The following is a 72089-nucleotide window of genomic DNA, read 5'->3' as shown; positions in this document are numbered from 1 at the left end:
CAGGTGGTGGAGGACGAATCCCAGTTGCCTCCGCGTCTGAGATCGTCAACCCGTGCATCTTATCACGTGGCTTGTTGAGCGTGTTGCCACGGAGACATAGCGCGTGTGGAGGCTTCACGCCACCCACCGTGGCATCCACGTTCAACTCACCACGTACCCCACCGAGAACGAACCACATTATAGCGATCATGAGGAGGTTACCCCATGTAACTCTACCCTCCCTAGCAATTGGGCCAATTTTGTTGCTTAGGAGACCTGGCTGGAGTCACTCAGCACTCCCTGGGATTCGAGCTAGCGAACTAGTGAACTCCAGGGGTGGTAGTCAGCGTCTTTACCACTGAGCTACCCAGGCCCCCCCTGACTTCTTTATTTAAACAAAGCACACAATGTTAGAGTTGAAAGTTCAAGATTCAATTTATCTTTTTTTCAGCACTCACACGTGTACAAGAGATACAAATATTTCACTAAAAGGACAGTCAGCCAGGTAAACATTAACCTGCATTAGCACTTGCATAGAAGACGAGGCGTAATGATAGTGGCCGGGGTTTTTATGATGTCATCTTTTAGGGTTTATTGGCGGTTGGCAAACCAGCTTACAGGTGCATTACCACCACATACTGAACTGGAGTGTGGATCAGGAGATTAGCCGAGATAGGAAGGAAAAAACAAAAACTACATCCTCTCTATCAAGCCTGTTTCTTTCAAGAATATCATCAACTGGCCATATATTTGTCGTAATGCTACTCCAAGGATGTTCCTTAATGTGAAGATAAACTTCAAATCTTTAAGTGCTTCTCTTAGTTTCCTTCTTTCCTTCTCGTAGAAATTGCATTCCACTATTACATGCTGGATAGATTCTAGTTGATTACAGTGTAAACACAATCCAGTTGTGTGTTTACCTATTATATGAAGTGTCTTGTTGAGTCCTGTATGCCCTATTCTGTGACAAGTAATAACTGCTTCTTCCCTTCGGTTTCTACCCATCTCTCTTCCAACACCAACATGGTTTTGAATATTATATAAATGTCTTCCTGTATCATTGATATCCCAATACTCCTGCCATACTTTTTGAATTTGGTCCTTTTTGACGGCTTTAGCCTCTGCTTTACTTAATGAAATCTGCAAATCAACTGTTTGTGATTTCTGAGATTGTTTTGCTAATATATCCACTTCCTCATTTCCTTCCACACCTACATGTGCAGGAACCCAAATGAAGCAGACATTCAAACCCTTGTTATGTAACCTGTATATCATTTGATATATTTAATATAGAATATCATGTCTGCATGACTTCCCTGACCTGATACTTGTGAGTGCTGACAAACTATCAGATGCAACTAATACATTCTTTTGATTGTTTTCTTCTATCCATTGTAGGCCTAACATTATGGCCACAAGCTCTACTGTATACATTGACAAGTGATCTGTTGTTCTCTTTCTAATAGTTATGTCACACTGTGGGATAAAAACTGCTGTGCCTGTGCGTCCAGTCTAAGGGTCCTTTGAATCATCTGTGAATACCATCATCTTATCTGCAAAGTGCTCTTCTAGACAGTTTTAAACTATGTATCAGGCAAGTATCTGTTTTTATTTTTCTTTTTTTTTTTTCTCTTGTAAGTGCAGATCAATGGATGGCATCACAAACAACCAAGGATGGATATCTGAATATGAGACAGTAGGACAATACTGTATACTGTGTAGACCTACATTTCCTGCTTTTACATTCCCGATCCATCCAAAACTTCTAAGGTTTGTTTTGCTGTGCTCCCAGCACTCCTGCAAGATAGCTTTTGCAGGGTGCGATTCACTATGCCTCTGCAGGTTAACCAAATATTAAAGCATAAGTTTTATTCGTCTAATGCACAATGGCATCTCTCCCATTTCAACCTGCATTGCTGCTACTGGAGATGTTTTAAATGCCCCACTGCATATTCTCAGGGCTTGGGCTTGTTCTGTATCTATTTTTTTAAGGTTACTCTCAGCTGCTGACATGTAAGCTATACAACTGTAATCCAAAGTTGCTCTCATAAGGGCCCACTATATATTCAGCAATGATGACCTAGTTGCTCCCCAGTCCCATCCTGACAGAAAGCACAAAAGATTGTTGATCTTCTTAAATTTTGTTTTTATTCTATGTGCTGTTTCCATGTGAGCTTATCATCAAATAAAACCCCAAGGAACCTAATCACCCTTACTTGCTCAAGTGTTTGACCATATAACTGCAATAAAAGTGGTTTATGCCTTTTAGAGAAACATATCACCTGGGACTTTACTATTGATAATTTAAAACCTCATTTATTTGACCATTGCTCCAATGTCTTAATTGCCTTCTGCATTTTCTTCTGCATATATTCTAGATTCTGGCCCCTAATCCAAAGGGCTCCGTCGTCTTTGTATAGCAATTTCCCTATACCTTGTTCTACACGTTCAAAAATATAATGTGAATATGAATCATATTAAATAACAATTGACTACACACACTGCCCTGCGGGGTTCCATTTTCTACTAAGTACACACTAGAACACTCCTTACCTACCCTTATTTCTATTGTTCTGCCAAACAAGAAATCTAACACCCAATATATAGCCTACCCCTACACCTAATTTATTTAATTTAATAAGGAGTCCTTCCTTCCACAACATATTGTAGAGCTTTTCAACATAATAAAAGGCAGCTACAACCATTTCTTTATTTGTCTGAGCTTTTCTGATCTCTGACTCTAGACATAAAACAGAATCCATTGTGTTTCTCCCTTTACGAAATCCACTTTGATATGGTGAGAACAGGTGTTTACATTCTAGGACATAATTAAGTCCCTCAGTTACCATCCGTTCCATTGTTTTCCCTAATTGAGATGTTATGGCTATTGGTCTGTAGTTTGAAGGGTCTGATGGGTCTTTCCCATGTTTTAAGATTGGCACAATAACAGATTCCTTCCATGTTGATGGAATTATGCCGGTTTCCCAAATTATTTTAAACAATCTCAGAACTGCAGCAAGTGAGCTGTCTTCCATATGTGCCAGCATAGTATAGCAGATATTATCTTTCCCTGGGGATGTTTGCCATGTATTTGTGATGGCTCTCTCTAACATATTGAAAGCTAGGTCTAAATTTTCTCCTGACATAGTTCTTCTTACTGTTACACTTGGGTTTAGTGCAAGTGTATTGTCCCTATCTTGCTTAGCTGTATTTGATAAATTTTTTGAACTTTGAATCCTTACTAATGTTTGAGCCAAAAGCTCTGCCTTGTCTATGTTACTAACTGCTATTTTACTATCTTGGCGCAACACTGGTATTTCATACTTCCTTCTCATGCCACTCATTCTTCTGCTACTCATTCTTCTGATAATTCCCCAAACATCTGACAACTGAGTCTCTCTACCTATTCTATTGCAATAATGCCTCCAATATACATGTTTTGCTGTGCTTTTTTAGGGGTTCAAGCACTTAGTGCTGAAACCCTATTGTAATTGTTATGATTTTTAGGGGTTCAAGTGCTTAGCGCTGAAACCCTATTGTAATTGTTATTAAGATTTTTAGGGGTTCAAGCGCTTAGCGCTGAAACCCTATTGTAATTGTTAAGCTTTGTATTATTATTATTATTATTATTATAATTATTATTATTATTATTCCGCCACAAAACTGATCGGGCAGAGCAAACCGTAAGGCCTAGAGACTTGAAACTTGGTCAGATGGTAGTAGTATTGCTCGCTATTCAGAAACACGGACTCGGCCTAATCGGTCAATAGGGGTGCGCTACAGCGATCAAAAACGCGAAACTGCTCATAACTCCTAGACCGTTTGTCATAGACTCAAGACTTTATACCATTGGAATCCTTGGCTCAAACCAAACAAAACGTATATCTCCGATTTCATTTCCACCTATAAAAATTTTCTGCCATCTTATATTTTCATAAAACCTACTTTTGCGAACTAGTCCTAGGTTTTTCGTCCGATCGGGACCAAACCAGTGCCATACAATTCTATGGAGTCTCAATATCAAAAGTTAATAAAAAAGTTTGAACTTTCGACTCGAGCTAGCCACAGTATGCGGAAACATCAGAAGTAGGAGTGGCCAATTTTATGTAAATGGCAATAACTCTTTAAGGAAATGAGATATCTTCACAAAACTTGGCATGCTTATGTAAGAGGTCAATCTTTGGTCGCCCAGAAAAGCTCATAACTCCTAGACTGTTTGTCGTAGATTCAACTCTTGAAGGAAATGAGATATCTTCACCAAACTTGGCATGCTTATGTAAGAGGTCAATCTTTGGTCACCCAGAAAAGTTGGCAGTTTTTTGCCACATGGTGGCGCTATAATACCAAAAAAACATGAAATTGGCTGTAACTATGAAACCGTTAATCCTATTGACTTCAAAATTTGCATACATTGTCTTTGTCTCAGCTGCCATCATTGTCTATATGGACATTCCCATATGTTGAAAAACATGGCCACCATCGGTCAATCAAATTTCAGCAGCTAATACACAAGGTTAACAATGACTGATCGGAACGAAACTAGGTGGACCTTTTTGACTCTTTGTCTGAGAGGGTTGTGCAAAGTTTTTAAAAATTGGCCACTAGGTGGTGCTATCACAATTTTTGTAGGTGTTAATGGTTGTATATAATGCAGTGTTCTGAAAAAACACAAATAATATATATCACCCGATAGCTCTTCTCATTCTAAACAACTTTGCATCCTTCGAAGGACTCAGACTTCAAAGGCCATGCCTTCAAAGGCCGCAAAGGTCAGACTGAGCATTGTTAATTGGGACAGTCTAGCCTACGGAAGACTGTTCTTGTCGCCTAACAACTGTGACAGCTGCCGAGTGACTGTAATGTTTGTACTGGACTTTTTTGAAAGTTATATTAAACTGTCTGAAAACAAAACAGGGTTCACAAACTGTCTAAATATTTTCACCATGGTCAATTTCTGTATATAATAAAGAGTATAAACTATATATAATCATATCTTAGTAAGATATAAGTCAACATTTGAACCACTTTAAAGTTTTTTTTTTCTTTTTTTTTAACATTTGTATAATTAGATATTTGAGTAAGTTGAAACCCAATACTTACGTTTAAAAGTGTAATTCGGCAATTTCTCTCAAAAAAATCCTGTCGTCACTGGCGCGCAATGAATTCTGGGGTAGGCAAGGCATTGAAGGATCCATCTGTTGTATTCTTCATTTCACAGGAAACGAAGGATGCATTTGGAGCCCGCATTTGAAGGAGCCTTGGAATTGGAACAGCCTTTGTCACGCAGCAGTGACACAATCAGCCTTCGAATGCAACATTTGAAGGATGCAGCCTCTGAATTGGGACGCAGCTATAATTCATATAATTTGTTAGATCTCCTCATACTGAACAACTTTGCCTCAAGAACCACTGCTGCCAATCAAATTGTTCATTAAATATTCACGATTATGTAAAAAACCTACTTTTGTGAACTAGTGCTAGGTTTTTCGCTCAACCTTAATAAAACCAATGCAGTACAATTCTCTGGACACTCTAGGTCAATAATTATATAAAATAAAGTTGAACTTTACCCTTTGGGTAGCTATAACAGTGTCATTTAGAAAACGGGCATGGTCAAGTGTACAAATAAGCCCATAATTCCTAAACAAAAACTTAGAACTTCACGAAATTAGGTGAGCACATGTGACATATGATTCTAAACAAGCATGCAGACTTTTCTGGAGATCGGACCATAAGTGGCGCTATGAGCTTTAAAAAGCTTTAAAAACCATGTATTTCCTTAGTAAATTGCCTGTATTGGCTGTAAATGGTCTATTCCATCTATGATCTAAGTGGTTACATGCTTGCTAAATAAAACATAATACCTTTTTAGGCATGTGCTTCTTAAACCGCTTGAACCCCGTTAATTGCTGCTCGCAGCTATATATTTTTTTTTCTCCCCAATTTGGAATGCCCAATTCCCAATGCGCTCTAGTCCTCATGGTGGCATAGTGAATCACCTCAATCCGGGTGGCAGAGGACGAATCTCAGTTCGTCCTCAGCCTCCGCATCTGAGACCGTCAACCTGCACATCTTATCACGTGGCTTGTTGAGCACGTTACCGCGGAGACATAGCACGTGTGGAGGATTCACACCATCCACCGCAGCATCCACGCACAACTCATCATGCGCTCCACTGAGAGCGAACCACATTATAGCGGCCACGTGGAGGTTACCCCATGTGACTCTACCCTCCCTAGCAACCAGGCCAATTTGTTTGCTTAGGAGATTTGGCTGGAGTCACTCAGCACACCCTAGGATTCGAGCTCCAGGGGTGGTAGTCAGCGTCTTTACTCGCTGAGCTACCCAGGCCCCCACGTTTTGCTGTTCTTATAGTTTTTCGGACTATTGCCTGTGTTCTTTTATATTGAATCAACGTGTCTAACAAATGATGTTTCATTAATTGTCTAAAAGCTCTATTTTTTCTTTTAACAGCTTTCCTACAGTTTTCATCCCACCAAGGTACACTCTTTTTATCCTTGCCCCCTACACTTTTTGGAATTGTTTCCTCTGCCATCTGTATAATTGCTGTGACCAGTTTTTCATTAAACTCATCCACATCTGTTAGATTCCCCCTAAGAAGTTCTTCACATCTAACTTATTTAATATTTGAAACTTGTTCCAGCTGGATTTATTAAAATTCCATCTTGGTATTCTCATTAACCTATCCTGATATACTTCTATTCCAACTCTAATCATTATGGGATAATGATCACTGCCAATTGATGTTTTGTTAAGCACATCCCATGTTGTGATACCTGCTATTTCATATGATGTCAGGGTCAGATCTACTGCACTTTCTTTTTTTTTGCATACTATTACATCTAGTACCTTTACTGTCAATAATACACACTAATCTTTTCTCATCAATAAATTCCTCTATGCTTGAACCATTTACATCAGTATACCTACTTCCCCATGGTGTACTATGTGTGTTGAAGTCCCCACACCATACCACTTTACCCTGTAGTTGTCCACCAACAGTGGTATCATGATTCAGCCTTTTACACGGGTTACAATAATTAATGATTGTTAACTTCTCTCCTGCCCAAATCTTGACTGTTATTGACTCATGTTCTTTCCCTATATTTTATTGTATCTCATCCCATTCTGCACAAATATTACCACACTTCCACCTTTTCCATCCTTCCTATCATTCCTGATAGCAGTATATCCATATATAACAAAATCCCATTCTGGCTTCAACCATGTTTCTTGTATACATATTACATGCGGTCTATATTGTAAATTTAATATAAAATGTTTAAGTTCCTGACCATTAGCAATGAGACTTCTTGCATTCCACTGCAGAATAATTAATGCACTGAATAATCACCATCCCATGGTTGTGAACTTGTAGTTCAACCACTTAACATTTTCTCAACTGCTTCCCATCCCAAACCTTTGATTCCAAGATATTTCTTTGCTGACTTCACTATTATCTTAATCTTCTCACTTTTCTTATCTGTTTGTGCTTAGCAGTTTATCACATCCACCATAAATAATACAATATCGCTTTTATCTACAATCAACGTATCTTTCTTTATTTTGACACACCCTTCACATGTTTTTGTTTTGTTGCTTTCCGCAATGCTTTGCTTTGGTTTCTCTAACTGAACAGACACTCTTCTTGCTGCTTCAGCATATGTAATCCCTTGAGTGGTTTTCATTCTTTGCACTTCTGCTGCTCTCTTACCGGCTTCACATCCACGATAGGCTGAGCTATGCTCCCCTCCACAGTTACAGCATTTAAACTTAGTTCCCCTTTCACACTTTCTGTACTCATGTTCACCTGCATATCTTCCACATCTTTGTTTCCCTTTAAATATGGCCACTACATGCCCATACTTTTGACATTTAAACATTTCAATGGCGGGGGAGAATAAGGTCTGACCTCATAGCTCATATAGCCTATAAATACTTTCATCGGTAGTCTTTCCTTATTAAACTTAATCATTACAGCTAAGCTGTCGCATTTCTCTCCATTCCTTGTTGATTTTGCCTCAATTACTTTTGCCCCTACTACATTATCCTTTGTTTGTTCAACTGGCACGGATGTGGGTACTACCGAGATAACTCCTTGGACAATCTTTTTATTCTCAACCAATGTAGCTAGCACTCTTTTACCCTCAATTTTATTCAATTTACTAGCCTTACCTTGTTGAGTACTGTCTTTACAAACAATCAACAGTGCTCCTCTTCGTAGAATCCTGGCACTTTTAATTTCTCCTACCAACTTGTTTATTGACTTAGTTAGCTGAATCGGGTTCCATTCTCCGAACTACGCACCTTCTTGAATCTGTTTAATGATTACTTTATATTCTTCATTCTGTTTCCCTGCCACTGCTGTTGCTGCTGCTGTGCTTTGCTCACTGTCAGTTTCTTTGCAGTTTGAAGTTACCTTTGCTGTCTATATCTCCCGCGCTTTCGATTATTTTTAATTCCTGCTGTACTCCAGTCTTCACTTTTCCCGCTACCTACTTCCATACTTCCTAACTCACTTCCAGATCCGTCACTTCCATCTGCCATCTCCTATCTATTTGTTATTTTGTTGTGCACTTCAAGGCCACTGTAGTACTGTTTAGCTGCAGGCTTTGCTAAAAAGGGGCGGTCGCTCCATATTGGCATTGTAGATATAGGGAGACCCTTACCACCCTTTCCCTAACCTTTACAGAGAGTGGAAGTGACACCCCTTTTGGAGTTGGCACAACCCCCTTTTGGAGTAGCCCCACACTCTTTTGGAGATTTCGACCCTATTTGGAGGTCTCTGGCCTGCAGCTATACCTACTTGGGAAATTTTAGTAGGAAGATTCCATTTGGTAGGAAGAAACCATTGGTTGGAATATTCCCTATTACGGTGGTGCGATTAATTGGGTTCATGTTTTTAGTCAACTAGTAATTTGTTAAAAAATTAATCATACTGAATTAGCATGTTAAAAAGACAGCCTTAATATATATATATATATATATATATATATATATATATATATATATACAGTATACTATATACTATATACTATATATATACAAGATATATACATATATATATATATATATATATATATATATATATATATATATATATATATATATATATATATATATATATGAACTGAATAAAAACTGTTACTTTAGTTGTTACACAAAGTACTTTTTTTTTTAGGTTACTTGACAAAAAATTTTTTTTGCAGAGAATATTATCTGACATAATTTAGCATCTCATGTGTTAAATATCACAAAAATATATACAACACACAAAATTAACCAACCAACAGTTTTCTAGTTCTTTTTTGTAGTATTAGTAGTATCACAGAGATTTTTGTCTATTGCACATGCCAGGAATAGCATGTAGAGACCGAGCAAGTAGCTTAAAAAAAAAAAAAAACTCTCCTAGAACACTAAATGTGATTTCAGGTTCTTAAGTAACAGATTTGTTCTTTTATTGTTAAGACTTTACGTAAGCAGCTTATAGTGGTAAGGTTTGTGAGTTATGGCACAACTCTTAACCTTAAAGGAATAGTTCACCCAAAAATTAAAATTTGCTGATAATTTACTCACCCTCAGGCAGGGGCAGACTGGGAAGTTAAATCGGCCCGGGATTTTATATAGAAACTGTCCCAAAAGTTTTTTTTGGTGGGGGGGGGAGGGGGGCGTTATCTGACCCAAAAGAATCTGGTCCTTTTCTGCATATCGCTGCCACCTTCGGCATATTGCGGCGCCGTTTTGTGGCCCGTTCTGCATAACGTGGCAGCCCATTTCAGCCCATTTCGTGGCCGGCCCAGTCGACAAATAAAATTCTTTTGTACCCAAACGATTGATTATTTTTAGAAACAAAACAATACTTATATACTTTTTAACTACAAATGTTCACTTTCGTATATCTCTGTGACGCGTGCTCATGAGAAGGATGACGTAAGCTCGTTGGTAAGGTCACGTGTCACGTGGAGGAGGAGGCAGGAAGCGTGTCATTGTTTACAAGAGAAGAAGCGCTGTACAAACATGTAATTGTCTTTGCTGTAGATTTGTATTTGTATAATGTATTGTTCAAAATGGTCGTTTGGCATGTGTATCCTGGATGCTTCAACCTTCAGAAACCCCAAAGAAAATGCACGCCAGGAAAAATATTAACTTTTCATCAATTGCCTATACATGATCATGAGCGACTGAAGCTCTGGCTTATCGCGCTGAACCTGGATATCAGTACACCCCTACATTCTCTCAAATATTGGAGGGTGAGCAGTGAACATTTTACCCCTGAGGATTTTAGACCATCGAAAGAAACAAAGCTGATATCTGAATTCATCGGCTGTGCCCATGCTTTTCCAGCGAACTCAGGTATGTGTGAAAACTTTGTCACTGTCACGGCTCCCTCGGGCTCTGCACCTCCCTCAGCGCTCCGCTCCTCATCACCCGATTTCTAATTCACCGCACCTGCATTAAATTCACTCGCTCATCACTGCCTGCATAAATAACTCAACTTCACGCCACTTCACTGTCATGTCTCACACAAAGGACACTTGGTTTCACTAACTACAAATTGTGTGGTTTGAATTCCTGACAGTCATATAGCCTATATATTTCTGCTAAAGAAAAAGCACAAGTAGATAACGCAACAGAATTGCTCCGAACTAAAGGATGGTTATTTACTGCAGTAATGTTTTTTTTTTATTATTATTTGGAAATTATTTTTTATTTTATTTTATATTGTTTTGAAATTGTTTTGGACTGTTTTGGTTTGTGTACTTGGTCTGTGCAAGTTTCTCTTGTAAACAATGACGCGCTTCCTGCCTCCACGTGATGTGTGACCTTACCAACAAGCTTACGTCATCCCTCTCATGAGCACATGTCACAGAGATGTGCTGAAGTGAACATTTATAGTTAAAAAGTATATAAGTATCGTTTTGTTTCTAAAAATAATCAATTGTTTGGGTTCAGAAGAACTTTATTTGTCGACTGGAGTCGTGTGGATTATTTTGATGCACCCTAAATATGCATTTTGGACTGTCAAAAAAATGGAGTACATTCACTTGCATTGTTTAGAGGAGGAGGCCTGAAATGAAATCCTAAAAATCTTAAATTCTGTTTTGATGAAGACAGAAACTCAGATACATCTTGGATGGCCTGAGGATGAGGAAATTATTAGCAAATTTTCATTTTTGGGTGAACTATTCCTTTAACCGAGAGTGGAAATGACACCCCCTTTTGGAGTTGGCACAACCCCCTTTTGGGGTAACCACGCCGCCTTGTGGTGTAACCCCGCACTCTTTTGGAAATTTCGCCCCTATTTGGAAGTCTCCTGCCTGCAGCTATACCTTCTTGGGAAATTTTTGTAGGAAGATTCTGTTTGGTAGGAATGAAACTGTTGGTAGGAATATTCCCTATTACGGTGGTGTGATTAATTGGGTTCATGTTTTTAGTCAAGTATTGTTTGAATTGAATAAAAACTGTTACTTTAGATGTTGCAAGTACTTTTTTTAGGTTACTTGACAAAATATTTTTTTACAGTGAATATTATCTGACATCATTTAGCATCTCGTGTTAAAAATCACATAAAAAATATATATAACACACGAAATGTTTGATTTCAGTTCTGTTAACCAACCAAGAACTAGTTTTCTAGTTCTTTTTTGTAGTATTAATAGTATCACAGAGATTTTAGTCTGTTGAACATGCCAGGAATAGCATTTAAGGACCAAAGCGCAAGTAGCTCTAAAAAAAAAAAAAAAATGTGATTTCAGGTTCTTAAGTAACAGATTTGTTCTTTTATTGTTAAGACTTTACATAAGCAGCTTATAGTGGTAAGGTTTGTGAGTTATGGCACATAGGTGGATAAGATTTACTCGTAATGCATGGTAACAAAACACTCGGTCACATAACCCCAATGAAGAGCAGACCTGCTCCCCAGCCAAAACTCTTGTGCAACCAAGGCTGTGAGGGAGAACGTACAAAAAAACTGGTGGGGAAGCAAGATTGAATGAGAAAGAGAGAGGGAGATAGAGAAAGAGGGAGAGAGAGAGGCAGTGCAGTGCAGTGTTGATCAGGGTGATGGGACTGTCTTGGCTTGTCTGGTCAGACTGGAATTCATTCATTCATGTTGGTGAGAACAGAGTCTTTATATGCTGTCAATTAAAATTCCCCTCACATAAAAATAATTTTTTTAAAAGCCTCATCGTGTTACAGCCAGCTATGTTTGTACATCATTCTTCACCTGCCTCAGTCTTTCTGTTACACTTTCTGTTTCACAGGCACATTTCTTTTTTATATCATGGTCGGGACATCCCATTGACCATTGACTGATCCATTGTTCTTAATCCTTGATTTTTGGAGAAAATTCCAAACAACTATTTTGTTTAGGTCGTTAAAGACCTGGTACAGTAGACAGGCCTATTCAGCGCCTTCCTTTTTTATTAAAACTGCAAACATTCCCACATTGTTTTTCTCTATACACAAACTGTTATAGCGTGGTCCTTGGAATTTTTGGTAGATAAAATCTTTCAATACCAAACAGTGTCTTCCTAGTTGCTGGAATTGAACTTAAATGTATATTTCATTAACATGTTTTGGTGCATGCTTCTTGCTTTGTCTCAAGAGAACTGTTGCTCATTGTTCTGCTTTTACTGTAAGTGGGCAGTTGGACAAACCTAAAACTCTCAAGAAGAAATTTATTTATTGAAGTCGTTCTAGTGTTTCAAACAAAAGACAAACCACAAAGAGAGTTCTTGTCAGCTTTCCCAGGTTGATCCTGGATCAAATGGCTTTGGTGAAACCTTTATACAGGGAACTGTATTTAAGTTTGGCTTCAATTTTGATTCTTTACCAAATGCTATCAAATTCAGACTAAAGTATAATTTCAGTGTTGCTAGAAAAAGTCCATGGCAGGTATTTTTTCTGGAGAAAGACCTGCCATACCATCTACCATATAACTTTTTGAGCTCCATTCTGTGGTACATAGATAAAACCCCCTTAAATTATCACTTACAGCCTTCAAACATTCATTTAAGGTTGTTTATTGTCCAGCTTACTTTCTGTGCCTTTATTCCTGGAGGTATTTGGAGTACTACAAGGTATTACAAATCTGGACTTTCTTGCTGTAACCTTTTAAAAACCTTCCAGATTAAATATCAAACGTATTTCGAGCAACATGAGTTGTGAGAAGATGATAACCAGATTTTCATTTCTTGGTGAAATATGCCTTTATATTTAAGAGGAAACTGAAATGCATTCTTGAAAATATAGAGATCCATTAAATGTACATTTGCTTCAGGACTAGCCTCCCCTTTCCACACATAATGATATAAATCATAAAAAGAGAAACCACAACATTTTAGTACATTAGCTCACAGGTCAGCCATTGCCAACATCCAACAGAGCCAGTTGAAGCCGGCTGATGAGAACTTTTCAACCCAGCTCCTGTGCTTGCGTTCACTTTCTATTGATGAAAAGACATTTTCTTCCTCCTCTTTTGTGCTGTTGAGGCACATAGTCAGTGCCAGTTGGACTGGTAGAGAACACGGAGACTAGGCGAGCAGCATTCACAATGTGCAGTCTATGCACCCCACAAAAGACACTAACAGAAGAGTCATTCTAGTAGATCGGTCCACTGGTGAAGGCCTTTTACACATTCCACCGCGTTCCTCTTATTCAGCAGGCTCTTGTCCATTCACGTGCTGGCCACATAACAGCAGCTATTCTGTTTGGTCCAGCTTGCTTTGAAATCATTGAAAATCATTAAGCTAACAGATACAAAGTGGAAAATGTGTTACTCTAGCTAGCCACTTAACTGCTAGCAGGCTAGCTCGCAACAAGCAATGAGATTCAAGTGTGGGATTTAAAATTAAAATAATTGGGTGATTTCTACAAAGCTTGGAAAAATGTATTGGCTTACTGTGTGTGTGTGTGTGTGTGTGTGTGTGTTGCACAGGGAACAGAGTAGGTACTGTATGCAGTGTTGTCAAAACAGAGGAATTTGACCAGCCTTTTCATCAGAAGATTACACCATCAACAAGCATCTCTGCTCCACCCAGTACTGCTTAAGCCTACCTTTATTTACCCTGTCTAAACGTCAGCCTGATTTTTGCCTCTTACCACATTTAGACAAAACTGTTAGTGACTTGTACAGAGACACTTCATGACATATATGCTTTTATGGTGCATTAGTTTACGAAGACTTCTGAAGAAATTTGTAATTGTTACCAGGAAAATGACAATGTCCTGTTAGTCCTTATCATTCTTTTTAACATAAACATGCCCCCTTTATATCCTTGTGTGTATATATACCGTGGACCCGAGCGTGAATGCAGTGTGCATTTTCCATTTCTCTTTCTGATTTGTAATTAGCCCCATAATAAACATGCACTTTTTTTTTATTTTTATTGAAAAGCAAATCGTTTTCCTAAAAATGTATGTCGTCATATGAGGACAGTGGGAGTAAGAAATGTTAAATAATACCAAACTATAGAAAGTCAGATGGGCGCTAAAGATGAGGCTGCTGCCACATACCCCAAACTCAAACAGGTTTCAGTGTAAAAACTTAAGGTTTCTCACCATATGTAGTTTTGTTGACATTTCTCCCAAAGACAAACTCTGCTGAGATCGAAACCATGTTGTTTTGTCGCATGACTCAAAAGTTTAACCCTTTACTGCCAGCCCAGAGTGTCCTGACAGTCGGTTTAAATGAAATGAAATTATGCATAGCATATAGCAAGACAAAACACACAGTCCATGCATGAGGCCGCGGGGTCAAGCGAGAATATATATACTGTATGTATATATACATATACATATATATATATATATACACACACAGTTGAAATCAGAAGTTTAAATACAATTAATGTAGGTCGAAGTCATTAAATGTAGGCTGAACTCACTCCACAGATTTAATATTAGCAAACTATAGTTTTGGCAAGTCATTTAGGACATCTACTTTGTGCATGACATGAGTAATGTTTCCAACAATTGTTTACAGACAAATTGTTTCACTTTTAATTGACTATATCACAATTCCAATGGGTCAGAATTTTACATACACTAAGTTAACTGTGCCTTTAAACAGCTTGGAAAATTCCAGAAAATTATATCAAGTCTTTTAGACAATGAGCCAGTTAGATTCTGATAGATGGTGTACTGAATTGGAGGTGTACCTGTGGATGTATTTTAAGGCCTTCCTTCTAACTCAGTGCCTCTTTGCTTGACATCATGGGAAAATCAAAAGAAATCAGCCAAGCCCTCAGAAAAAAACTGTGGACTGCCACAAGTCTGGTTCATCATTGGGATCAATTTCCAAAGGCCTGAAGGTACCACGTTCATCTTTACAAACAATAGAATGCAAGTATAAACACCATGGGACCATGCAGCCATCATACCGCTCAGGAAGGAGACGCATTCTGTCTCCTAGAGATAAACGCAGTTTGGTGTGAAAAGTGCAAATCAATACCAGAACAACAGCAAAGGACCTTGTGAACATGCTGGAGGAAACAGGTAGACAAGTATCTATATCCACAATAAAACGAGTCCTATATCGACATAACCTGAAAGCAAAGAAGAAGCCACTGTCCAAAACTGCCATAAAAAACCAGACTACAGTTTTCAAGTGCACATGGGGACAAATATCTTACTTTTTGGAAAAACGTCCTCTGGTCTGATGAAACAAAATGGCCATAATGACCATCGTTATGTTTGGAGGAAAAAGGGTGAGGCTTGCAAGCTGAAGAACACCATCCCAACTGTGAAGCATGGAGGTGGCAGCATCGTGTTGTGGGGGTGCTTTGCTGCAGGAGGGACTGGTACATTTCACAAAATAGATGGCATCATGAGGAAGAAAAATTATGTGGATATATTGAAGCAACATCAGCCAGGAAGTTAAAGCTTGGTCACATATGGGTCTTCCAAATGGACAATGACCCCAGGCACACCTCCAAAGTTGTGGCAAAATGGCTTAAGGACAACAAAGTCAAGGTATTGGAGTGGCCATCACAAAGCCCTGACCTCAATCTGATAGAAAATTTGTGGGCAGAACTGAAAAAGTGTGTGCGAGCAAGGAGACCTACAAACCTGAATCTGTCACATCAGTTCTGTCTAGAGGAATGGGCCAAAATTCCAGCAACTTATTGTGAGAAGCTTGTGGAAGGCTGCCCAAAACATTTGACCCAAGTCAAACAATTTAAAGGCAATGATACCAAATACTAACTAAGTGTATGTAAACTTCTGACCCACTGGGGATGTGATGAAAAAAATAAAAGTTGAAATAAATAATTCTCTCTACTATTATTCTGACATTTCACATTCTTAAAATAAAGTAGTGATCCTAACTGACCTAAGACAGGGAATGTTTTCTATGATTAAATGTCAGGAATTGTGAAAAAACTGAGTTAAAATGTACTTGGCTATGGTGTATTTAAACTTCTGACTTCACTGTATATCCATCCATCCATCTCATTCGATTGCATTTCTCCCTGCCACCCCCGATCCTTTCAATTGCCTTTCATTCTTGCTTTCTCATCAAGACATTCCTCCTTTCTCATCGAGAAATACCATACAACCAGGTTTCAGTACACCCCCCACCATCAGCAGACCTACCCTACATCCAAGTCCTCTTCTCTGTTAGAGAAAACACAAGCTATCAATCTCTGTGCCTATCCTTAAACCAATCCTCCAACAGATTAAGTAGGAGAGCAATAGGAGAGGCGAGTCGCGAGACTGCATCAGCTGCCCCTCCAGTGCCTAGCTTGGCCTGGTTTCACTCCCCCACTCAATCCCCCTCCAGAAACCCCCGGATAAGGACCGAGTGGGTCAGTGGAAATAATTCCTCTCCACCCCTTTCCGCTTCTACATTGTTCCCTATTCCTACTTTCTCATTTATGTACACCCCACTTTTTATCCATCCTTCTTAACCATAGCCAGAAGCTCCCTTTTTCTGCTGCTTCTGCCATTTTCTTCAGAGACTTCTTCAATGCTGATCCAAAGATACCAATGTTTTTCAACAGGTGCTGCATTGATCTCCAATAAACCCTCAACACCCGACCTCCACAGGGTAAGTGGCAGCCCTCCATCCATTTTCCCTGCGCTCGGTGGCCAGATCAGCATATTTTGCTTCTTTCTCATATAGACTGCCTCCAGGCCCTCTTCCCATGGGACAGTAAGTTCAGTCATTATGACTTTCTTAACTGCTGCCAACCATAACACTATGTGCGGCCTCTAGGAGGTAATGGCAATCTCAGAAGGACATTTTAGCTGCTGGCCAACTACTTCCATGTGCCAGGATTGACCTTTCCTCCCTCCGTGCCATACCTTGTGCGGCACCTCCCTTTTTTTACAAAGTCAATGGATCTGGAGAGTCTGTTGATTCCCTTAGTTCTAAGAACAGCCTGGTCTTCTCCTGCTTGTAACCCAGGGTGATGGACTTTAATGGCAGTTGTAAGGCATTTATTCCAAACAATGCTGTCTGAAAGACAATGCGGCAAGCCCAGCAGCTTCCTGATCAAACTGTTGACATTGGTGTCCATCCTTGCCTCTGCAGTGATCTCACACATCTTTAGCGGCCACATCAGGCGATGATACAATGTAAACTGGTAGCACCACACCTTGTATTTGCCTGGGAGATTACAGTTGTTTTTTTATCCAAGCCCTCTTTCAGCTGCTTCCGATTCAACCCTGCCATGTGTTTATCTGACAGATCTGCTGTGTATTCTCTCCCTAAACTTCAAATGAACTGCTCTGCCAGCACCGGTATTCTTTCACCATCAACCTCAAATGATATATGGTCACTTCTAATCCCATACGAATAGAAAGGCTACGTGACTTTGCTGGCTTGATCTTTATCCTGGCCCTTGCCAAAACCTCTTCCAGCCTTTTTAAGAGTCTGTTTGTACATGCAGCTGTCTGGACAATACTTGTGACATTATCCATATAGCTGTGCATTGCTGGCAGTCTCTCCCCAGATTGTGCACGGATTCCTCGGGCCATTTGTCTGGCACCAATTAGAATGATCTTGAATGCAGCTGTGAACAGGATGGGAGAGATTGAACATCCCATCGCAATCCCTTTTTCCAGTTGCTGCCATCCAGTTATGTACTCCTGTGTTGCATGACATATTTTCAGGTCCCCATAGTAACCAAGCTCATAATACACTCTGGTACATGGAAAAACTCCAGTGCATAGCTGACGAGCTGGTATGTAAACAATACATAGGCATTTGCCAGGTCCAGCCAGACTACATGGAGGTCTTTCTTGTATCTCTTGGTAGACTGGATCTGCTCCCATATAACTGATGCATGCTCCACACATCCAGGAAAACCTGGTACGCCTGCCTTCTGGCAGCTTGTGTCTATGTATCTATTCTTCATGAGGTAATTAGACATCCTCCTTGCTACCACTGAAAAGAAAATCTTTCCCTCCACATTCAGTAGAGCAATACTCCTAAACTGACATATGTTGGTGGATTCCTGTTCTTTGGGTATAAAGATGGCCACTGCCCTTCGCCATTCCAGGGGTATGCACTGCTTCTTCCAGGCAACTCTCAGTAGTCTCCATAACAGTTTAAGAACTGTTGGGGACCGCTTAAACAACCTATAAGTGAGAGTGATCGATGGTCAACAACTCCAACCGGATGTCACCCTTTCATATCCTCATTTCGCAATTATAAACGAGCGGTTGTATAGAGTGACGCAGGATGCTCAAACAAAGGAAGATACAACCCAGCTCTTAGCCATCGGGAAATGGTGTTCCAGGCGGCTCATTATAATCCCATGGCGGGTCAACTAGGGGAAAGTAAAACACTAAACCGCCTAATAGCCCGTTTTTATTGGCCGGGCATTGGCAGCAATGTCCGCAGGTGGTATGCGGCATGCTGTGAATGCCAGCTGGTGAATCCACTGGCCACCCCAAAAGCGCCATTGCGCCCTCTTCCACTGATTGAGGTCCCCTTCGAGAGAATTGGAATGGACCTTGCCGGGCCATTAGAGTGGTCAGCACATGGACATCACTTTGTATTGGTCCTAGTGGACTATGCAAGCAATTTCCAGAAGCAGTGCCTCTGCGCAACATCTCAGCAGGCAGTGTTGCAGAGGCACTCTTCAAAATAATCTCCCGGGTGGGGATACCGAAAGAAATCCTCACTGATCAGGGCACAACCTTTATGTCACGAACACTACGTGAGCTTTACGAATTATTGGGCATTAAATCAATCCGCACCAGCGTTTACCATCCACAAATAGATGGCCTAGTGGAGCGATTTAATTATACCCTTAAAAATATGATTCGTAATTTCGTGCATGAGGATGCTAGAAATTGGGACAAATGGCTCGATCCCCTGTTATTTGCAGTATGAGAGGTCCCGTAAGCTTCCACGGGATTTTCCCCATTCGAGCTGCTATATTGGCGGCACCCGCGCGGCATGCTTGATGTAATGCATGAAGCTTGGGAGGAGGGACCTTCAAACAGTAAGAATGAAATTCAATACATTCTTGATCTTAGAGCAAAACTCCACACTTTGGGGCAACTAACACAGGAGAATTTGCTCCAAGCTCAAGAACAACAGAGCCGACTGTATGGCAGGGGAACTCGGCTGCGGGAATTTGCACCGGGAGATAAGGTACTCGTATTACTTCCAACATCGAGCTCCAAATTACTTGCCAAGTGGCAAGGACCCTTTGAGGTCACACAACGAGTGGGGATCTCGATTATGAGGTAAAGCGAACCGATAGAGGGGGCGCACGTCAAATATATCACCTCAACCTCCTGAAATTGTGGAGGGAGGTGGTCCCTGGACGTTGGCCAGAGGTGAATACAAAACACAATAATTTCACCCTGGTAACTTGCGGAGACCACCTCTCACCGTATCAACTCGCAGAGGTTGCCAAGTTGCAAAAAGAGTTTGCAGACGTGTTTTCCCCTCTACCGGGTCGTACAAACCTCATCCAGCACCACATCGAGACCGAGCCGGGTGTGGTGGTACGTAGCCATCCCTACGATTGCCCGAGCACAAAAAAAAACAATTGTCCAGGAAGAATTGGATGCAATGCTTGATATGGGGGTAATAGAGGAATCCCACAGCGACTGGTCCAGCCCGGTTGTTCTAGTTCCTAAGAGCGACGGGTCTGTATGGTTCTATGTGGATTATAGAAAAGTCAACACAGTGTCCATTTGGGCCACTGGCAGGTGCGTCCCCAAATTGACAAGACTGCAGTGATTGCGACCTGCTCGAGGCCTAAGACCAAAAAGGGGGTGAGACAGTTCCTGGGGCTGGCTGGCTATTATAGGAGATTCGTGCCTAATTATTCATATGTCACCAGCCTGCTGACCGATCTCACTAAAAAGGGAGCTCCAGACCCGGTCCAGTGGAAGGAGCAGTGTCAACAGGCATTCATGCAGGTTAAAGACGCACTTTGTGGGGGCCACTTTTACATTCACCCATTTCTCTCTCCCTTTTTTCCTGCAGACGGACGCTTCAGACAGAGGGCTGGGGGCCGTACTCTCGCAGGTGGTGGAGGGGGAGGAGCACCCGGTGCTGTACATTAGCCGCAAGCTCTCGCTGAGGGAGACTAAGTACAGCACCATAGAGAAGGAGTGTCTTGCCATCAAGTGGGCGGTCCTCACTCTCCAGTACTACCTGTTGGGGCGGATCTTCACCCTCTGCTCGGATCAAGCCCCACTCCAGTGGCTCCACCACATGAAGGATACCAATGCGCGGATCACCCATTGGTATCTGACTCTTCAGCCATTTATATTCAAGGTGGTCCACAGACATCCTTTCCAGAAATGGGGAGGGGGGTGGTAGCCCGGCCTGAGTCGGGCGGTGGGGATATGTGGCAGCGGGGGCGTGGTCGAGTATCCATCCGGATATAGAGAAAGCGGTAAAGGCGCTTGCACCTGAGCTAGATTATGTGTAACATCTGTCTCTAATTCCAGTGAGCATGGGGAGAGCAGCATATAAGCAGCCACGCCACCAGCAGAGAGAGAGAGTCTGGCATAAGGAAGGCCACGGTGCTGCTGAAGCAGCTACGTTTAATCTGTTATGTTTGTTAAACTGATGTGTTTAAGTTACTAGTGCCTGTGAAGCTAATGATTTTAAGTCAATGTGCCTGTGAAGCTGACGAGTTTGTGAAGTTGTAAAGCACTGAAGTGGCTGATTAAAAGTCCTACCTGAGCCTGCTTCCCTGTGTTCTCCTTCCCTTCTGTTTGTGAGCTGTTACAGTTCTCTCTGGAATGAGAATGGCCCTCCACCTAATAATAAGCAAATCTGACTAGCAATAGCAAGTAGAAAATAATGTTAATGTCTGTGACGCAAACGCTATTTGCTTTTAATAAAAGGGACTATTCCTTTCTATCCGAACTTCATGTTTTAATAGGAAATATGTCAAGACAAGAAAGAAAACTTCAATCTGTATCACATAATTTTCATTTCAGCAAATCTGCAACTGCCAAAGACGTTATCTTCCTGCTGACTCAATCAATCAATATTTATTTATAGAGCACATTTAAAAACAACCAAGGTTAACCAAAGTGCTGTACAATATAAAAATAATTACTACAATAGATAAAACAGACAACAAAATAATATAACAAGTACTATGATAAAATTAAACAGTACACAATGTATCTTACCTACCCTCTCATATTTCAGATTGAAATTGATCTAAATTGGCAAAATTTGTTTGTACTGAGCAAACTGTCCTTTTGGAACTCTTCCTGGCCAAAAATAAAGATTCTGAATCACAAATTACATACAAATAAGACCAGAAAAGCCAGCATTTTATATATATATATATATATATATATATATATATATATATATATATATATATATATATATATATATATATATACCCACGACCCTGCATAGGACAAGCTTGAGTATAGAAGATGGATGGATGGACGGACAGATGGATATATATATATATATATATATATATATATATATATATATATATATATACACACACACACACACACTGGCGGGCAAAAGTTTGGAATAATGTTTTTTGCTCTTATGGAAAGAAATTGTTACTTTTATTCACCAAAGTGGCATTCAACTGATCACAATGTATGTGACATTAATGACGTGAAAAATTACTATTACAATTTGAAAAAAACTAACTTCTTAAACTACTTTTTTTCAAAAAATCATCCATGTGCAGCAATGACAGCTTTGCAGATCCTTGGCATTCTAGCTGTCAGTTTGTCCAGATACTCAGGTGACATCTCACCCCACATTGTAGCACTTGCCATAGATTTGGCTGACATGTCGGGCACTTCTCACACAATTTACAGTCTAGCTGATCCCACAAAATCTCAATGGGGTTAAGATCTATAACTCAGGGGCCTGGGTAACTCAGAGAGTAAAGACACTGCTACCACCCCTGGAGTCGTGAGTTCGAATCCAGGGCGTGCTGAGTGACTCCAGCAAGGTCTCCTAAGCAACCAAATTGGCCTGGTTGCTAGGGAGGGTAGAGTAACATGGGGTAACCTCCTCGTGGTCGTTATAATGTGGTTCTCGCTCTCGGTGGGGCGCGTGGTGAGTTGTGCGTGGATGCCACGGAGAGTGGCATCCACGCACGCGCTATATCTCTGTGGTAACGCACTCAACAAGCCACGTGATATGATGTGCGGGTTGACTGTCTCAGACGTGGAGGCAACCTAGTTTCCTCCTCCGGATTGAGGCGAGTCACTACGCCACCACGAGATCTTAGAGCACATTGGGAATTGGGCATTCCAAATTGGGGAGAAAAAGGGGAGGAAAAAAAAAGATCTATAACACTCTTTTCCAATTATCTGTTGTCCAATGTCTGTGTTTCTTTGCCCACTCTAACCTTTTCTTTTTGATTTTCTGATTTTCAAAAGTGGCTTTTTCTTTGCAATTCTTCCCATAAGGCCTGCACCCCTGAGTCATCTCTTTACTGTTGTACATGAAACTGGTGTTGAGCAGGTAGAATTCAATGAAGCTGTCAGCTGAGGATATGTGAGGCGTCTATTTCTCAAACTAGAGACTCTGATGTACTTATCCTCTTGTTTAGTTGTACATCTGGCCTTCCACATCTCTTTCTGTCCTTGTTAGAGCCAGTTGCCCTTTGTCTTTGAAGGCTGTAGTGGACACCTTTGTATGAAATCTTCAGTTTTTTGGCAATTTCAAGCATTGTATAGCCTTCATTCCTCAAAACAATGATTGACTGATGAGTTTCTAGAGAAAGCAGTTTCTTTTTTATCCATTTGAATATTTTATCCATATTAACCTTAAGACATGCCAGTCTATTGCATACTGTGGCAACTCAAAAACAAACTATGTTAAGATTCATTTAACAAACCAAATAGCTTTCAACTGTGTTTGATATAATGGCAAGTGATTTTCTAGTACCAAATTAGCAATTAAGCATGATTACTCAAGGATAAGGTGTTGGAGTGATGGCTGCTGGAAATGGGGCCTGTCTAGATTTGATTAAAAAATTACTTTTTTCAAATAGTGATGGTGCTGTTTTTACATCAGTAATGTCATCAGTAAAAACTTTTGGCCGCCAGTGTGTGTGTGTGTGTGTGTGTGTGTGTGTGTGTGTGTGTGTGTGTGTGTGTGTGTGTGTGTGTGTGTGTGTGTGTGTATCTGTGGAGAGCGAGGCAGAGACAGTGATTGCGCGTATGAATTGACACCTGTGGGAAATCCCCTCTAACAGCTGTTTTGTGTTTGCAATGATAGCGGAGAGGGATTAAAAAGGCAATCCAGACCGCTGGAGGAAAGAGAGAGAGAGAGCCGTGCCTGAACTTGTGTGTGTGTGTGTGTGTGCATTTTTGTGTAGGCTGAAAAGCAAATCGTTTGACTTACACTGAAAAGCACTGTAAAAATAAAGAATTATGAGAACTGTTCACCTGGCCCTCACTTCCTCCTTAAGAGAGTACAAGAACCTTGTCACACTGGTGCCGAAACCTGGGACAGGAGGAAGGATATGCTGCTATGGAATCCTGGCCACTGGGCGAAATCATCAGGTCCCGCATCCAACAGGCCCAACACAATGCCCTCTTGGAGCTACGGAATGAGCAGGAACACCGATTTGAGGCACTCCTTCAGGCCAAAGTGGAGGAGCAGCGGGCCCACACATGATGCTTGCTAAGATGGCATCTCAGGACGACATGGTAGCATTCCTGGAGCTGTTCAAGCACTCGGCTAGAGCCCAGAAATGGCCACGAATGCAGTGGGCAGTCCATCTCTTGCCACTGCTCACCGGGGAGGCACAACTCGCGGCCCGACAACTTCCAGTCGCCAACTTCTTGGACTTTGCAGACTTGAGGAAAGCCATTCTGCAACAGGTTGGCTGCAGCCCGGAACAACACCATCAGCGGTTCTGCACCCTGACACTGAACGAGTTCGGCCGCCCATTCGCCTTTTGCACAACAGCTCCGCGATGCCTGCTGACGGTGGTTGCTGGCTGAGGAGGAAGGTGACGCCCACGATGTCATCAACCTCGTGGTCCTGGAACAGTTAGTCTCCTGGCTGTCAAGGGGAATGCAGAGTGGGTCCGGTGCCATCGTCCGGCGTCACTGGATGAAGCGATCCAGCTGGCCGAGGACCATATAGAGGTGTATCTGAGGGCCGGCGAGCCCTCTTCTCTCTCTCTCTCTCTCTCGCTCTCTCTCTTTCTTCCCTCCCCTTCCCCTCATCCTGCTCCTGTTCCCCGGAAATGGGGAACTCCCTTTCCAAAACCGGTTCCCCGGTCCAGTGGGCTGTTCATCCTGTTGGCTTCCCCTAACCCTCTCCATTCTCCCCCACAGGCTAGTGAATCCACTGCCGTGGGTGTTGGCATGAAGTCTGGGCTGGTGTGCTGAAGCTGTGGGGAACCTGGGCATTTCCAGGACTGGATGTCCCACGATGGAGGTGGAGATATTGGTCCGGGTCCCCAGTGCACCACAGGCCACCCCCGATTGAGCAGGTGTGTACCAGATACTTGAGTATAAAGGGGGGTACATATCAAGCCTTGGTGGTTTCAGGTTGTAATCCAACCTCCATTCACCAAAGCTTGATTCATTCTGAGGCTTTGGATACAAGCCGTCGGGTGAAGGTAAGGTGTGTGCACGGGGTTATTCATGATTACCCGTTAGTGACGGTCATCATTCAATTTCAGGGACAAAATCATAGTGTCGAGGCTGCGGTTAGTCCCCGCCTCACCCATCCACTAATCTTGGGTACGAATTGGCTGGCATTTACAGTACTACTATATCGAGGGATATTTGTGTGGATGGGTTCTGTAATGAAGTGTCTCGGTGTGTGGTTTGCGATTCATGGAGCCGGGGCCATCTACGTCAGTTCCTCATCAGGATGACATAAGGTAGGGGGAAGTCTCTGCTTCCCCAGCCCTTAGAGGATTCTCTGCAGGGGATTTCCCTCTGGAACAGATGCGAGACGAGACACTTAGGCACGCCTTTGACCAAGTGAAGGTGATTGATGGTCAACGCCTCCAGCCAGATGTTGCACTCGCATATCCATATTTTTCAATTAATATTATATTGTCTTCGGTGTACCAAGTGACACAGGATACTCAGACAAAGGAAGATACAACCCAACTGTTAGTACCAAAGAGCCATCAGGAAATGTTATTCCAGATGGCTCATTATAATCTGATGGCGGGTCACTTAGGGCAGAAAAAAACACTGAACCTTCTAATGGCCCATTTCTATTCACGGGGATGTCTGCAGGTGGTGTGTGGCTGGTGAATCCGCCGGCCACCCCAAGAGTGCCATTTGTGCCCCCTTCCATTGATCGAGGTTCCCTTTGAGTGAATTGGTATGGACGTTGTCATGCCATTAGAGCGGACAGCACATGGGCATCATTTTGTGTTGTTTCTGGTGGACTACGCAACTCGATACCCAGAAGCAGTGCCTCTGCACAACATCTCAGCATGTAGTGTTGCGGAAGCACTCTTCAGAATAACCTCCCAAGTGGGGATTCTGAAAGAAATCCTCACTGATCAATGCACGACGTTTATGTCATGCACATTATGTGAACTGTATCGGACCAGCATTTATCACCCCCAAACAGGTGGCTTGGTCGAACTATTTATTCAGACACAAAAAAATATGATTTGTAAGTTCGTGCACGAAGACGCACGCAATTGGGACAAGTGGCTCGAGCCCCTATTATTTACAGTTAGAGAGGTCCCGCAAGCCTCCACGGGGTTCTCCCCATTTGAATTATTTTATGGGCATTTCCCTATGGGAAAATTGGAAGGAGGGGTCTTCAAACAGCAAAAATGAAATTCAATACGTTCTTGACCTGAGAGCACAACTCCACACACTGGGGCAAATAACACAGGACAATTTACTCCAGGCTCAAGAACATCAAAGCCAGCTGTATAATAGGGATATTCAGCTATGGGAATTTGCACCGGGAGATAAAGTTCTTGTATTACTCCCCACATCGAACTTCAAATTACTCGCCAATGGTAAGGGCCCTTTGAGGTCACACAGTGAGTCGGGGAAATTAATTGTGAGGTTAAACAAACGGATAGAGGCAGAGTACGTCAGATTTACCACCTCAATCTCCAAAAAGCATAGAGAGAGGCAGTCCCCATGACTTTGGCGATGGTGGTTCCAGAGAAGGAGGAGCTTGGACCAGAAGTGAACATAAAAGTCACAGATTGAGTCAACCCGTTCACTTGCAGAGGCCACCTCTCACCGTCAAATGTCACTGAGGTCATTGAAGACCAAAAAGGAGGTGAAGAGATTCCTGGGGCTGGTTGGCTATTATCGAAGGTTTGAGCCTAATTATTCGACTGTCACCAGCCCGCTGACTGATCTTACTAAAAGGGGGCACCAGATCCAGTCCAGTGGACGGAGCCGTGTCAGCAGGCGTTCATGCAAGTGAAAGCTGCACTTTGTGTCGGGCCGTTATTGCACTCTCCTGACTTCTCTATCCCTTTTATCTTGCAGACAGACGCATCAGACAGGGGGTTGGGAGCGGTACTGTCTCCTACAGCACAATCAAGGAGGAGTGTTTGGCCATCAAGTTGGAGGTCCTCACTCTCCGGTACTGTCTGCTGGGACGTGCTTTAACTCTCTGTTTGGACCACACCCTGCTCCAGTGGCTCCATCGCATGAAGGATACCAACACACGGATCACCCATTGGTATCTAGCTCTCCAGCCGTTTAAGTTTGAGGTGGTCCACAGGCCAGGGGTGCAGATGGCTGTTGCAATTTCCTCTCCAGAAATCGGGGGGAGTAAGTGACAGGCCGGATGGTCCCCAGCCTGAGTCGGGCAATGGGGGTATGTGGTGATGGGGGCGTGGCCAAGAGACATCTGTGGAGAGTGAGGCCGAGAGTGAGTGCGGTAAGGATTTACACCTATGCAAAATCACCTCTAACAGCAGTTTTGTGTTTGCAGTGAGAGCAGAGAGGGATTTAAAGGGCAATCCAGACTGCCAGAGAAGAGAGAGAGCTGAGCCTGAACTTGTGTGTGTGAGAATTTTTGTGTGGGCTGAAAAGCAAATCATTTGACTTATGCTGAAAAGCACTGTAAAAATGAAGAATGACAAGAACTGTTCACCTGGCCCCCGCTTCTTCTTTGAGACAGTACAAGAACCTTGTCACAATATTTTTCTTTCTTTTTTTTTTTTTTTTTTACCATATCTGAGGACGACTGCATGAGAGAGGCTCTCCCCCCAGTTCCAAAATGGAACACTTGTAATCCTCTGTGTTTTAATTTTAATGAGTTGTGCTTTGGCACCCATTAATGAATTGGGTTTTAACTGGTCTTATGCAGCCTACATCTCAGGAATGTACAGGCCATAGCTAATCCTCTTGTGATGTGTTTTTTTTTTTTTTTATAACCAAAGCCTGCAGAAAATGGCCTTTTATTCACATGGCACTGGAATACGCCATGCCACAAACCTAATTTTCCATGGCTGTATGCGTGACATGCTTGCAGTACAGCAGTATAATAGGTGTTGATTTAAAGCCTTTCCCACTGATCTCTGATCAGTTTTTGTAGTTAGAACCATAATAATAGCTGGGATTTGACAATGAGAAGCTGGTTCAAGGTCAGTGAAAGGGATGTTTCTAATTAAAGTAATTGTGTGTGGCTGGTTTTCTAATGCAGCCAAATTTCTATTCACTCTTGACCTCATTGTGGAGGGCATAAGATTTCTGCTTTTTCATCCTAATACTAATGATGGGGTTGACGGTATATGGTGATTTCTCATGACTAACAACAAAGTTAAAAAATAAATTGTTCCAGGGCTTAATTTATTAATTAGACTTGTGTTCCAGTGAACTATAATTTTAAGATCAACTACTTTTAATTTCCATTCATTTGAACTTGAAAGATTTGTTTGATGAGGCCACAGTCTGCAATTTGTAGAAGCTGCCTAAACTGACTGTCTTTGTGAACAAAGATAAGTGCAGGAATTAAACGAGCCAAATCTAAAAAATAAGAAAATGAAAGACAATCTGACAATCAAAATCGTGTTTTTGGTTTTGTTTTGTTTTTTGAAGATTACTTATCTATTTATCATTAATAATACCAGAACATGAATTGAAGAGACATAAGAAAATGAGTAACCCAGTGATACAGGGACACATTGCTCAGAATATATTAAGTCACGAAAGAATTGTACCCTCCCAGTGTTCTCCTTTGGTTGAGGAAAGTTGTGAATCTGATAGGATTTAAAGATTAAAATATCTAGAAAAGAGATTGCTCTGCTTTCTGACAGATTATGGGCTGACGATTTGAGAAATTATTACAAGAGTGATGGGATTAAGCCTTTAAAGTTGCACAAGTCTTTCAGCAAATTGTTAAGTGATTAAATTACTCTAAAATTCTGTGTTCTATTAAATAGTTTTAGTGTATCCCTTTTACCCATCTGACTTTTAATGAATATTGTTTTCAACCATCTTTGTGCTGGCCTTTTAGTATTGAAATAAATACAACTGTTACAAATCAAAAATTGCTTCTACTGAATAACAGGAAATTGTTTAATAGACTATGTTAATACCTTTACATTTAAACTTATCCCAACTGTGCTGGCACAAAATGTTTAAAAGTCATTAGCTACAATCAGACAAAAGGTTAATTAATGGTGTTAAAACTAAAATGTGAAATAGGGGAATTAGTCACATCAATGTGTTCTGTGAATATTGTGAAAAGTTCTGAAACATGACACAGTGTGTCATCATGACCTTTATATTAAAGAGCTAAATTAATAAAAGTATTTGGGGAATGTTATAATCTTAGGCATCTACCTCATTGCTGTAGTTTAAAAGTTTTAACAGAATTTACTCTTTGTGTGCTCTAATATTCACTATCCAATATCCATGTAAGGAGCATTATCTGCTGTCGTCGGATGGAGAGTGGCTTATTAAAGAGCTTAATAAATTAATAAATGTTTCCCCTTACAATCACAATCAGTTGAATTGGCACTTCTTTTGTTTCAGGCAGAGAGAAAGCTTATGCAAAGTAAATGTCATCACTCTATTTTATATTGAAGTAACCATGTAAAAAAATAAAATAAAAAATAAAATGGCCATAAAATAGAATTAGCAGGAGGCCTTATTTTGCTCACTCTAAAAAATGTTCAACATTGCCACACACAATAACCAGCAACATATATTAACTTTGTTATTAACATTATAATAACAAAATATATTATGCCAAATATAAACTGATTTTTCAATATTGACGTACATTATTTTACAATCAATTACTTAGAAATGTCACAAAACTTGATTCAGATATTTTCATATTATTAACTGAATGTAAAACAACTTATGAAATAGTCTGTTTTATTTACTAATTTAATTTCATTGGTAAATCTTTAATGTTCCATTTGTTAAGGGTTTATAAAGGGTTTCATTAATGACTAATAAGTCATATACAAATGCATTATTCATCATTGAAAACAGGGCAACTTCCATGCAATACCTGTCAAATATTGATTCATTTTACCTCACTTGTTATAAATGCTCAATAACACTTTTTCAAAAACCTATGAAAATGTACCTTAATGTAAAATGGACACATCTGAAGAATTTCTTAAGGAGTTACAACCTATGTACGTACATACATTTCAGTAATGGTAATCAGGCATTATTATATGATAAATGCTGCGAATGAGCATGAAGACCTGAAAAGTATTTTTGCAGAGGACTTTAGGAAACTAGCACTGGTATGCTGGGACACGACTCGGAGTAGCTCAATATGACAATATTTTTATATCAATATGACAAGAAAAGTGACAACACAAGTGAGTCAAGACATTACAGTAATAAATATAAACACAAAGCATATAACAAACTGACAGCATCCCTCCTTTTAATCTCACTATAATAATCTATTTTTGCTCCATTGTGACATAAATCATAAATAAGGGCTTTTTATGTGTATGTTTTATGTTTTAATATATGTATGAATAAGTGTAATAATTAAACATTTATAACATGTAAGTTGCATTTTGGCAAGTATTGCATGAAAGTTCCACTTGTTATCATTTTTGTTATAACTGCATATCAATTATGTATTTGTAAATTACTATTAGTCATTAGTTAGCATCTTTATAAACCCTTTACAAATGGAACATTAATGTAAAGTGCAACCATTTTATTTGTATGTATTTTTATTTTTGTTTTGTTTGACTTTTTTTTTTATAGTTATTTATTTATTCATTTATTTATTTGCATTTGTATACGGCTTTAGGGCAAAGATAAAGCTTTTGCTGTAATGTAACAAGCATAAACATGACCAGCTGTACTCTCTCATTTACTAAAGCAGTGGTGCTTTTTATATAGTTCAAACACCCCGGTGCCAAACAGAGAGCCTCGCCAAGACTTTTACTCGAGGGCCGGGTATTGGTTACGCCAGTGTACGTCACGGATCCTCATATTTATTCAGCGAAGAGGCAGCGGCATCGTCAAAACTGGCTGCTTCTGGTTTCAAGACATAAATACAAAGCGAGACCCATCGAATACACAAAGAACAGTGGATCGGCACGGCTCTCCGGTTTACGCTGAAGACGATAAAGTCAGGTAAATACAATATGAAATCAGATGATGTGTGTGTGTGTGTGTGTGTGTGTGTGTTTGTGTGTGTGTGTTTGGGCTAATAGAAGACGGGGGTTTGTTTTAATGGTGAAGGTTCTTAAATGAGAATTGAGAATCAAAACAAAATTGTAAACAGAACTGAGTCGCAGGACTAACCGCTTGCTGTTTACGTGTGTATGCTAGAAGGACGGTGGTTCTCTCAGTATTTTTTATTTGTCCTGTTATTTTCTCCGAAAGCACAGTGCATTGATAAGTCTGTTTCCATTCAAACGCTTCTTATAATACGTTATTGTATTAACACACATAATGCCTCGGTGCGCCGAATAATGTTGAAGGCGATGGTGGATGTGATAAAAATACTATTTGGAAAATGCTCACAAGGAAACGTTTATTTTCTTATCAATAAAGGCCGCTCGCCGGTGTGACAGTATAGTTACGTGGCAGCGCTGATTCCACTGATCGCACTTTGTGCTGCTACTTTATCAGCACCAAACTTCAACTCAAATGACCCAGTGCCTCGGGTCTTTACGTGGAGAATGCACACCTACCCATGTTTCCCCCAGTTACCATTAACATAAGAATGAAAAAAGAGACAGTTGAATGATAATTTGTATATTTAACAGCCTGCAATGTAAGCTATAGCCATACGGAAAGATTGTATCGCACCAGGGGCCCAAAAACTAACGTTGTGGGAACGTTAGTGTTTGGTTCCCAGTACAGAGGTTTAAGTTTTTTTTTTTTTTTTTTTTTTTTTTTTGGTTAGCCAAGAAAGAATGTTTATATAATTATAGTTCATTTTGGAAATAGTTTGTTTTAGGTTGTGTGTAATAGTTGCCCTAACATTCTCTAAATGTTCCATTAACCTCTAAATGCTGGAAACCTTTGCGGAACCAAACTGCTAATTTACATTAATAACCAGTTTACACGCCATGTCTTGTTTTGATCTATTGGTTCCTCTACTTGCTCTTTTTGTGTGTGTGTGTGTGTGTGTGTGAATTTTATCTATGTCCTTTCCAAAGAGACAGCTTGTTTCAGTTCCCGTCTGTGTGTGACTGAATCATTCTTTTAAAGGAATATTCCTGGTTCAATACAAGTTAAGATCAATTGACAGCATTTGTGGCATAATGTTGATTACTACAATAAATAAATAAATAAATAATAATAATTCCGCCTCGTCGCTCCTTTCTTTAAAAAAGCAGCAAATCGAGGTTACAGTGAGGAAGTGGCATAGCCAAGGGTTAGATTTAGGGCCACCCAGAATATTACAGATTATTCCTTGACTTAAAATATATATTTATAAAATATTTTAAATTATGATTTCTGAAAGAACTTTTTGAATGCGCCTCTGTTGTTAAGGAAAATTTGGTTAAAAAAAAAAAAAAAATTGGGTGATAACTTGACCCACCCAAAAATAATTTCCTGGTTACACCCTTGCAGTGAGGCACACTGAAAGTGAATGGGGACAGTTTTTAGAGGGTTTAAAGGTAGAAATTTGAAGCTTATGATTTTATAAAAGCACTTACATTCATTCTTCTGTTAAAACTAGTGTATAATTAGAGCTGTGATGTTGTTTAAATGTTTTTTTAACGTCATTTTAGAGTTAACGGGGTTGCGTCATCCTGGCAACGAAGTTGTAAAATTGGACATAATTTTACACAGAAAAGGTTAGTAAATGATCTTATAACACTAAAATCATGTTAACCTGCATATTGTTTGTCTTGTGGTGATACTTTTGAAACAGTTTGTATTTTAATGTTTACGGATTGGCCCCATTCACTTCCATAGTAAGTGCCTCACGTAACCCAGATTTTTTCTTAAAGAGCACCTATTATGTTTTTTAAACGTGACTAATTTTGTTTTAAAGGTCTCATACAATAGATTTACATGCATCCAAGATCAAAAAAACATTTGAATTTGCTCATAATTTAAATTGCAGCATTACCTTTTTTCCCCAGTGTCAAAAACGACTCGTTCAATGATCCGTTCTAAAGGATTCATTCTAAACTTCTCCTTTCAGAGAGCATACTCTGCTCTGATTGGTCAGATGTCCCAGTCTGTTGTGATTGGTCTACCGCTTAGTGTAGTGTTTTAGGGTGGGTCAAAGCTGTTCGCGAGCAGCCAATGAAGACCAGAGGTGGGTTTTTTTGTTACCAAATTATGTAGATTAGTACAGGAAGTAAATCTGGAATTACTAACGACTCATTTCAGGTGTTCAGAATCGGTTCTTTCTTTTGGGAGTCAATAACTCCATTTGTCGTGCACTTTGACTTTTTTACATTCACAAACAGCTATATAACACACTACATGAAAGGTAATATTTGAAAAACCATAATAGTTGCTCTTTAAAAAAAAAAAAAAAAAAAAGAACTTACGTCGAAATTCTTTTTAAAACAGTTTTTTTTTACTTTTTATGCCGCAAATGCTTTCGATTGAGCTTAACTTGTATTGAACCCGGAATATTCCTTTTAAGCGTTATGTAACCTACAAGAGGTCTCTTTAACAATTTTTGGCAAGTCTGATATAAAAAGCCAGTGGCTTTTATTAAAGTCTCATGTTAAGAATGCAGGATAAAATGTTTTCAAACCTTTTCAGACAAAGGGAAAATAGTAAAAAAGTGCTGATATATATACTTTGTCATACCTCCAGTGTGTGACTGGAGGGGCATTATAGAGGATGTAGGTCATGTGTGCATCCCCCAAAACCCACCCTTAATCTGCGGCAAGTGTGGAGCCGGGACATGTGGTTTGCTTTTTATCCTGCTTCAGGGATAACACTCATAAAGTCCACGATGGCCGAAGGTTAAAAGACTTCCGAAAACATCCCACAAGCAGAAGTACTGTTGCTTAAAGCACTGCTACAGTGGAAGAAAAAGCAGTTTACAAAACATATTTGAGCAACAGTAATTTTGAGTCATTTTTGGATGAACTATCCTTTTTAGCAATGTCTATGGATCCGTGTTGTCTTCCAGCACTTAGTGACAAAGGTCAGAATCACCATACAGTGCTCAAGACACCGTAACTTCTAGTTGGGGATAGCTAAGAACCTGAAAGTTTGCAGGAAGAAGTTTAAGTATAAATCCATGAATATGGGTCATCTTGCATAATCAGTGGAATGTAACAATGAAAAACATGCCTTATAGACTTTATCTCCTTTTCTGTTAAACCCTCATCCTGAATTCACTAAATGTGACCTTCTGCCCCTACCTTGAAACGAGATGTAGCACAAGGCTAAGACTTTCTCATGCACAGAATGTTTTGTATAAAAACTCTCTCAACCATTACCACTGCTCTGAAAAAAAGGCTGTTGTTAAGTTGTGAATTTTCATTTGGTACAGCTGTTTCCAGTGCCCGTAGCAATGTCTCAGCATGGTATGCTCCACAAGCTTGTTTTATCAGAGATTGTGTCTGTTAAACATCCCACATACACTCTGGTTCACCTCAAACAATGTGTTGGATTGGAATGGGTGGGGTTATAAATAAATAAAAAAAATTAAGACATCATTTACTCTCATGTTGTTCTGACTCTTTATTTTAATCCTTCTGTGAAACAAAAAATTAGATGTTAGGCAGAATGTCTGCAGCTTCTCTTTTCATACAAAGATAGATGGAGCTAGCAAGCTCTATTTTGGTTTTCACAGAAGAAAGAAAATAATATGGGGGCGGAACAACACAAGGGTAAGTGACATTTTTGGATGATCCGTTACTTTTCAAGATCTGCTTTAGAACCAGTTCATCAGTCAAGTCTTCACTAAGAAGACAAATGGCAAAATTATTTTAGGTCAGCTTCTTCAGAGAGCATTATAGTTATTCCTTCATAAAATATTCATTCAGTGGAAACAGTTCATGTAATTTTGGATAAAAAGCCAGAAAACTCCTGTCATCCGTTTGTTTTCGAAGCTGCACACACCGAGCACTTTCTGAATCTCTTAAATCTTCTCTAATTAAAAATATGCCTGGATTTTGACTCCTGCACATTAAAAAATGTTTTGTTAGTTAACCTAAAAATGTACTTAATGTGTTTTATCCAAGGCAAAAATATTATTTATTATTTTTTTTTTGTAATTTTTTATATAAATGTTATATTCAAAACAAAGGTTAAATATGTAGTTACGTTTTATTTAAATAATAAAATGAAATAATAATAATATTTATTTAATATTTTATTTAATATTATTGAATTCATATATAATACATTTTCTTAAATCTTCCCAGACTTGAAAAAATATGCCTTAATTTTGACCCCTATACATTTTTTTGCAGTTAACCTAAAAATGTACTAAATGTGTTTGGGTCAAAAGCTTTAATTTTTTAATTCAATTCTTATTTTTTATTTTATTTATATTATTATTAAAAAATTATTACGTTATATTATATTATTATATAATATTTTATTATTTTTTCAAATAATATTTTGTCAGATAATTTAAAATATTGTATCCATATTTATATTGAAATAAAATAATAGAAAAATATGAATTTTAAATTAGTAAATTATAATAATTCGAATGACTAAATCATCCTGGTTACATTAGGTTCCACCAATCTTTACAGCTTGCTTCACTGTTTGTCCATGTCTGAAGTCCTGAATAATAAAATGTTATGTGTGTAACATAATCCATATTACACACATCACACGTGTGTGGGGGGAAGGGGGGGTTGTCGGCAATGTGTGTCTCCTTCTGCATATTGTGGCCCCCTTCAGCTTATCGCGACCCCCTTCGGCATATCGCGGCCCCATTTTACGGCCGGCCCACCGGGAAGAGTTCTCCCGATGGCCAGTCCGCCTCTGGCTGAATCGATTTGTGTGCCATTTTCCCCCCCTGCAGTTACAGAAGTTTATTTAACAAAAGTAAATAATTTATGTCGATCTTTTTCATTCATTCATGTTTAGAACTCACTGATGTTCAGTGAAATGGCAGATTGCAGAATGATAAATGCAACATTTCAAGGTCTGAACACAAGTCACATGCTGAGCATTCATCAAGCACATTCATGTGCATGTTCATCATGCTCATAATGCAGCAATCATTCTAGCTCCCTTGAGTGTTAATAATAAATGTTCTGATAGTCATTGTGTGTCAGAGAATTTGTAAAGCAGTTACTGTTCTCTACATGAGACACCGTGATAGTATATTGCAATAAAGAACACAGCCTTTTACAAACACCTGACAAGAGGTAATTGAAATGTGTACTCAGAGCACAGTAGCCACAACCTCATTCATTCAAATCATATTTATTCACAGCCATCTCTTCCTCATGGAATGTGTACTGCTTTATCTCCAGGGTACAATGATGTTGTGTGAAGATAATGAATGTGTGTAATGGCTGGATCTAGAGTGGCACATTCTCCTTTCACTGAAAGGAGAGATTACAGCAAAGTTCAGCTTTGTCTACCATAATAACATCCTATATCCATAATAATATTCCATTATGACTCTTCCCACGTTCAGGTCCTTGATTCATTTCTCTAATGAGATCTGTCTAACATCAGGTGCATCTTTTCATTTTGTCTGTCACCCATAAGCTGCCGTGTTTATATGAAAGCCTTGTCTAAAAAGCTAAAACGGAAATGTGGAGAGCACTTTCATTTCCCTGTGATTTTCACTTCCACATTATGACCTTTTGCATTCACTGGTGTGATGGACTCGTAAAATTAAATGTTACATTCTCTATGATGTTGCTGTAAGTCTGTTAATTTGTCAGACATAATGTCCTCAGATGGGTGAAGTCTGAAAGATCTTCACTGGTGTGTTTGCTTTGTCTTCTTGTTCAACACAGCACTGGTGATATAAAGCCTCTCATATCACACACAAGAGGCTGTAGATAAGACATGCTATTTTGGAAGTGGAGTGATGTCGTTTTAAGGTTATGCTTTGAAAAGGCACTATGTTGCGGTCAGTCCTTTGAACCACAGGCTCAGAGATGTGAAATGGTTGACTCTTTGATGCTCTCTTTTCCTCTATTAGTTGTCTTGCTGGAGGCCTTGCTGCTCGCTCTAATGGTTTCTCCTCATATCACCCTTCCCCAGATTCCCTAAAAGAAGAGCTTGGACGGCATGCAAAGTTGTGAAATATCTTCAGACAGCACTGATGATCCTCTTAGTAGAGCCTTACGCCGACATCGACAACCGCGAATAGTAGTGATCGGTGCGGGCTTGGCCGGCCTTGCCACCACCAAAACCCTCTTGGAGAACGGCTTCACCAATGTCACGGTGCTAGAAGCCTCTGATCGAATCGGAGGCAGAGTGCAAAGCATTCAGCACGGTGAGGCCTCTGTTTCTCCCATGAATGCACTTAAACTGGAATTAACCAACATGTAATACTGTAAATATCTGATTTCTTTCAACATGCTAATTTTGCCATTTCTCATGATAGCTTCATTTTTATACTTTCTTGGTCCTAATTCATCCTCTTAAATCTTCTCAGAGTAAAAATATGCCTACATTCCTAGCATCCAAATTTGCCAGGTAACCTAAAAATTTACTTATTCATTGCTATTTTATTTTATATATTTTTTTAATATTGTTTTTATATATATATATATACCTAAAATGTACTTGCACAAAAATATTTTTTTCATCCTTCAAAAATATTATGATTTAAACGTTTAAAAAAAAAAAATTAATATTTATAATATTGTTAATATTTAAACATTGTTAACAATAACAATGTTTAAATATTTTTTTACATTTTTAAACAAAATATAATAATAATAATAATATTTATTTAATATGATAATTTTATTTAATTAGTAATATTTAATATGACTGAAAAAACCTGGTTACTTCAATAGAAAAATCAATTTTTAACAGTCAAGTAGAAATATTAAATATTATTTTATATATTTTGTAAATACAATTTTTAATAAAAATATTTTGATTTAAAAAAATGTTAAAATACTAATTAAACTTTATTCAAATAAAAAAATAATGTTAATAATATTTTTAATATTATATCATATTTAATATAACATTCTCAGACTAAATATATGCCTACATTTTAACTCCTACACGTTTTGTCAGGAACCCTTAAATATACTTATATTTATGTATATATATATATACAGTTGTGCTCAGAAGTTTGCATACCCTTGGAGAATTGGTAATATATGTACCATTTTTAAAGAAAACATGAGTGAGCAGGAAAACACATTTCTTTTATTTCTTATGGGATTCATATTCAACTGTAGGTTATAACAGAATGGCACAATCATAAAACAAAACATGGCAACAATGAAAAATATGAAATGACCCCTGTTCAAAAGTCTGCATACCCTTAGTTTTTAATACTGTGTATTGCCCCCTTTTGCATCAATGACAGCGTGCAGTCTTTTGTAATAGTTGTCTGTGAGGCCCCAAATTCTTGCAGGTGGTATAGCTGCCCATTCGTCTTGGCAAAATGCCTCCAGGTTATGCAAAGTCTTTGGTCGTCTTGCAAGAACCGCACATTTGAGATCTCCCCAGAGTGGCTCAATGATATAAAGGTCAGGAGACTGTGATAGCCACTCCAGAACCTTCATTTTTTTCTGCTGTAACCACTGGAGGGTCAACTTGGCCTTGTGCTTATGGTCATTGTTGTGTTGGAAAGTCCAAGTGCGTTCCATGCGCAGCTTTCATGGAGAAGAATGCAAATTGTCTGCCAGTATTTTCTGATAACATGCTGCATTCATCTTGCCATCAATTTTCACAAGATTCCCCGTGCCTGTAGAGCTCACACACCCCCAAAACATCAGTGAGCCACCACCATGTTTCACAGTGGGGATGGTATTCTTTTCACTATAGGCCTTGTTGACCCCTCTCCAAACACAGCGCTTATGGTTGTGACCATAAAGCTCTATTTTGGTCTCGTCACTCCAAATTACAGTGTGCCAGAAACAGTGAGGTGTGTCAAGGTGTTGTCGGGCATATTGTAACCGGGCTTTTTTGTGGCATTGGTGCAGTAAAGACTTCTTTCTGGCAACTTGACCATGCAGCTCATTTTTGTTAAAGTATTGTCGTATTGTGCTCCTTGAAACAACCACACCCTCTTTTTCCAGAGCAACCTGTATTTCTCCTGAGGTTACCTGTGGGCTTTTCTTTGTATCCCGAACAATTCTTCTGGCAGTTGCGGCTGAAATCTTTCTTGGTCTACCTGACCTTGGCTTGGTATCAAGAGACCCCCGAATTTTCCACTTCTTTATAAGTGATTGAACAGTACTGACTGGCATTTTCAAGGCTTTTGATATCTTTTTATATCCTTTTCCATCTTATAAAGTTCCATTAAGTTGTTACCCGTCTTTTGACATTTCTTTTCTGCTCCCCATGGCTCAGTATCTAGCCTGCTCAGTGCATCCACGTGAGAGCTAACAAACTCATTGACTATTTATACACAGACACTAATTGCAATTTAAAAAGCCACAGGTGTGGGGAAATTAACCTTTAATTGCCATTTAAACCTGTGTGTGTCACCTTGTGTGTCTGTAACAAGGCCAAACATTCAAGGGTATGTAAACTTTTGATCAGGGCCATTTGGGTGATTTCTGTTATCATTATGATTTAAAAAGGAGCCAAACAACAATGTGAAAATAAATGGCTTCATTTGAACACTATCCTTAAATAAAAGACACATTTTCAAAATCAATGCAAAAATTTCACAATGTCTGCCAGGGTATGCAAACTTTTGAGCACAACTGTGTGTGTGTGTATATATATATATATATATATCGTAGTCAAAAGTTATTTAAATGTTTATTTTATTATTTAGTTTTATTTTATTTTAAAATATTTTAAACAATGTTTAAATATTTATTTACATTTTTATTTTAAAGTAATATAATTATATTTATTTTACATTATGTTTAATATTCTTTAATTAATCATATTTAATATGACTGGATTAACCTGGTTACATTAGGTTACACCAATGAAAGGGTCAGGTAGAAAAAGCTCCTGAATGTAACAACTGCACATTTCTTTAACAGTGTATAGTGCTGTGTTGCCATATCCATGACAAGCTGTTCCATCTGCCTCTCTCCAGGTAAATCTACTTTGGAACTTGGAGCAACCTGGATCCATGGGGCAAATGGGAACCCCATCTACCACCTGGCTGAGGACAATGGGCTCCTGGTGCACACCACAGAGGAGGAGCGGAGTGTGGGCCGCATCAGCCTCTATGGCAAGAACGGTGTGGCCCACTACCAGACCAACAACGGCAAGCGCATCCCCAAGGATCTGGTGGAGGAGTTCAGTGACCTGTACAATGAGGTGAAGGAGCAGAGCAAAGTGCCTGGTTTTGCATGCATCCACTCAGCTGGAACCTTACCATTTAACCTTCTATGAATTTCAGTATTAGGCTTGGATAAATCAGTGTGGTATTTCCAAATTATTTGCAGATTTACAATGAATAGAGACTTTCTTAATTCTTAATATCTCACTGTCCAAAGCAGGTATTTCAACATGTGGTTGCTCTTAAAGACACTGTTGTGTGGCCTTTTCGTAGTAAGCTATAAGAGAGAGGTTCTGAATCAATTATTTTTCAAAACCACTTTTAAGCATGAAACCACTTCTTTTCCATTAGGAGTGTCTTTATTCTTATTATAAAGGTTCATAGTAGGTAGTACATAAATGAAAGGTTCACACATGAGGCTGCTGTACATGCATTTCCTTTAATTTCAATATAAATTCTAGAAAATGCTAGGTGCCAAAATCTCACTTCATCTTGTTTAATTTGCCACTCATGATTTTCGTACGTGTAAGCCAGGGCTTCCTAACCCCCTTTTTTGGTCAGCCAAACCTCTATGAATTACAGTACACAAATTACCTCTATATTATCACATTTACGAATGCACCTGTAAAGCTTAATGCAGCTGTTTAACATTTATTTTGCAAGCTATAATGCATGACCTACTGCCTGCTACTTTCCACTAAACAAACTGCTCAATCTCGTGACTGCCCCCATGTGCATTAGTTATTTTATTTATTTATTTTCAAAGAGAAAGCACATTTCTCTCCTCACAGCTGCTGCAGTTAAGGTCATGCATTCTGTAGTTGTTACGTCATCTTGAACTGCTGGTCTCTTTCTCCCTCTGTATCTCTCTCACAATCTCTCTCTCATCTCAATTTCGATACTAATATTTCTTTAATTATTCCACATCTGGGTACCTATAGTGTAACACAGGGTTATTATAGTTTTGAATTTAGTTTTTTTTCAATTTGCTATTTTGATTTAGTTTAGTTTTTGTTAGTTTTCACTCAGTAACTGAATTTTAGTTTTTTTTTTTCATCGTTTCAGTTTAGTTTTTCAGTTTATTTAGTTTATATTTTAAATAGTTTTAGTAGTTTAAGGCTGTCAAAATTAATGAGTTAGCTGATATTATTTAAATATGTTTAAAGGGATAGTTCACTCAAAAATGAAAATTCTCTCATCATTTACTCACCCTCGTGTCTTCCCATATATGTATGACTTTCTGTCTTCTGCAGAACACAAACAAAGAGTTTAGAAGAATCTCTCAGCTCTGTTGGTCCATACAATGGAAGTGAATGGTGACTAAAATTTTGAAGCTCCAACAAGTCCATTAATGCATAAAAAATAAAAACATTTAGCATAAAAAAACATTAAGCTTAAAAGTAATTCACATGACTCCATTGGTTTCATCCAGGTCTTCTGAAGCGATCTAATCAATTTTGCTTGAGAATAGACCAAAATAAATCTACTTTTTCCACTGTACATCTTTCCATTAAAGTCTCTTGGCACAATCATGATTTAAAGCTAGATTACACAGTGCTAGATTGCACTAGGAAGTGTAATTGAGCTTGAAATCATGATCGCCAAGAAGACTGTAGATGTCAAGATTTATAGTGAAAAAGGAGTCATATTTTGGTCTGTTCTCACCCAAATCCAATTGAATCGCTTCAGAAAACATGGATTAAACTACTTATGGATTACTTTTATGCTGCCTTTATATGCTTTTTGGAGCTTCTAAATTTTGGTAACAAATCACATGCATTGTGTAGAACAACAGAGCTGCGATATTCTTCTTAAAATCTTCATTTATGTTCTGCAGAAGAAAGGTAGTCACATCTGGGATGACATGAGGATGAATAAATGATAAGAAAATTTTCTTTTTTGGGTGAACTGTTCCTTTAACACTATTACATTTCTCAGGGCTGTCTAGTGTTATCACTGTCCAGTAGCATTTTTATGTTTAATGAAGGCGATTTTTAAAAGTTTCAAATTGTTTAATATACGGTAACATGTATCACAAACTAAAACTATAAAATTCATTGTGGTCATTTTTATTTTAGTCAGTTTCGGTATCATGAAAATGTATTTTATGTTAGTTTTACTTTCCCCAATCATTTAAGTTTTTTTTTTTATTTCAGTAACAAAATGTTTCATTTAGTTTTTGTTTTTAGTTTTTTTTAGTTTACATTAATGACAATAACTGGTGTTTTTCTGACTGTATTGTGCATACAGCGATTATTTGGGCAATTCAGGAGACAACTACTTAAAGTAATGCAATATTCTCATCATAACATATTCAAACCACAGTAGCTAATGCGATTAATACCTTGTTTGTGACAACCTTGTTTGTGATAGCTCCATGATCTGATGATCTCTCTCTTAATCTTGTACTCTGTTTTCCACAACCTCCTCTGTGCAGGTGTATGAGCTGACTCAGGAGTTCTTCCAGGATGGAAAGCCTGTGGGAGCCGAGAGTCAAAACAGTGTGGGGATCTTCACACGAGATGTTGTGCGCAAGAAGATCATGTTCGACCCTGATGACTCAGATTGCACCAAGAAACTCAAGTTATCTATGCTACAACAGTACCTCAAGGTGGGCAAGGCTCCAAAGTCTATAGGGCATTGCTTAGTTTCTGTAATATGACAACATCAAACTCCTTGCGTGTGTTCTCTTGTAAGCCAACAATGACGTGAAGCTTGCCATCACGTACCATTTCCACTCTGTTGCAATAGTGATTTTCTCTTGTGAAATGCAAAACTGTAGCGCTCCACCCAGAGAGGTGTCCAACCCTACTGTTGTATTTCTCACTTCTCACTCTGTGTCCTTGACTCACAATGGGCTTGTATTCACATTTCATGTATTAAATTAACCTCTCTGTACTGTTTGTTCTCTCTTATGTCAGACTAGTCACTATAATTCTAATAGTTTTGAAAGCTTTGGATTATGGAGGTAAAAGTAGGACAGACATTGAGTGGTATCCTGTAATCTAAGAGGTTATGGGATGGAGGGACAGAACCAGCAAAAAAACTCAGCTGGCTTTATGCCTGCTAGGCTATGTCTACACCTGTGTCTGTTTAAAGCAGTATAATTTGGCAAAAGCACAGTAACCTTTAGAAAATATGGTGTGTTTTACAGAGCGCAAGCATGAAAATACAGTAAAAGCAGTTATGTACAGCTATGGTTATAGGTGGTACGACAGTAAATACCATGCGACAGAACAAATGATACCTCATTTACTGTTAGATATACAGTATATGTGCGGCTATCTGTGGGTTGGACAACTGTACATTATTTACACAAAGTACAGAGAGAAGGATACATTTGTTATCAGGGGCGTTTACAAAGGTAAAGCCCCTTCACACATCCCATGAATGAACGGGTGTGATGTCATTTACAAAAAAAATCTGGCCAAAAAGAAGGTGTTTTTGTGTCTGTTTAGGTGGTTTGTACCACCTCGCAAGCACAAACTTTTAGGAAAACTTCTTACCGGCTGCTAAACACCTTACTGTCATTGATGCACATCATCGGTATATGTGACCTGGAGCTCCACCTACTTTAAGGCTGACAGCTAATTCCCATTCAATCAGTTAAGATCAGTCAACATGAACACACCGGTGTGTAGAGTTATTAGCGAGCTGGTTCACACTTACCTACATCTGTATGATTGTTTGCAAAGAGACATTTTCAAAGAAAATTTCTTGTGATTTTTTGTTTTGTTTAATTAGTCTACAAAAGAAATCAAATCTACTCAAATACTCTTAAGTGCCCATCAACTCATTTGCAATCTGCAGCTGAAAGCTATTCACACATCTTCCCAAAGTAAGATATGCCTATTTTCTTTTGTCTGTATTCTACCCATTAACACTCTTTTATACACCCAGCAATGCAGTAGTATCAGTTTCATCATAAATTACAATAACAGACTGAGTGTAATCGGCGCTGAGAGCATTTGCACCATCAATGCAAAAAGGTAAACATGACAAATTAAACATTATCTACTGCATACTAATATATATATATATATATATTACTTTAAATCATCATCAAGTATTTAATACAACTTCTTTTACTGATCTTGTGTGAATTCTACTCATAAAATGAGGCATATAGTCATTGATTGCACATTTATTGTCACATTAATAAAGGTTTTACATGTAGTCTTGTGCGTCATCATATTTAAATGTTCCTCTAAATGCCTCTGGTGTGAAGGGTTTCTAAATGTTCGCTGTCTGTCATTGCTCAACTGTTTTGAACTTTTTTTTTTTGAAGAAGCACTTTACCGTGAGTGTGCCGGGGCCTTAAATCTCGTCAACAAAATTATTGTCGAAAATGTTTGTTACCAAAGTTTTAAAACGTTTCAACGTTAATGAAAACGAGATGGACAAAAACACATCAAAACGATAATTAAAGCAATTTCATTTTAAAACATATTGTTGACAAAAAATATAACAAGAAATAAATATTACTGTAAGATATTAACAGTGCACAAACACAAAGAAGAAATATCTAAAGAAACATCTGTTTTATATATTATCCAATAAGTATGTTGGGTATTTCTCCACTTGAGCTGTGTGAACAGAAATTGCTGAACACCGGCTAAATGAACTGCATTACGAATGGGTTAATTACCTCACTCTAACGCAACTTATTTGTCATGATATCAGTCACTATATCCACAACATACATATGCAATATTACAACTTACTGTCACAGTCTGTCTCCCTCATTTTCTTCAAGGACTCTTATTTTGAAGTTTTCCCCTGCACTACATTTCCCAGAATTCACTGCCCTAATCATTTCCATAGGTTCATAGTCATTCTCACCTATCTTCCATTCCCTCATTAGTTTTCTTTGTATAAATACCCTCTAGTTTTGTTCAGTCATTTGTCAGTCCTTTAAGTGTTGCATTGAGTTAATGAAGTGTATTGCTAAAGTGTTTTCTTGTGAAATTAGCTCCATCATTTGTTCCACTCCAGTGTTTGTAATTAAAGGATTTAAAGATTCTACTCCTGCATCTCCTCTCTTCCACTCCTAGACACCAATGTTACACTTACATCTGCACAGACATTAAAGTGAATGAACAGGTGAACTTGAACTAAGTTACATGCTATTCATAATGCATAACTTGCATTGTGAATACACCGAGTACACTACATGCGATGGAATATCCTTAACTGGCTAAATCACAGAAAATGAATAAGTCTCTAAAGCATAAACAATTCAGGATACAGTAACTTCAAAAGAGTAACTTATACTCTGGTATATTATATGCTATTATTTCTGGAGCTCAGGCATGCACAGCAAGGACAATTGGCTATTTTGTATGTATCTCTTTTATTTTCGACATGTTTAAATTATTAAATGTTTATACATTTTTCTAAATGTTTGAATATTTGATTAAAGTTTGGTCTGTTACATTTTGACATGTTTTTGCCATTTTGCACATTATCATCAACTTAAATATTTTATTGATGAAATTGCATATCATTTTAGTCAGAGTAAAACTGACTAAAACTAATGAATATGACAACGAAATATTGACTACATTTAAAGGACATTTTCATCAAAATACTAAAACTATGACTATTACAAAAAATGGTGTAAAATTAACACTGTGTTTGTTGTTTACGGTTTCTAACAATGTCACAAAATTGTCACATTAATATGGAATACCATTAATTTGTTGTCACTGGGGTTTGTATATCTGCTATATTACAAAGACTTGTGATTCATCCAATCGGAAATGTCAGAATTTTCATTTTTATAAAATTTGAGTCTTTTGCTTTTACACCAACTTAATTGTTCCAAATAAAAATATTTGTAAAGTATTGAATTCACTGGGTTATCCAGAAAATCACCACATGATTATTTTATAGATAGGACTAAACCATTTTTCAGTTGAATTTCCAGCAAAAATAATTACCAGTATATTGATTTGCGATATACATATTACATAATATAGAATTACTCATACTGTGGTGTGCAGTAAGTTTAGGATATACTGTATTTAGGTCAAACCACCCTCTTTGCAAGGCTATATGTAAGATGAATGAACACACTTATCTGACTTGATACAGACTTAGTTTTGGTGCCAAGAAGTAACTTGCTACTAAAAGAAACTGCACTGTAAAAAGTTGTAACCTGTAATTGTAACCTTAAGGAGCGATTTGAGCTACTTGATCTAACCCTTAAAATTAGTTTTGTTGGTGTAACCTAATCTATTTAGGTTGATGCAGTGGTGTTCAATACATTTTTTGACTTGAATAAAACCAGTTTAGATGTTTTTTTCAGTTTTCAGATTTTTAAGTTTGACTCACACACAGTTTGTGCCCAATTTTTTATCTTTGTGCGTGCTTTAGGTGGAGAGCTGTGAAAGCAGTTCCCCCAGCATGGATGAAGTGTCTCTAAGCGAGTTCGGTGAGTGGACCGAGATTCCCGGCGCTCACCATGTCATTCCCGTTGGTTTCATTAAAGTCGTCGAGATCCTGGCTCAGGACATCCCGAGCCGAGTCCTACGCCTCAGCAAGCCTGTCCGCCGCATCCACTGGAACTGCAGCTCCCATGATGCTGAGGAAATCAGTGACCAGGCCGACCATAACCAGGACCAACGGCCCAGTGCTGCCCCGGTCTGTGTGGAGTGCGAAGATGGCGAGTGTCTGCCGGCAGACCATGTGATCATTACGGCCTCTCTTGGGGTCCTGAAGAAGGCTCACGAGACACTCTTCTACCCGGGCCTGCCTCAAGACAAGGCACAGGCCATCCAGAAACTGGGTATTAGTACCACCGACAAGATCTTTCTGGAGTTTGCAGAGCCCTTCTGGAGCCCCGAGTGCAACAGCATCCAGTTTGTATGGGAGGACGAGGCTCAACTGGAGAGCCTGGCATACCCAGAAGAGCTGTGGTACAGAAAGATCTGCAGCTTTGATGTGCTGTATCCGCCTGAGCGCTATGGCCACATGCTGAGTGGCTGGATCTGTGGAGAGGAGGCACTGCGCATGGAGAGTTGCGACGACGAGACTGTGGCGGAGATATGCACCGAACTACTGCGCCAGTTCACAGGTCAGTGAGTGCGAGTGTGTAAGGGGTTGTTCACACAGGACACGTTCTTTTCATTAAAAACATGTAGAGGCAGTGGAACGGAATGGTTGTTGAAAGTTAACTTTGTAACTTTTCTTTTAACTTTAGACACAAAATCTTGAAATGCACCACTCATGGCGTGACACTCTAAAACAGCGAGACACCTTACAACAGTCTAAGACTGAACTGAACACAAGTTCTGTATAATTTTACATGCATAAAAATTGCACAAAAATAATTCATGGCGCATAAAATTTTAAAGTTCTCAAAAGCGCAAACACCTTACAAGATATTTGGAAAGAGCATTGCATTCTTAGCATAATGAATTCAGCTCTTTGATACTTTTCCCATATACCCCCCTGCTTTGTTATAATTTATCACTGTTGGGTGCATTAAGATAACAACCAAGGTAGCTTGATTGCATGCTAATTTCCAACAGATTTTATATGTATTTTAACTGGTTATATTATGTAATGCTCATCTTCTCACACTATATTCCTTTAACCTGGGAGGAGTGTTCCTTCCAAAGGTGAACAGAGAAAAAGGGCCTCTGACAAGGTCAGGACTCAAGGGTAATTTAATAGAAAAGGAGTTTTCCAGTGGAGTGTCAAATATTATACATTAAACAGAAAACATAGTCAGAGTTCAGGGTCAGTGCATACATTCTCTGTAGATGACATCACCAGGCCGTCGCACCCCTTAAATAGGTCAGTCAGTTTTAATCCAGATCCACTCCAGGCTTCCCATCCCATCTGCCTCAGTCCTATGTGATTAGTGGGCTGAAATTGGATTTGGTCACACCTTAGCACTGATAATTGAAAGGTCCCCTAATTTATGCGATTATATGACAGTAGATCTAAGACCAGCTTCCCTTCTTCATCTTACAGTAACACTTTTCCATTTAAACCCACTCTTGCAAAACCAAATGCAGATCAGTGCATCAGTGAAGAAAAAGGAAAAAAGAAAAAGGAAGAAAACAACTTCTCTGTGTACAACTTCTTTTGTGTTCCAACAATTAGCACAATTAGCAATAAGCTTTTGAATCCATATAAACCATGAAGGTGTTTGGCAAGTAACAGTCAGATAATTTATGTATATCTATGTGTATCTAACAGGGAACCAGAATATTCCGAAACCACGGCGGATCCTGCGCTCCTCATGGGGCAGTAATCCCTACATCCGGGGTTCATACTCCTTCACTCGAGTGGGCTCTAGCGGCAGAGATGTGGAGAAGCTAGCTGAGCCCCTGCCTTATACCAAGAACACCAAGGCTCCGGTGAGTTGAGCTTTCCACTGAGCTGTGTACAATGTTAAAACAAATCTAATAATTCAGCAAATCTGCAATAGGTGCTGAACATGTCAAAGTTTAGAATTTAAATGTTAACAAACCTATTGAAAAGACCAGCATTACTATCACTAGGTGCTGTATGTGAATTAAGCCGTTCTGACTTCTTCGAGACTGCACCATTGAATTAGCCACGCCCCCTCTTTACAAAACCCCACAAAGACACCATTGAGACCGACACTGTACAGAAGAGCAGCATTAGTGCATGTTCCCATGGTTGTCAAACACAACAGTAGCAAAATAGCACCCTCAGCTGACAACTACTATGAATCTGAATATGGCAGTAAGCCCCAGTCTTCTGCTTCACCTACAAGGAGTAACATTTTCTGCATACCATTCCATAATAAAATTGCTTACAGCAACTTTAACCTGCAAGCCTCACTTAATCAACCAGTTTTGTCAAAAAATAACATGCTGGTTGACCTTCATTTTTGGCTGGTGAACAAAAATTCTATGCTGATCTTCCAGTATTTTCAACAGTAATTTAAATATATTTGACCAGTGGTTCTCAACTAGGGTGCCAAATTTCCAAGAGGGCCTCAAGATCACTTAAAAATATTTAATATTAGTTATTAAGCAATGATATAATGATCAAAAAGGCAGCAGCTATTTGCAAATAGAATAGAAGTGTAAATAGAAATAAAAAGCATTTTCTAAAATGTTAGATGCTATTTGCATTTCTTTTTAAAAACTAACTTACAGTATAGGGGCATCACTGCAGTGTGTTTATTGTGCTTATTTAGAGTCCCACAGACATCCTACACCAACCCCTACCCCTAAACGTATCCCTAACCTTACAAAAATTAACCATGGTTTTACTAGTAACCATAGTATCACTGTGGTATTTTGTGGGGAATCGAACCCGGGATGCCCCCTTGATTAAAACACACGCACACCATCTTTACACACTACGCTATAGCACGCAGCAGTGCCTGCCCACTTTTTCAGCCGTCTGGGTTCCGGAAGTATTTTTCCCATTCATTTTTTGCATATGCTTTCCATAAAATCTTCCATAAAAGTTGTAAACCATGTACCAAAGCAGCCAGCTCTGAGGTGAATCAAAACATTACAATCTTTGTTTTGAGGCTAAAAGTTATTTGAAAATAGGACAAAAAGACAAAGGTACAGTACTGTGTACTTACCGTTTTTCATGAGGGCACATACTACAGTCCCATGAAGCATTGCGAATGTAGTTAAAAAAAAAAAAAAAGGGAATATAGAAATCTATTGATTTTAGGTTGTTGATTATCAGAATAGAAACAATATATATTACTTTTATTGCAAAATATTCTGATATGTACAAATATATAAGTAGTTTAAGGGTGAAGGGAGACCGACTTGGTTGCGTCATTCACAGTGCGTCATTAGAGTGGGTGGTTGCTCCTGGGCATGTTTCATGGGCTATGTTGGACGTGGTTCTCTGATTGGTGAAGTTTCCTCTGCTGGACCACGCGTAACGTAGTTGTTTACCAGGACTTTTGCGATCAAACGATTTTTTTAACAAAGAAGTTGAAATAATGCAGGGTGATGGCTTCAACGGAAGCATATACTGTACCATTGATGGACATCCTTGGAGCTCACAGTAGGTCTGTCTTTAAAGATTTATACGTTATTGTTGTAAATTAATTAGTCTATTGAAGAAAGAACATAGAATTCTTGAAACTTCTGGGATCACAAAATAAATCACTATTAAAAATCTATTAAAATTCCTAGTTTCTGTTAATGAAGTTTGACTTTTTGCTGCTTGGGGGCGCCTTTGAATATTTTCTTGGACAATTGGAGGATTTAGAGTCAAAAAGGTTTAGAACCACTGTGGTAGACTGAGAACAGTAATCCAAACATGTCTTTATTAAATTTGTTTTTTGGACCAAAAAAGTGAAGTATTGTTGATCCATATAATGTAGTGCAACATACAGTATGTTCAGATGGTGGGCAAATGCAAATTTATGAGTTTGATTTGTGGTTTTGCTTATTTACCAATGAAACCAAAGGTAACAGGTGTCTTTTCAAGGCATTAGACCAGTTTCTTTTTATTTTAAAAGTAGACATCCTGTTTAAAACTACTTTAGTGACTCTTCACTTCTTGTCATTATTCACATTCATTACGACTTCTCTAAAGTCAGGGTGATTCAGAGTGGCTTGAATATAGTGCTGTTGACAGACCTTTTGGTGATTTTGTAAATGTGTCATGTTGAGATCTGCAGCAGTGAGATGGAAATTTGAGTCGAGAAGTGTGGGTTGTACAGGGGCCAAAAAAACATGCACATGTACACACGCACATATGCTGGCCAAGGTGCAGAAAGGAACAGTCTGACCCCACAGAACGAACTACACAAAAAGAACAAGAGACTGGAGACTGTGAAATCACTTTTCTATAGCAGCAAAATAGAGACTCATGCTGAAAACAGCTCACTGTGCCTCAGGGCAGTATTGTTGTTTGGTCACTGTCCCATTTATTCTTTTACTTTTCTTTTTCCTTTCAAAGCCTCTACAGGTGTTGTTTGCTGGGGAGGCCACCCACAGAAAATACTATTCCACTACCCATGGTGCTTTGTTGTCAGGACAGAGGGAGGCCAATCGCCTGATCGAGCTGTACCAGTACTCATTTGGTGCAGAAACCACAAAGCCTAACATTTAAATGAAACAAATTGCAACAAAAAGAACCACTTACTAGTGACAAATGCATTTGTGTTTTGTGCTATCTGTACTTTAAAATGATTAAATTATGAATGAAAACCTAGTAGGGGCATTAAACTAATAACAATAAATCCTCTTTATACTGTACTTAGATTAGCGCTCTGTAGATTTCATGTACTGTACAAGCTGCCAGTGTGGCGCCATCTTTGGTCCTTATTTTTATTTTCTGATTATTTTTAATCCATGTTTAATATGTTTCTATAATTTTTTGTAAGTGCCTTGTGTATTTAATTTTATGTCTTTAAAAATTAAACAAAAAGACTTGATATGAATAAAGTATATCTTAATGTGAACAAAAAGGATGTTATTTTTCCTTTTTATGTAATGTCTGTATTTGTTCTCTAAGTGTATTTTTTTTCCTTTCTATTTTTTTTTATTTATTTTTTTTTAAATATCAAGCACATTAGAAATTAAGTCAAACAATGTTTCAGGTATTACTAAGGAGCACAGGCCATCGGTTTAAAGACCCCATAAAATTGTTCACAAGTTTGGTTTCTTTCCAGTGTTGACATATTTCCTACTGAAACAAAGTAGGGGCCATATCAAAAAGATCAACAGGAGCACTCTCAACTAATCTTGCAATCACCACTAGAGCAGTAGTATACAAACTGCTTGTCATGTTCCTCATTTGTAAGTCACTTTGGATAAAAGCATCTGCTAAATGTCTAAATGTATGTAAGTGAGTATAGAAAGACTCGCATAACTCTCCGGAGACAATTACACCGGCATCCGTACTCCACCACATCTCCACCTTTAAATTTAACATTTTCTTAATATACATTCACTACCATTAATCTATTAACATGTATTATCTCTCTTCATGTAGCCCAGGGGGTAAGCAAACCAGTTTAACCATTTACTGTTTCCTCAAGAATATATGAACAGGCAAACTCATGAAACAGCCATTAACCATCATTTGCTACTTGCTATTGCTAGTCAGTGACAGCTGGTATTAGGGGATTATTCTCATTCTAGAGAGAACTTTATTGGGTGTATACTTGTGTATACACTCACATTTTGTATAAATATGCATATGTGCTAAAAGTTATTTTTTGTCAACTTTAATGAGCACACTAAATGGTCTCAAAGCTAACATACAATTAAGCTAACAAGCTTATGGAGTCTATAAATGTAAAGATATACACCCATCTAACCATGGCTTTTTGACCATCCATTTAAAGGGACTTAAAAGTTAGTCTGAAAAAACTGATTACGCAAATTGTCTTTCATGCATGCACGGTCAGTTATCTCTCAATATAAAAAGTTACAGTGCCAGAAAAGCTCTGTCAAGAATGCACAGATTAGCTCAGCAACAGCTACTGACAAAGCATCACATTTAAAGACACCCAGCATCTGACTATGACTCACATTTACAAACTAAAGCAAGGAATGAAAATGCTAGGGTGTTGAATTAAATCACTTTAATTAGGGCTATTAATTTGTCCAGTTAGCCTACTCTTGACCCACAGAATAAGAAATTAGCTGTACCTCTGACATATGTCAAAGTTTACGTATACGTGAAAATAATGAGAATGGCTTCAGTCATTTTGTCTCAGCACCAATCCTAAGCCACAACAACAAAATCATTTTTTTTTTTTTTTAGACTACAGCACCTTTAACAGTGTTGGGATGCAGTAGATTTTACAAGATTAGTTATTGTATTTTCCTTCCGCTTCAGCTATTTGCTTCTTGAGTTTAATTTTAGCATTTTAGTAGCTACTCAGTCCACTAACACGTGAACATTATGTAAAGACTGCCATCTTGTGGTTGGAAAACACTCTGGATTTTGCAGTGGATCCCTGACTCATCTTCTTATCTCCTATAATTCGCCTTCCCTCCATCATCCTGCTTTGCAACACGGGGGCTGCCATTTTAGAATCACACGACCAGCTGAATACTACTCGCTTAATTTCAGTAACCGTCTTGTTATTGGACACTTTCACTCTTGGATTAAATTAATCATGGCTGATTGTGAATAGTGAATTTCTACAATGGCATCTGTAACTGAAAACAATTTATTTTGAATAATGCTGCACCCACACCACTAGGTGTCACTGTAAGTCCAATATGACACAAACAAAAAGTTCACTTTTAAATCCAGAAGTAAAAACTCTTAATAGTTTATTTTACTTAAAAACAAGCATATTGTCATTCACAGTGAAAGGCACTGAAGTTTGAAGACAGATAACTCCACTATTATTAAAGCATAATTTAAAATGGACAACATGGCTAAACTCAAGCAAATTCAAAGTAAACAAGGAAAGTCTGCAGTTGGCTATAGTTTTATATCATATAGTTGTTCTGTTATCATATAGACCTATTATTACTATAAGTATTTTATACACACACACACACACACACACACACACACACACACACTGTAAACTGGCGATCATAGATACCAGCATATTATTTTGTAGGTTGTAATCCTTTAAATGTCCCTTCTTCATAAGCCATTGTTTAATGAGGCTAAATATTAGAGGCATATAAATGTTTACAAGCACTACTCAACAGGGCCTTGATGCATATAAACCAAAAGATAAGTAATCACTCAAAGCATTAATGTTGGTTTCCAGACCTTGTGGACAAGAATTCTCATAGACATCTGTAGACCACTGTTTATTCACATGCTTAGATAAACAAATGTAAGAGGAACACCAGAGCTTGAGATACAGAGCAGTATTAATGTGAGACCCTTGATTTACAGTCACTCTGGGGAGATCACTGTTGTGGATGGCTGGCCACAATTCGTCACTGAATATTTTTACCACCTTGGATACAGGTAGTTTCTGTTGCAAGATTTAATTCTTGATTTGTTTGATGCTTTGGAACTGTCTCCGAATTGAAGCTGGGTTCACTCTTTTGAAACTAATGGTAAGTTCATTTAATATCTTTTCAAAGTTCATTTAGTCTTCATAGTACAAATGATGTACATGAACTTTGTACATGAAGTGTTGTTGCCACAATTACACAGTATGCAAACTCATACATATACTGTATCTATAGGTTTCACTTTCTTTCAGAGAAATTGTTTACAGACTTTGGCATATATTTTTATTACAGCTAATATATCTGTGTATTGGGGTTTAAAAAAAAAAAAAAAAAGCATCGTCGACATGGAAGACTTAGAAGAATTTGAAGAGCCACTGGCTGTCAAAATATGGTTATTTGCTTGCAAATCTGTTAAAAAGATTTCAAACCTCATAAGCCAATAAGGAGATATATATATATATAAATAAATGCACGCATACATATCATTGGTATTGACAAATATCACACTACATTCGTAAAAAAAAATCGTGTGAGCCATACTGGTCAAAATGTTTAGATGTTTTTTTTTTTCACCATGGCAGTCAACCCTGGAAAGGTTTGTTATATACAAATTTCATTTTTGTTCTACTTTTTTGTTGAGACTGACTGCTTACTGTACTATATAAGAATGTCAGTTTTGTCTAGCTGTATGCTATGGTGTATCCCACTGAGCTTTTTAGATACCGATTTCAACAGTAAGTAAAAGTTTACTGGGAAAAGTCAATAATGTACAATACTGTAGTACACAGAAAAACGATATGCACATATGTATACAGTAAATTTATTTTTGTAGCAATGTATTACATGTAAACAGAAAATTAACATTTGCATGTCCATTTTTACACATTTCTTACATGTAAAGTCATATATAGTGAACAGAAAATTGTCATGACAAACATGAAAATAAATGCAACAGTGAAAAAACATTCCATGTCATAGATATTTATGGAATATACATGTATGTCTGACAGATTTTGATAACTGAATGGATCATTTTGCATGTGATGGCTCACATGATGAAAGCATGTTTAAAAGTTGTGAAGAGTATGACAATTTCACTGAGAATCAACTCAGTTTTGATCAGCAAGTGATGTGCATTTGGTTATTGTGCAAATTGTACTTACTCTTTTGCACACATAGTTCTCGCAATGTACAATTTATACAAAATATACAATATATTTATTTGATAATATGCATAACTATATACACTATTTATTAAAAACAGGCTTGCATAAAAAAGAACAAGCTTTTGTGTTGATAAAGAAATTATATATATATATATATATATATATATATTTTATATATACATTCAGTCCAATATTATATAACAAAGAGAGATGATGTACAGTCATGGGGAGTATTGTTTCCTCCATACTTCTAACGGATTTCTCCAGGTATCAACTTCCTTGGAGAAGCTGCTGATTTGCTCTGTGCTTTTGTTGGCGCCGACCCGTTCAGAGCTGTTGCTGACCTGCTCTTTGCGTTCGTTGGGGCTAATCTGTGCTGAGCTGCTGTTGGTACAGACCCATACAAAGCTGTTATCACTGCATTTGCCCTCTTCGGAGATCTTGTCGCAGCTGATCTGTGCTGAGCTCCTGCCACTGCTAAACTGGAATGGACTGTGCTTGCCTTAGTGGAGGTCCTCTTTACTTTCTGCACTCTAGACAAAGCAACATTTTGGTTTCAATATTTTAATAAATATACATAAAATGAAATATACACTACTGTTCAAAAGTTTAGATCGGTAAGATTTTAATGTTTTTAAAAGTAGTCTCTTCTAATCACCAAAGGTGCATTGATTTGATCCAAAACAGTAATATTGTGAAATATTATTAGAATTTAAAATAGCTGAAATAGAATCTTTTGTAACATTATAAATGTCTTTACTGTCACTTTTGATCAATTTATTGCAACCTTGCTGAATTAAAGTATTAAATTTCTTACCCCCCCCCCGAAAAAAAATAAAAAATAAAAATAAAAATATATTCTTACTAACCCCAAACTTTTGAACGGTAGTGTATAATGTTACAAAAGATTTCTATTTCAGATAAATGTTGTTCTTTTGAACTTTCTATTCAAAGAATCCTGACAAAAAACAAAAAAAAACTATGTAATCATGCATCGTAATAAAGCTGAAGTGTGTAATTTCTGTGCCACTAGCACCACTAAACAGAACAGCAAAAGAAAACATTTTTAAACAGCTTTCTGAATTTGCCCCTCGTCTACTGTTGATCAAACAGGTAGACCTGCCCCCAACTCGTGGTTGAGTCAATGTGGTAATCACCACAAAGACACAGTCATGGGTTAAATTGGGGTGGACCGGTCCGGAACAACAAAAATATTGGCAGTTTGTTCATCACCTCATTCCATTTCCTGCAGGCAGACTCCAGTTCCATTTTTTTTATGCATTCGGTCTCTATTAAGCGAGTGTGCTTGCTTGAAAACATCTTAAAAGTTCTTTAAAGTTAATTACATAAGCATTGTACTTCTGTCTAGTTTGTGTCAGAACCTGATCCGCTATATTTGCCTACTGGTTCAATGGGGTTGCTCCGTTGACCCCTTCTGTTCCAGTTAGATAACAAATAAATATGCAACCAGTGCTTCAAGTGGGAAGAAGCAAAAGCAAATCAATGTGTCAAAAAACATAAGCGGTGGAGGATGGAGGATGGTTTACAACAAGCTGTGTCAGTTAATCAAATCACGGATTGGCATGGTATCCTTTCAGAAAGAGGTACAATGATAAGCGAAGGTCTATTTATGTATTATTTAACCTCCTGAGACCAAGGTGTGACTGGTGTACATTTTACATTTCCCTTTTTGATTTGTAACTAGTAGCACCTAATAAACATGCAGCAAAAAAAAAAAAAAAAAAAAAAATATTGGACATGGGGAAATTTTAAATAATACCAAATTGTTTGTTTCCAGGAGTGTTGGTTATTCATGTTTTTAAGAAATTACAGACATTACAGCTGACTTTCTGTAAAGCTGCTTTGGAACCATGCATACTGAGAAAAGCACAAATAATAATAAAAGTATAATATAACTAAATATACATTTTATATGACATTTGTTAATGTTTTTTTTTATTTGTTGTTTTTTTTTTTTTTTTCTAATTTGGCAAAAATCTCAATGTTCTCTCTTTGCATTGTCAAACAAACGAGTGATCGCCAGTGCTGAAGCATTTTACTAATCACAAATTAGCATAAATAATTCCGATTCAAAGTAATGGCCAGCATCATCCAATCATTGCTAACCATGTTAAAATAAAATTATACATTATAAATTCTGAATGTATGTACTGATTTACATTGTCCCTTCTCTGCCAAACTTGAGTGGTCCAAATTTAACTGGTTCTGCTTGACCTGTTCCGAGCGGGACTCGAACCAGTGTCAGCTGACCTGAGAGGTGGGCGTGCTAACGAGAAGGCTAAAGGCTATAGCCTCTATCGTTAGTTGGTAAAATCAAATCAAATCGCTTTTGTCACACAGCCATATACACAAGTGCAATGGTGTGTGAAATTCTTGGGTGCAGTTCCGATCAACATAGCAGTCGTGATAGTGATGAGACATAACAATTTACAATAACATCAAATTAACACAACACAAAGTCTAATATACACAATTACACACAACATACAAATAATAACATACACTGTTCAGTATACAATACACACAATTTAGATACACATTCAATAAAAAAAAAAAAAAAACAATATAGGATGTACAGTAGGTTGTATTGTACTGTATTGATATTCAGGCTGTCGGTTGATAGTAAGTTGTTGAGAGAATATAATATAATAAATTTATGACAGTCTGGTGTGAGATAAGAGTAATAAAGTGCAGTGCTAATGTATTTGATCATGGGAGATCAAGAGTTCAAAAGTCTGATTGCTTGGGGGAAGAAGCTATCATGGAGTCGGCTGGTGCAGTTCCTGATGCTGCGATACCGCCTGCCTGATGGTAGCAGTGAGAACAGCCCATGGCTCGGGTGGCTGGAGTCTCTGATGATCCTCCGAGCTTTTTTTTTTTTTTTTTCTCCACACACCGCCTGATATATACAGGTGCATCTCAATAAATTAGAATGTCGTGGAAAAGTTCATTTATTTCAGTAATTCAACTCAAATTGTGAAACTCGTGTATTAAATAAATTCAATGCACACAGACTGAAGTAGTTTAAGTCTTTGGTTCTTTTAATTGTGATGATTTTGGCTCACATTTAACAAAAACCCACCAATTCACTATCTCAAAAAATTAGAATACATCATAAGACCAATAAAAAAAAACATTTTTAGTGAATTGTTGGCCTTCTGGAAAGTATGTTCATTTACTGTATATGTACTCAATACTTGGTAGGGGCTCCTTTTGCTTTAATTACTGCCTCAATTCGGCATGACATGGAGGTGATCAGTTTGTGGCACTGCTGAGGTGGTATGGAAGCCCAGGTTTCTTTGACAGTGGCCTTCAGCTCATCTGAATTTTTTGGTCTCATGTTTCTCATTTTCCTCTTGACAATACCCCATAGATTCTCTATGGGGTTCAGGTCTGGTGAGTTTGCTGGCCAGTCAAGCACCATGGTCATTTAACCAACTTTTGGTGCTTTTGGCAGTGTGGGCAGGTGCCAAATCCTGCTGGAAAATGAAATCAGCATCTTTAAAAAGCTGGTCAGCAGAAGGAAGCATGAAGTGCTCCAAAATTTCTTGGTAAACGGGTGCAGTGACTTTGGTTTTCAAAAAACACAATGGACCAACACCAGCAGATGACATTGCACCCCAAATCATCACAGACTGTGGAAACTTAACACTGGACTTAAAGCAACTTGGGCTATGAGCTTCTCCACCCTTCCTCCAGACTCTAGGACCTTGGTTTCCAAATGAAATACAAAACTTGATCTCATCTGAAAAGAGGACTTTGGACCACTGGGCAACAGTCCAGTTTTTCCTTCTCCTTAGCCCAGGTAAGATGCCTCTGATGTTGTCTGTGGTTCAGGAGTGGCTTAACAAGAGGAATACGACAACTGTAGTCAAATTCCTTGACATGTCTGTGTGTGGTTGATGCCTTGACACCAGCCTCAGTCCATTCCTTGTGAAGTTCACCCAAATTCTTGAATCGATTTTGCTTGACAATCCTCATAAGGCTGTGGTTCTCTCGGTTGGTTGTGCATCTTTTTCTTCCACACTTTTTCCTTCCACTCAACTTTCTGTTTACATGCTTGGATACAGCACTCTGTGAACAGCCAGCTTCTTTGGCAATGAATGTTTGTGGCTTACCCTCCTTGTGAAGGGTGTCAATGATTGTCTTCTGGACAACTGTCAGATCAGCAGTCTTCCCCATAATTGTGTAGCCTAGTGAACCAAACTGAGAGACCATTTTGAAGGCTCAGGAAACCTTTGCAGGTGGTTTGAGTTGATTAGCTGATTGGCATGTCACCATATTCTAATTTTTTGAGATAGTGAATTGGTGGGTTTTTGTTAAATGTGAGCCAAAATCATCACAATTAAAAGAACCAAAGACTTAAACTACTTCAGTCTGTGTGCATTGAATTTATTTAATACACGAGTTTCACAATTTGAGTTGAATTACTGAAATAAATGAACTTTTCCACGACATTCTAATTTATTGAGATGCACCTGTATGTCCTGGAGGGAGGGAAGCTGACCTCCGATGAGGTGTCTGGCAGTTCACACCACCCTTTGCAGTGCTTTGCGGTTGTGGGCTGTGCTATTGCCGTACCAAGCAGAGATGCAGCCAGTCAGGATGCTCTCTACAGTGCAGGTGTAGAACCGTGTGAGGATGTGGTGGTTCATTCCAAACTTCCTCAGCCATCTCAGGAAGAGGCGCTGATGAGCCTTCTTCACAACGACTTCAGTGTGGATGGACCATGTGAGTTCCTCAGTGATGTGGACACCCAGGAACTTGAAGCTGCAGACTCTCTCCACTGGTGCTCCATTGATGGTGATGGGACTGTGTTCTCTGTCTTTTCTTCTGAAGTCCACCACAAGCTTCTTTGTCTTACTGACGTTGAGGGAGAGGTTGTGCTCCTGACACCAGTGTGTCAGAGTGTGCACCTCCTCTCTGTAGGCTGTTTCGTCATTGTCAGTGATCAGACCTACCACCGTCGTGTCATCAGCAAACTTAATGATGGCATTGGAGCTATGTGTTGCCACACAGTCATGTGTGTACAAGGAATACAAGAGTGGGCTGAGAACACAGCCCTGTGGGGCTCCAGTGTTGAGGGTCAGTGATGAGGAGATGTTGCTGCCTATTCTAACCACCTGGCGTCTGCTTGACAGGAAGTCCAGGATCCAGCTGCACAGCGAGCTGTTTAAGCCCAGAACTTCTCATCTAGCTTGGAGAGCACTATGGTGTTGAATGCTGAGCTGTAGTCTACAAACAACATTCTCACATAAGTGTTCTTTTTTTCCAGGTGGGAGAGAGCAGTGTGTATTGTAGATGCAATGGCATCATCAGTGGAGTGGTTGCTGCGGTAAGCAAACTGCAGTGGGTCTAGTGATGGAGGCAGCACAGAGCAGATGTAATCTCTGATTAGTCTCTCAAAGCATTTGCTGATGATGGGGGTCAGAGCAACAGGACGCCAGTCATTTAAGCAAGTTATTTTTGATTGCTTTGGAACAGGCACAATGGTGGATGTTTTAAAGCATGTGGGGACTACAGACAAAGAGAGGGAAAGGTTGAAAATGTCTGTAAAAACACCAGCCAGCTGGTTCGCGCACGCTCTGATGACGCGGCCGGAATGCCGTCCGGGCCCGCGGCTTTACGGATATTCACCCGTAGGAAGGATCGGGTTACATCCGCTACAGAGACGGAGAGTGAACTAACCTCTGTAACTTCAGCCGCCAGAGCCCTCTCCACGAGGGCGGTGTTATTTCCCTCAAAATGAGCATAAAATGTATTTAGCTCATCCGGGAGAGAGGCAGCAGTGTTCATGGCGGAGTTTTTATTCCCTTTAAAGTCTGTGATGTTAATTCCCTGCCACATGTTTCTAGAGTAGGTGGTGTTAAACTGTCCTTCAATCTTGTTCCTGTACTGGCGTTTTGCTGTTCTGCTGTTTTTCGGAGGGCATAACTGGCTTGTTTATGCTCCTTCGCGGTCCCGGAATTGAAAGCGGAGGTCCGCACATTAAGTGCCACGCGAACATCGCTATTTATCCATGGCTTTTGGTTCGGATAGATCCGTGTTGTTCTGGTCGGAACAACGTCCTCCACGCACTTTTTGATGAAACACATTACGCTATCAGAGTAAAGTTCGATGTCATCAGAGGCGGACCGGAACATCTCCCAGTCCGTGTGATCAAAACAGTCCTGTAGCGTAGAATCTGATTAGTCCGACCAGCACTGGATCGTTCTGAGGGTGGGTGCTTCCTGTTTCAGTTTCTGCCTGTAAGCGGGCAGAAGAATGGAAGAGTGGTCCGATTTGCCAAATGGTGGGTGGGGGAGGGATTTGTAGCCATCCCAGAAGGGAGAGTAGCAATGGTCCAAAACCCGGTCCCCTCGTGTGTTGAAACTAATGTGCTGGTGGTATTTTGGTGCGACTGATTTGAAACTGGCTTTATTAAAGTCCCTGGTCACAATGAACGTGGCCTCAGGGTGCGCGGTTTCCTGCTCACTTATAAACCCATACAGTTCCTTGAGTGCCCGGTCTGTGTCAGCTTGTAGTGGGATGTACACAGCTGTGATAATGACCGCTGTGAATTCCCTTGGTAGCCAGAATGGTCGACACAGAAGCATGAGAAATTCTAGATTAGGAGAGCAGAAAGACTTGATAGAATGTACGTTCCTCATGATCAACAAATCCTGGTGTGATCAAAAACATACACCACCACCTCTGCTTTTACCCGAGAGGTCTTTCGCTCTGTCCGCTCGGTGCACGGAGAACCCTGCGGGTTCAATGGCTGAGTCTGGAATCTCCACAGACATCCAAGTTTCCGCAAGGCAGATAATGCAGCAGTCCCTCGTCTCTCGTTGGAAAGAGATCCGTGCTTTTAGCTCGCAGAGCTTGTTATCCAGAGACTGAACATTTGCCAGTAGAATACTGGGTAGCGGGGGTTGATTTGCGCGGCGTCTTAGTCTGATGAGAACGCCGGTTCAGTTTCCCCTTTTCCTCCTGTGTTTCTGCATCCGGACTGCCCAGACAAAGGGCTCCGCTTGCGTGTTTGTAAACAGCGGGTCAGCATTGAGGAATTTGAAGTCCGGTTTACGGTTGGAAATTGCTAAACCAATTTCCAAAAGTGTTTCTGTCGTAGACAATAAGGCAGACAATATCCAAGACAAAAAAAAAAAAAAAAAAAAAATAAAAAAGTGAACAAACAAAAACACTACCATGTTGTATTGGAGCTCGCAACGCAGCAGCCATACTCGGCGCCATCTTGAGTCCAAAAGTGGTGCCCTGTTTGAGGCCAGAGGAGTGAGGTTTACACATATTGCACAGCTATCACGTACCAGCTGGCTCCTGTTACACTCACCCACCTAAACCTCACTCCCATCTAGGTCATGGCACCACTGTTACCGGTCCTGCTAAACCCGCTCTGAGTGGGATTAGAACCAGTGTCTGTCTGCATGGGAGGTGGATGCACTCATGAGGAGGCTAAAGGCTACAGCCTCTAGAGTCAGTTGCTAGTGCACAAGGGGAGTGAGGTTTACACATACTGCACAGCTATCACTTACCAGCTGGCTCCCATTACACTCACCCTCCTAAACCTCACTCCCATCCGGGTCACGGGTCGAGCAGGAAAGGTCGAGGCCGTTCCGATCGGGATTCGAGCTGGCGTCAGCCGGCATGGGAGAGTTTATATGAATTTAAATTATGCGTTGCATATAGCGAAGCCAAAACACAATGATATCATAATATAGCGGGGGGTGAGTTATTTTTCACTCTGTTAGTTAACAAAGTCAAAATCAGCAACTGTACTCGTGATTTGTGTGACAATGATTAACCCACACAGTTGTTGTAGTGCCTCTAGTGTTCATTTCACCAGGAAACTGCAGAGAAATGTAGAAAGTGGCACGTACAAATCAGTTTGTAAAAATGTACATAGAGTAACATTCATTCTTCCCCCCCCCCAATTTGGAATGCCCAAATCCCAATGTGCTCCAAGTCCTCTTGTTGGTGTAGTGATCCAGGTGGTGGAAGACGAATCTCAGTTGTCTCCTCATCTGAGACCGTCAATCCACACATCTTAAGTGGCTTGTTGAGTACGTTACAGGAGACGTAGCGCGTGTGGAGGCTTCACGCTATTCTCTGCGCCATCCACACACAATTCACCACGCGCCCCACCGAGAGCGAGAACCACATTAGTGACCACAAGGAGGTTACCCCATGTGACTTTACCCTGTGGCTATAGAGAACTCTGCATTAAACTGGGTATTTGAGCTTTCATAACCACAGAATTAAATGTTTTGGTTTTATAAGTGCCAGTTACCACCAGTATAAGATATAATGCTTCCAGCTTGTCACTTTATGCAACTTTCTCTGGGGTCAGTCAAAAGCCATAATTCTATAACTGTTTCCAGCAGGGGGCACTAAAATCCCATCTTCTGTTGCATTCACATCCCACAGCCCACCCTTCATTTCTCTCTTTCCCCTTCATCCTCCCCCCCCCCTTGTACTCTTATCTTTCTTATGGGTGTGTGTGCCTCTCTATTTGTGTTTGTGTGAATTTCATCTTTTGGCATTGCCCCATACCCTACCGTTTATTAAAAAAAAAAGCGAAGAAAAAAAGACAATCTTGAATAAAATATACAAAAGCCTGCAAGACCCGAATCTCCAAATCAACAAAAATATCGATTTCTCAGCATTTCACTGTCTGAATCTCCCCAAGGCAACAGTTAGAAGTAATAAAGTCAGGATAGAGCCATGCAACCAGGTATAATCTTTTTATCAGAATGCTGAACAGGTGACTGTATGTTTCATATTGCATTCTTCCAGGATTACCCCTGGCGACTTCTAGTTTGCTTGATCACACTTCTATAAATGGACGTAGTTGGATATTGACACCAAGAGAATGCTAATTGCACCTCAAACCAGCAGTTGAGAAATGTGTGTTTTTCAGAGAAAAAGATCTCGATTGCTGTGGGAATTGTTGCTGGCCATGGGGACTCTTGCAATCTGGGTTTTATACAGGTAATATACAAAGTGTGTGCTTTCTGACCTTATGGTTTGAGACTGCTCTTAATCATTCCTGCAACTTTGTCGATTTGATAGTTTAACAGCTCAAAAATTTAAATCAAGCCAAAATGCTAAATCTGAGGTGCAAAAAATGCAGGCATTACTTAGATAACTTTCAGTATCTGTCAAATTTCTGGTTTTATTTGCTTCTTTTGAAACAAAGTTCTTAAATGTTATGAGCTGCAGATTATGTGAGTTTCTATTACCAAAAAGTACAAGCATCCAAGATGCTGTGGACAGTGAATGCTGATGATGTCGTAATGGAGCATCACTTCGACCATGCCAGCAAAGGTTTGGGGAGGATTTTGTGAATCACATATTGATAAAAGGCACCCTTTTTTGTCACAGTAGTAGTACATAAAGAAACTATGTAATTATGTTGCTGATGATCGGGACAGTGTTATTACGTACTACATGTGCAGCACTGACACTGATGTAAAGAGTTACCCCTTTTGCACTGATCTAAAAATCAGTTTTGTAGATCTTCTGATCATCACTCAACACTGATTTAATAAATCACTTAACATTGATACAGCCTGGTTGCAAATTACTGTAATGGTGTTTATTAAGACTTGTTTAAATCAAGGGTACAGTTTCACCAATAAGATAGCACTGTAAATAAATCTACAACATTAATATTACCTAACCCTCACTGCCCCCATTTTCCCCCATCTTGGTTCAGTCCCACAGATCAAAATCTATTCAGGCTTCTTTGGAGTCATTCATTTGCAGCATGCAGGACAAGCCATCAGCACAGAGAACTGCAGTCTACAAAGTGAAGTCTTTGCGGCTCTTATAATCTGTACGTACTAAAAATTTGTCTTTTTAGAAGTATACATTTATATATCCCATGCACGTGACAATGCAAAATGGATTGTTCAAAAAGTTTTTTTTTTTCCCTCCCCCCTCCATGGTTAAGGGGACAGTCTGTTCTGTTTGCTTTCTGAACATATGGAGTGCTCATCTGAGCTGCGAGCTAGTGGCTGAGCTCATACAGGTGAAATCTGTTTGACACTGACAAATGCATTTAAGCAATTATACAGCATGCATCCAGTGCCAAAAATCTGAGACCTTATTTTTAAAATCTAAATCTTTAAGATTTTAAATTAAAAAGTTAGGATGTAAAATTAAAGATTAATATTTAAGAGTCGGCCTGTCACTAATGGCAAATGTGACTGACTATGCTCACTCCTTTACAGGCTAAATAAGGTCAAATTTCCTTTCTTCCATTGAAACACAAGATGCTCTTTGGAACATTCTCAAATCATTTTGGATAACATTGATCATCAGGTTTGGCGCAAACTTCATGAAGTTAATGCCAGCTTGAGCGTATACTTTAAAGAATCATTAAAGTAAATGAGATACTAAGATACTCTGAAATTAATATAAATTCTGTTAAACTTTTCACTCAAATTATGCTGACAACTTTGGTAACTTTAAGGGTCCACAATAATGTACTAGTAAATGATGAATAAAACAGTAATTAATAATTTACTGAATGTAGAGTAAGGCTCTTAACCATAATTTACAACTTATATTTTTGTGGTAAAATAATGCAATAAATGTTCCATTTCAGAGGAAGTTTACAAAACAATATTAAGCCTGTAATTGAGACTAATTAGTATTTGCAGTTACTAATAAATTACTAAAATATTAAAAGACAACTGGCCCCCCCGTATCAATTTAAATATTAAGACAGTAATTATGACTAATTATTGGTTTTACTAAATTGTCACTAATTAAATTCAAAAATCTTGAAATAAAGACAAAGAGTCAATGTTGTAAAGTGAAACAAGTTATTAATTTGTTTGGCACTTACTAGGTATTTACAATATATGCAGTAAACTAGTAAAAGTTAAAGGCTTTTTATTGTAATTTAAACTTGTGCATGGCAAACCATTAACTTGTTTAGGTTAAATTCTCACTTTAGAACAGGGGGTCGATTTGTCTTTAATTGAAGATTTAGTAAATTATTAGTAACAGCTTTGTAAAGCAAACACTTATGAGCCTTAATTACTGGCTTAATATGGTTTTGTAAACTTGATCTAATATATGAGATAAATATATGATAAAAGTAATTGTCATTGAAATTGTTTTATATTATTTTAAGAATGGCAATATTTGTCCCTAAAATTTGCAGGACATTTTGAAGAAAGAGTCTATTAAACTGGACTGGAGTTTTAAATATTCCCTCATGCTGGACATTGTAAAGGTCATTGTGTACTTGCGTCTTTATCATACTGCAGTCCAAATTGATTTTGCTGACAGCAGTGTATAAACCGGTGATGGATAGATTTTGACTTGTGTAGGGCATGGACTATTTGCTTCATAGTCCTCTGCACTCTCACAGTCATCTGTCCACCACACAGCTCGATGAGGAGAGTCGCTTTGTCTTTAAAAGGTCACTGATTTTGGACTCTGTGCTCTCAGGCATTCAGACACTGAGCAGAGCCCCGGTTCTGACCCCTGGATCGGTAAAATGGAAAAGAGGAATGCAGAGAAATGCATTTAGATAGTGTGTGTTAAAGGGATGGTTCACCAAAAACTGAAATGAAGATTTAAAATAGTATTTCAGCACTGTTGGTCCTCACAATGCAAGTGAATGGTGACCAGAACTCAGAACACCCAAAAGGCTCCAGTGGTTAAATCCATATCTTATGGAGCGATATAATTGGTGTGGGTGAGAAACATCAATAGTTAAGTCCTTTAACTGTAAATCTATGCTTTCTCTTTCACTTCCACATCCTGGTGTGGAAGTGGCTTTCACATTCAGCCACCTACTGGTCAGAGCTGGTCAAAAAGTGGAGACATAGTAAAAAAGGACTTAAATATTGATCCGTTTCTACCCACACCAATTAGATCACTTCATAAGATATGGATTTAACCTCCAGAATAATATGGATTGGTTTTATGCCTCCGTCATTGTTTGACCTTCTGAGTTCTGATCACCATTCAGTTGCATTGAGGACTAACAGAGCTGAGATTCTTCTAAAAATCTAAAATTTGTTCTACAGAAGAAATTTATACACATCTGGGACGGCATGAGGGTAAGTAAATGAGAATTTTCATTTTTGGGTGAACTACCTCTTTATTTCAGTTTGCTTTTTAAGCTCTGCAATGAAGGGCACCTGAATTGCAGAGGCACTCAATGCCTGCTATTGGTACTCAAAAGGGGACATCTACAGTTTTGCTATAGTCTCTCAAGATGTGGTATAGTTGCAAAGGGCCTTTTTACATCCCTAACAGCCCCTTCATTGCCAGAGGTAAAGAAACACTTCAAGTGCTCGCTTCCTAACCCTCAAAGAATTTCCTGTTTTAAAGCCACTGTTGATAAAAGTAAATGACTTCAGATGGACAGTGAAATCCAGGATCGATTGATCTCTCTCTCCACACTCTGCTCTCTGTGGAGAGAGAAGAGTGTGAAGAGGAGCTGGAGTGGCTTCTGGCCAGCTGCTGGAGAGAGAAACATGCAGAGACCACACTACTTTCTCAGGACTGCCATCAAGAAACTCAACTGATAACATCAGTAATGTCCTTACTATTCTATTAAAAAAAAAAAAAAACCCACACACACACACACACACACACCACTATTAGGTCAAAAATGGCAAAAAAGAAACCGCTTTCTCTAGAAACTTGTCAGTCAATCATTGTTTAGAGGAATTAAGTCTATACAATGCTTGAAATTGCCTAAAAAAAAAAAAAACCCTGAAAATCTCATACAAAGGTGTACACTACAGTCTTCAGAGAGGAGGACAACTGGCTCCAACAAGGCCAGAAAGAGATGTAGAAGGCCAGATGTACAACTAAACAAGAGGATAAGTACATCAGAGTCTCTAGTTTGAGAAATAGATGCCTCACATGTCCTCGCTGACAGCTTCATTGAATTCTACCCACTCAACAACAGTTTCATGTACAACAGTAAAGAGAAGACTCAGGGGTGCAGGCCTTATGGGAAGAATTGCAAAGAAAAAGCCACTTTTGAAACAAAAAGGTTAGAATGGGCAAAGAAACAAACATTGAACAGATAATTGGAAGTGTTATGGATCGTAACCCCATTGAGCTTTTGTGAGATCAGCTAGACTGTAAGGTGTGAGAAATGCCCAACAAGACAGCCACATCTATGACAAGTGCTACAGGAAGCGTGGGGTGAAATGTCACTGGAGGATCTGGACAAACTGACAGCTAGAATGCAGAGGATCTGCAAAGCGGTCTGTAATGGCACGCCAACTCAAGAGCTTGAGATGTACCCACATGCGGGAGTTTTACACTGGACACAGGAAAATCATGCAAGCAAAGTGAGGGGAATATTCAGGTAAGGTACAAAGTCTTAATTCACTGTATGACCAAAGACTGTGTTCAAAAGGCAGTAGGCATAGATCCACCAATGGTTAATTCCAAACCAACATGTGCTCAGACAGGGAACTTAAACTTCAGACAGGGTCAAAAGGGGAGTCACTTTCATAAGGGAGGAGCAGGTTTATATAACAAGACAAAAGTACATTCAGAGTTCCCAGTCACGTTTCTAGCACATTCAGAGAGGTTCACTGTATAAGAGTGAAGTTTCAAACAGGTGAGTAGATGTGCAGTAAACTCAGGTTTCACAAAGTCACTTATCTTGCACGTCTGGAGCAGATTGTTGACAATCAGGTAATAAAAATAAAAACAGTATTTCACTGCAGCAGAGCAAAAGGGAAGTCCAAGCTACCTACAACAAGGCCAGGTAATTGAGTGTGAGAGTGAGGTTTAAGTGCAAGTCTTAACTAGGTGATGATGAGCTTCAGGTGTGCCTTATTAAAACTCGGGCGTGAGAGCGGGTGACTGACGGTGAGGGAGAGCCTGGTGCGCTCCTGACACTGTCATTGCTGCATGTGGAGGATTTTTTTATGAGAACTCTTTGAAGTAGTTTAAATTGTTTTCAAATTGTAAAATTTATTTTTCACATTATTAATGTCCTGACTACACATTGTGATAAGCTGAATGCCACTTTGGTGCATAAAAGTACCAATTTCTTTCCATAAGAGCAAAATGTTATTCCAAAATTTTGGCCGCCAGTCTATCTATTTTAGTTATTGGGAAGTCAGATTCATTTTATTAAATTAATTTGAACAGTTTGTTTCAATTTACTGGTTGCAAGAAATGACAAATTTATATATATATATATATATATAAATTAAAAAATTGTTCCTAGTTGTAGCATTTAAAGTGGTCTTTTTTGTAACATAATACATATTTAGAGTATAATGATTTTATTGCTTTCTCTCACGTGATTCACAAATGCGAATTGTTTTTTAAACGAATCAGTTCACAAAACCTATTCGTGAATTGGACTTCATTTTGTCTATAAATAATATAAGGCCTATTAAATATCTGTATTATTATCTATTATTGACTTTTTATATTGTTTTTATCTAGATTTTGGACTAAACATTATAATCACTATATTTAATCATCAAGTCGTACACTAAATACATAGTTGCATGTTTGATTGGCAACAGACAATATTTGATAAGGAACTGTTTCTTTTAACCAGTTCTTTGAAACAAACTGTCCGAATGAACCAATTCACTAAAATTAATTGGACTTCTCTAAACTAAAATCGATATAGATAGTTAGATAGTTAGATAGTTATAGTGTCAAAGAACTAGTTAAAAGAAATGATTCATTGTACAATATGTAATTATAATATACTGTATACTATATCATGATATTATATAATAATATATATATATTTTAGTTATTGGGAAGTATGATTTATTTGATTAAATTTATTAATTATAACAGTTTGTTTTAATAAACTGATGGGAAGAAATAACTCATTGTTTCATAAGAAGTATTTTATGTTTTTGTGTATATGCATATGCATATTTAGAGTAGTTTTTATATTGTTTTCTCTTACAGTCAAGTGATTTAAACATGAATCATTTTGAGTAAATCATTCAAATAAAACTAGTTCATAATAATTAATTGCAAATTAGACATAATTCTGTATGTAATGGTGTATATTGTTCTATGGCTATTATGCATAATTTATTTTATTTTATTTTTATATAAATTATTTATATCCAGACCTGGGGCTAAACATTAAAATCAATATTTTTATATCTAAGTCATACACCATTAAATATTTGCATGCAGAGGTGGACTGGCTATCTGGAGAACCGGAATTTTCCTGGTGGGCCGGCCACAAAACGGGGCAGCGATATGCCAAAGTGGGCTGCGATATGCAGGAGACAGAGACACACATTGCTACACATTTCTACTTTTGAGGTAATAAAGAAGAACGGGGCAGAGATGCTGAGAATCATTAATTACACTTACAGATGACAGTGCTTAATCAGGTCTGCAAACAAACAAGACATGAGCACACTGGGGACCATTGACACACAACCCAGCAAGCACTGAGTCCCCTGAGAACAACACTGTCACAGCATATCACTTTGAACATTGATTGTGTTTGTAGAGGGGAGAAGGTGTGTGTGAGAGAGAGAGAGAGAGAGAGAGAGAGAGAGAGAGAGAGAGAGAGAGAGAGAGAGAGAGCAGAAAAGGAGAGATTAACATGAACAATATGAGGAAAGAGCAATTTTAACATAAAACAATTCCATCCCATAAGGCTATTTTTACCTAACCAATGCAACATTGCATATATTGTTTTCTTAAATATTGGTACGTACTAAGACAAGCATCACTATTACAATAGCTCTTATTTTTATGGAGTTGAATACAGCCTGGCCATATTACATGCATAACCTGTCCCACATAATTTCTGCTAAGGAAATGCATGATACCTCAAATTGTGCAGCTTGTTGAAGGGAGGTGTAGTATTACTTTTCGAAGCAACTGGAACTATGATTTTTGCCAGGTGAATGATAAAAGGTGTGAAAAACAAAACCAAAACAAAACATAGACTGACAAGGAGGGAGTCATATCCAGGGACCAGAATATTATTGATACTTTTCACTTGGATCAATAAGAGAACACCCAAACAATCACACAGAACACCCTAGCAACCATAAAGAAGACCCTAGCATTGTATGGACAACTTTTGTATGGGCAAGAATCACACATTTCCTTTCAGAAAATGCACACTTTTTCACAATTGCACACAATAAAATGCTAAAATATATTATGCACTGTTTTGTAAGCTAACATTACAATCCAGAAATACACACACGCCATTTTATAGCTGTGTTTACCAATAAATGCACATATTAATTTTGAGGAATTTGCATTTACCATTAAAAATATGTGAATGAGCTTTTGCATTTTAAATAACTGTTATTCCGCGACATTGATTTACATATGTAAGTGGTTTGATAAGTTAACACTCACAGTGAGAAAGAATGGTGTTTGTGATGCCCATGCACTCTGTCCTGTCAGACCACATCTATTGCAAACAAGTCTCATGAATAATATCAAGAATAACCAATGACTTTTATGTGTTCAAATCGAGTGTAAATCAAAACCATACACATAATATCGAAGTGACAATTTCTCGATGTTGATTTCAAACTAGGAAGAAGAAAATTGCTCCAAAAATCACAAAATGTACCATTTTCTGCTTGAAAATCATAATAATGCTTGCTATCATTGTATTACATCATCCACTACACATACAAATCTCTCACGTGATATTTAGATTTTTTTTTATTTTAATTTTTTTTTTTTTTGCTGTTTCATGACCCTTTAATGCATTTTCAATGTAGCCTATTTCAAAGCAATTGCCTTGTA

The 72089-nt window shown here is 38.7% G+C and overlaps 1 protein-coding gene across 2 annotated transcripts; it reads left to right on the top strand.

Annotated features, from left to right (window-relative positions):
- Nucleotides 1–30869: 30869 nt before the first annotated feature.
- Nucleotides 30870–51665, top strand: LOC127444579 (spermine oxidase-like). 2 transcript variants are annotated; one of them, XM_051704031.1, is made up of 8 exons: nt 30922–31011; nt 32625–32690; nt 37054–37288; nt 40040–40266; nt 42666–42839; nt 46607–47306; nt 48440–48600; nt 51155–51665. In XM_051704031.1, exons 3-8 carry the CDS (start codon nt 37081–37083, stop codon nt 51305–51307), a joined length of 1623 nt encoding a protein of 540 aa, XP_051559991.1. In that variant the 5' UTR covers nt 30922–31011; nt 32625–32690; nt 37054–37080; the 3' UTR covers nt 51308–51665. The 2 variants fall into 2 exon arrangements, with proteins under 2 accessions (XP_051559990.1, XP_051559991.1); XM_051704030.1 differs by lacking the exon at nt 32625–32690 and having other exon boundaries at nt 30870–31011.
- The last annotated feature ends 20424 nt before the right edge of the window (nt 51666–72089 follow it).

Source organism: Myxocyprinus asiaticus, chromosome 8, assembly GCF_019703515.2.
Source record: "Myxocyprinus asiaticus isolate MX2 ecotype Aquarium Trade chromosome 8, UBuf_Myxa_2, whole genome shotgun sequence".
In the NCBI taxonomy this organism is placed as follows: domain Eukaryota; kingdom Metazoa; phylum Chordata; class Actinopteri; order Cypriniformes; family Catostomidae; genus Myxocyprinus; species Myxocyprinus asiaticus.
This window is presented reverse-complemented; position numbering and strand designations above follow the sequence as displayed.

Bases quoted from the DNA above. Each gene is read 5' to 3' on its own strand.
- LOC127444579 (XM_051704030.1), top strand. From the start codon at position 37,081: ATGCAAAGTTGTGAAATATCTTCAGACAGCACTGATGATCCTCTTAGT. The intron at 40,267-42,665 runs GTGAAGGAGCAG...TCCTCTGTGCAG, and splicing joins TCAGTGACCTGTACAATGAG to GTGTATGAGCTGACTCAGGA. The intron at 47,307-48,439 runs GTCAGTGAGTGC...TGTATCTAACAG, and splicing joins ACTACTGCGCCAGTTCACAG to GGAACCAGAATATTCCGAAA.